At 36.3% G+C, this 72089-nt stretch overlaps 3 protein-coding genes, 1 long non-coding RNA gene and 1 pseudogene across 7 annotated transcripts; 2 read left to right on the forward strand and 3 right to left on the reverse strand.

Annotated features, from left to right (window-relative positions):
* Window positions 1-17168: 17168 nt before the first annotated feature.
* LOC113288019 lies at window positions 17169-18966 on the reverse strand. The gene is made up of 2 exons (XR_003330426.1): window positions 18815-18966; window positions 17169-17664 (listed from the first exon to the last, which is right to left on the reverse strand). It is a non-coding gene; the product is annotated as an uncharacterized LOC113288019 (long non-coding RNA).
* An 87-nt stretch (window positions 18967-19053) lies between these two features.
* On the forward strand, window positions 19054-22977 carry LOC113288016 (malonyl-CoA decarboxylase, mitochondrial-like). Of its 4 annotated transcripts, XM_026536944.1 has the most exons (16): window positions 19054-19226; window positions 19361-19452; window positions 19570-19660; window positions 19749-19875; window positions 19962-20166; window positions 20273-20417; window positions 20535-20625; window positions 20843-20901; window positions 20992-21069; window positions 21254-21337; window positions 21507-21691; window positions 21803-21931; window positions 22113-22185; window positions 22402-22487; window positions 22610-22694; window positions 22771-22977. In XM_026536944.1, exons 1-16 carry the CDS (start codon window positions 19149-19151, stop codon window positions 22780-22782), a joined length of 1620 nt encoding a protein of 539 aa, XP_026392729.1. In that variant the 5' UTR covers window positions 19054-19148; the 3' UTR covers window positions 22783-22977. The 4 variants fall into 4 exon arrangements, with proteins under 4 accessions (XP_026392729.1, XP_026392727.1, XP_026392728.1 ...); XM_026536942.1 differs by having other exon boundaries at window positions 22610-22977; XM_026536943.1 differs by having other exon boundaries at window positions 19983-20166; window positions 22610-22977.
* A 50-nt stretch (window positions 22978-23027) lies between these two features.
* Window positions 23028-24388, reverse strand: LOC113288018 (chaperonin-like RBCX protein 1, chloroplastic). Its single transcript, XM_026536946.1, has 6 exons — window positions 24195-24388; window positions 24010-24107; window positions 23695-23812; window positions 23467-23483; window positions 23295-23357; window positions 23028-23214 (listed from the first exon to the last, which is right to left on the reverse strand). Exons 1-6 carry the CDS (start codon window positions 24346-24348, stop codon window positions 23140-23142), a joined length of 525 nt encoding a protein of 174 aa, XP_026392731.1. The 5' UTR covers window positions 24349-24388; the 3' UTR covers window positions 23028-23139.
* Window positions 24389-27500: 3112 nt separating this feature from the next.
* On the forward strand, window positions 27501-30792 carry LOC113288021 (annotated as a pseudogene).
* Window positions 30793-31007: 215 nt separating this feature from the next.
* On the reverse strand, window positions 31008-33810 carry LOC113288020 (GDP-L-galactose phosphorylase 1-like). Its single transcript, XM_026536948.1, has 7 exons — window positions 33139-33810; window positions 32955-33055; window positions 32794-32853; window positions 32404-32646; window positions 32112-32297; window positions 31729-31977; window positions 31008-31608 (listed from the first exon to the last, which is right to left on the reverse strand). The coding sequence occupies exons 1-7, from the start codon at window positions 33248-33250 to the stop codon at window positions 31270-31272; spliced, it is 1290 nt and encodes a 429-aa protein (XP_026392733.1). The 5' UTR covers window positions 33251-33810; the 3' UTR covers window positions 31008-31269.
* Between the last annotated feature and the right edge of the window lie 38279 nt (window positions 33811-72089).

Raw genomic sequence — 72089 nt, forward strand, 5'->3', positions numbered from 1 at the left:
CTTCTGGTGTCTGTGTTATTTCTTTTCCGCGTTATATTTTATTATATAATTGTGAAAAGACGAGGGTACCCAAATATACCTCAATCTACAACTTTTCCTACCTACAAGTCCTTTCTCCGAAAGTGATTGTCTACGGACTGAGTCGAGACAATGCAATTAATCGGTCCACACTTTGTGTGATCGTCTATGGATAGGATATCGAGACAATACAACAACGAGGTATGTTTACTTGATAAAAAGGTTCGGACTTAACCAAACACAATAGGATTCACTTATCAAGTAAATAGGAATTAATGTTTGTGTAATTTACTTTAAATTATAATAAATACAATTATAATTGCGAAAACAATGCAAAAAGAATGAGGTCATTCCGAGTTCGGACGAAGAAGTTATGCGCAAAAGAGTTTTACATTTCTTCGTATGGGGACCTCTCACTAGGATCGATTCCCCATATTGCACCTATCACTAGGATCGGTACCCCAAGTGTTACTTGTGATGGATCACAACAATAAACTGTTTTTTACATAACTTTTGCATACGATGTACGAATTCAGTGATTTTTGGCTCGTTTTAATCGTAAAAACAAGGCTACATATATATGATCAGTAGATATCAACATCATAAACTCAAAATTACCTTTATATATTAAAACCTCAAATATATATAGATAAAGTATGAGTATAGAAGAAAATAAATCTCCTAAAGATGTTAATTAGTTATATAATAACCGAGAGATCATGTGCTCAGTTTCATTTTCTTCCTCACCTTTCAAAAATTGAACACCAAGGTTAGTATGCACATTCTAACATAACTAGGTTTTGTTGAGTTGATCCTTGTCTTGTTCGTCACGAGTGACTAAGACAGAATCATCATTCTTGACCTCTTGCTTGGTTTTTTTTCTCTTGTTCCATCTCTTGTTTTTCTTCTTTGACTTGTGATGAAGAGTGTCATTATCACAACCTTTACTAGTACAAGAGATTACAGACATAATATCTTTCTTTATCCTTTCAAGAAGACTCTTGTAATTATTGTCACCAACAATTAATAGATGCGTGTCATTCTTGTGACTAACTTTTGGTCCCTTCTTGTCTATAGAGGTCTTCGGGACTCATTTAGAGTTGGGTTTTGCAGGAGCAGCCTTCTCCTTCATACCATTAGGATTATTGTCCTTTTGAATATTTTGCGAAACACCCTTTATCCAATTTGGAGCATCAGATATTGTCTTTTTGTTTACAAAGTTATCTCTCTTTCTATATTCGGGTCTTTTATGAGATGACCTTGTCGAGTGATATGCAAAATTTGAACTATCATTATAATAATTCTTTTTCCTAAACTTAGGACAATAACGATCTGAGTTCTTATGAGGAGAAAACCTAGCCAATTCGTTTGATACAAAAGAAAATGCATCTTGCATCTTACGAACTTTGCATCCCCATTGCAAGTGTCCTTTATTACCACAGTAATAACAATGCTTAGTATAAATATACGAAGTATGAGTTTTGATGTTACCTTTTTGTAGATCCTCTTGCATTGGAGCTCGACGAGTTTTCTTCTTCTTCAAAGTTGTTGATTTCTTGACATTAGCAGAAATGCCTTCTTTGATTACTGTTGTTGAACACTATTCTTAGGCTTGACAGACTTTTCTTCTTTACAAGAAATATGAGCATACTTGTCATCATTGGAATCCTCTGGTTGAGAAGAATTAGTAGCTTTAAAAAAGTTTACCTCTTTGTTAATATTTGAAGCATCTATTCCCTTATATCCCAATCCTCGTGTATCACGATGATTTCTACTCGCATCTAACATTGAGGTTAAATTGTTTGAGCTAACATTGAACTTTTAAGGTCCAAAATTTCTTCTTCCAATGTCTTGATTTTATCAAGAGCACCAGCTAGATCAGCCTTAAGATGTTTTTCTCGTGAGAGATATACACCTTCTTTCTCTTCAAAACTCTTTGGTTGAGAGTTAACCCTTGCTTTAGATTCAGAAAGTTTCTTTTTCGACAAAAAGAGATCTCTTCGAAGAATTTCACATTCTAATTTCTTAGAATTTAGCTCGTCAGTACGATCTTTAAGAAGAGAATCACTGGTTTGATAACCAATATAATATCCTTGATAAACCCTCCTCAGTTTCTTGTTCTCACGACAAAGAGGAGTCATAAAACCAAGAAAATCCGAAGTTCTCAGCTTTTCATTTTTCAAAGGTTCCAGCAGTTTAGAGTATTCTGAGATATTCTCTTCTACTTCTTTTTCAAACTCTGAGTCAGCGTCATCGGAAATTTCATCTAACCCTTCTTGTAGACGTATTTTCCAGTTGTCATCGGTTTCTACATTATTAACAAGATTAACCTGTCTTGTAGAATCTCTAGAGATGATTTCTTCAGATATTGAATTGTATATGCCATCATCAAGTTTTAATTAAAAACTCTTGATGTCTTGCTTTACGTTAACTGAATCATTCATTAGATTCAATTCTTATAGGTTGGATCGCACCAAATACAGATTGTTAGATCTTTTTGTGTTTGCCTGCTCTGATACCAATTGAAAATACGAGGGTACCCAAATATACATCAATCTAAAACTTTTCCTACCTATAAGTCCTTTCTCCGAAAGTGATTGTCTATGGACTGAGTCCAGACAATGCAACTAATCGGTTCACACTTCGTGTGATCGTCTATGGATACAAGATCGAGAAAATACAACAACGAAGTGTGTTTACTTGATAAAAAGGTTCGGACTTAACCAAACACAATAGAATTCACTTATCAAGTAAATAGGAATTAACGTTTGTGTAATTTACTTTAAATTATAATAAAGACAATTATAATTGCGGAAAAATAAAAGTAAATGACACAACATGATTTTGTTAACAAGGAAAAACGCAAATGCAGAAAAACCCCGGGACCTTGTCCAGAATAGAATACTCTCGGGATTAAGCCGCTATACAAAATTAAACCTAACTTCGTATAGTTGAGACCAAGCAACTAAACCTATAGTTCACCTAGTTCCGGCTGTATTCCCACGCCTCCAACTTATAAATAAGTCATGTACTTGGAACAATTCCTTTGGTTCGTATTCCAAACAGTAAAGGAACAATAAATATGTTTGGTATCAACTCTCTTCGACCAAGTGATATGAGTCGGACAAAGGCTCTTATGTTTATCTTAACATAAACTCCTTCGTCGAGTCCTCAGATCTACCTTATGTTCAATTACCAAAGTAATCGTTAAGATTTTGCAATCAACACTTTTAATCCAAAGAATTTTGTTGATGCCGATCTACTCAGTTAATCAATCCAATTCTATCACAAGGATAAAACCGATTATTAATTAGATCTTCTTTTTACCGAAAAAAGTATTGTGCACACCAAAGATTATGAACCCACAAATCAGAAATCTTTAATATCTTCTTCGTCTTCAAATCTTCTTAGATCTTCAATAAACACCTGCACACAATCACTTGAATATCTTGTGATCAATCACGCACAGAACGGAGTCTGTTAACAATGGATTATCACAAGATCGTCTTTAGAACTAACAACAATCTAAAGATCCATGTCGAAACTCTGAACTAGTTTGAGTGAATCTTATATCAGAAGAAAAGATCCTCAAGCATAAACAAACTAGGTGCAATCAAAGTTCAACCACCGTTAGTCAATCAAATCAATGAAAACAAAAGATAAACCGCAATTATCTAGTTTCCCACCAATCACTAGTGGAAAATGAGGTTTTAACTACCCACATCCGCGACTCTCATTGACCGTAGTTTGACCCATGACTCATCAAGACTGTCTCGGATTCAAAAAAAACACGGAAAAGTTCGCAATCGATTAAAAACAGTCTCTCAATATTAATTATTTTATCCTTATTCCGTGACCCATGCTGCTACGGATGATTAGTGATGTATCTGTGGTTAGATGAGCGGCTAGAGATGCTTGAGATTTGAGCCATTGATCTAGATAAGATGGATGGCTGGATCCTGAAGAAGAGACTTCGTTATTACCGAGGATAAATATCTTCTTCTTCTTTACTAGACTAGATGCGCCTCTTCTCTTTATTCTTCATCTTCATAGACTACTCTTCTCCATCTCCTCTATCTTCATCTCCCTGCCAAGAGATTAACTTGCTGCTACTTGTAATACTCCTACGTACCACTCTCTTCTCCATCTTCTAACTACTTCAATTTCCACATCCCCTTTATCTTCATCTAGAACTATGAAAACCCTATCTTCTTTTTTTTTATCATCACAATCAGAAAACCCTAACTTTCTCCCTCGAAAATCAGCAGGTATAAACCTTAATTTTTCCCAATTCTCACCTGTCACTACTAATATTTCTGAATTGTAACTTTAATTTTAAAGATCTACACTTCCGTTCTGATCAGTTTGTGGTTTGACTTTGCAGATTGTTTTAGAGGTTAAACAATTCTAGATGTTTCGTATAACGAGAGAAGAAAAAAAAACCTTTTACTTTTCAAATATAGGATTTTAATAAATTATGTTTATTTTCGAGGATTTTGATTTTTTGGGGATTTCTTTCTCTGCGTGGTATTGAAGTTGATGATTTATATTTCTAATCCTTGCAATTATTAATTTATTTAAGACAGTAAGTTTTGTGTAATATTATTAGGAATAAATCCTAAGCCACATTCTACTTGTCTGATTTTTTCACAGAAGTACCATCACTGCTGCTCAATCTCAGGTTCCCCATATATTCTTAGTTGAGGATGTAGATAGTTTCCAGTGTTTTTATTGATTTCTTACATTTCTTCGATCTGTGTTGCAGGTGGATTCTTAGTTTGCAGGACAATTTGGAGATGCTTGGTAAATTACTTCAAATCTCCATCTATCAGATTGTCGAATTTAATCATGCTCAGAGTATACCTTTGCTGACCAATCATGAGTTTTTATTTTCTTTTTGTGGCTAGACTGTTGCAAAATATAGTATTTAGATTGGTGAGAATCTTAATTGTTGAAATTCGTAGTTCCATCTGCAGACTGGTAACATGAGGTTAAAATTAAGAATCTCACTTCATTATGCCTGTGATGTCATGTTTGGAAGGAAGGAATTGTTTCCATTAATTGTGCCAATTATCTCGATTGTGCCAATGATAATTTGTAAATTCGGATTCTATGGAATTTAGAACTATCTTAGTATCCATTTTACACGTACACGTTGAATGTTTAGCTTCTCATTTTAGGAACCGCCCGTTGAAATAATACAGCACTTTGTAGAAGCCCAGGGGTTTATCAAGTACTTGTGCAAAAGCATAGTGGATGAAAGCTTTTTCTTTGTATATGGAATTATGTTGAAATGATGTATGCAATAGCAGTTTTGGGTTTAAAAGTATTATTGTGGCCTAAGGAAAGTCTAAGGTCTGATTGTAATGGAAACAAGATAGGGATACATGTCAGACTTTGGCAACTAAAGTCGAATCCCCTGTTTGGTTGTTTTAATCGACTTTGAATTGTTTTTGTTTTGTTTTCTGTTGATTGCAGTTGGGTCATTCTTAGATGCCATGGCAACAAACTTAAAGTGGATTGTTTTTAGGAGCTGTTGTTGTATCAATTTCAGGATCTGTTGTATTTGATTCATATTTAGATTCTCTCTAGGAAGTCTTTCGGGTAGGAGAGAAAATTTTCTGAGTCGCTCCAGCCATATATTATATGTCTTACAAATTAAGGTAAGTTCAAATTTTCATTGATACTAAAATTATGCTAATTGATTTTGTTTATGGAGTGGAATATTGAAATGAGTTTGTGTATTTTACAGGACCTAGGTTTGTGTAGTACTGGATACTAGTGTTGCTGAACATTTTCTCTGTAGTTTGCTTATGAAGATGCTAGAAGTTGAACATCCAGGTGCTAAGGTAATATCGATACATTAGGAATGCGTACATTTTTTATTCTTTGGGTTTGTTTCTGTTCTTGAGAAGGATTAATTTTCAATTTTAGTTTGAGTTATATGCAAATGGATCCACTAAATGGTGATTGTAATGTCGCTTCAATTTATCGTACATTTATTGAGGAAGTTCCTTATGTGAGTGAGATTAATCACAGGGTTTAAGCAGTGGCTCTTGCTATGTCACTTTCCTTGTCGAGGAGAAGGACGTCAGTATCTCAAACTTGTGGGAATGCAGGGCTATTCTACGTAGAAGTGGTGTGGCTGAAGCTCTCACTAGGAACCACAGTTCGAGGAGAAGATGAGTGGAACAAAGAACAAGGTAGTTATGTAGTAGATCACGAACTCCTTAAGAAGCAAAATTGTTGAGCTCTTGTAATGTTTTTGCCTTGTAGAATATGGAATGAAGTCACATGTATTAGAAAGCAATTAAATACATGTTATATGTTTGTGTAGGTAATTTCTTTAGTCATTATACTATGTGGTTACTGTACTAGTTATGTGCTATAGGTTCATGTCGAATCATAACTATTCAATCATGTTGTTGGTTTCAGGGAGCACAATCTTAGGAAGGTGCTTCTGCGAAATTAATAACTTGAATTGTGTAAGCTCTTCTTCTCAAGCACCAAATATTGCCACTCGTGCTTGATACAAAGCCTAAAAGATATTAAAAAAAGAAAGGTAACTGTTCTCTATTGTTTTCTTTGATATATTTTAGAATTATTAACTTGAATTGTGTGTGCAGATGGTTTTTATGGAATCTTCTTGTCTTGGTTCCTTTTTCGAACTAACTTGAATGGCTTGGCAACATAGGCTAGTTTAGTTGCTTATATACATAGTTAGAGACACTTTTCTTATATGGGTTTATAGATGGTGTGATTTCTGAAACGCATTTCTACTGTGTCCTATAATTGTTTGTTGAAATGTCACAAAGAATTACTATTAAAAGCATGATTGTATAAATGGGTTATCCTCATGTCATGGTGTCTTTAAACAAGTATAAAGGTTCCATCATGACATGGGTTAGCCTCAAATTGAACTAGATAGTTATAGGTAATTATCCAACAACTTTCGGAAGATATTTCTCGACGATTTTGGATGAGCGCCTAGGAAAATATACATGCTTTAGTATATGCAGTGAAAAGCAACAAAAATGATTAATACCTACAATTGCGTGAACAAAAATGATTCAGTACATTTTTATTGGGATTTTGTCAATGCTTTCTTCACGAGAAATGTTTATCTAGATCTCCTCTATAATCTGTTAAAACAGCATGATGTTTGGACTTATAAATTAGAAGTTATAGCTTGAAACGTACATGTAGTCACAGTTGAGTTTTCCTGAAGGCAGCACCTGACACAGTCTTGTCTTGTGATTTTGAAGCATTGACACTTTTAATTTGGCATGAGTTCCTTCTAGGAAGTTGTAAAGAGTTGTGAGAGCTTTCGGGAAAGGTGTAGCATGCTTGATTCAGGTCATTAATTTAGGAGTTATCGCATTGCAAAACAGCATGTTGGTGCTGAAATTTCTGAAAAACGGCTCTGTTGGGATTTTTCTCATGATACGTTCCCACATTTTTGAACAACTTAGAGCATGAATTAGCTCGGGACTTAAACCAAGAACTTTTAGATATTTATGAGAACTTTTCCGTGAAGAAAGTAATTAAGAGACTTTATATTGCATTAAGGTAGATGTTTTTAACATGTAAATGGCTCTTGATATACTGTGTGAGTAGGGAAGAAATTCCAAATAATTCTTATTTTGCAAGCATTTTATTTAGTCTAAGAAGATTATAAATCCTTGAGTTTGGTTTACTTTGCGTACCTGACTTATCCATTCTGAATTTGGTATGTATGTGTGTATGGTTGTCGTCTATGGTGGCACAGCCAGGTGAAATGTTAATAACTTGGTGTTTTTAATCTGATTATTGATTATAAAATGTTTCATGAAATTATATTTGAGTCATGAGATTGTCATTTATAAACAAGTGCTGGACACATAATACCTTTATCTGCATTCATAATAGGAGAAGACACTCGGACATTGTGGAGTGACAAGTGACAACAGACTACATAAGCAGCAGAAATCTCAATGATAAACAGTAAGTTCTGTCCCTAAAAGACCCTCTTCATCTTTACCTAGCTAGAGCTTTATTGGTGCTTACTTAGACTTGATCATCTTGTTAGTCAATGTAGCCTTATTCAACCCACCTGATGCTCTAAATAGCACAAGTTTGGTGTATTCTATGAAGCATATTTATTATATTAAAGTTTTGTGAGTTCATAATTCTGTTAGAATGCAAATCTTTAGTCCTTAGAGGTACCCGAGTGTTGGCATTTTTTCGATTGATAATTACTTACATGGTTGTTGTGTGTTTGTCTTGCAATGGTTACTTTAGTGTTCATACTTAAATTCTGAACTTCATTATGAAATGTTTTCTTGGAAAATGTATTTCGATGCAACCTTTCTTGATCATATTACGCTTAGCTTTTGATGTCATTGTGACATTCTATTTCTGTTTACATCACTGTATTTTTTAACCAAAGGAATACCAAACAGATCAGGCAGCCTTAGAATGGAAAAGTAGAGATGCCTCATGCACCTTATTCTTTGTCTAAGGCAGAAAGGGAAGTCATCTGTAAAACTCTTAGCACACTTAAAGTTCCAATTGGTTACAGTGCGAATTGGAAAAGGAAAGTATGCTTGAAAGACTTCCAATTGACCTGTTGCCTGTTGATACGAGCTTGAACATTATTCCCCTTTGATATTAGTATTTGCATACCAAAAGCATTCCACAAAAGTAATTCCCTTATAGTCCTTTTCTTTTCCATTCCCAGCTTTCTCCATTTATGTTTTCACTCTTGTGTTTTGATATGTAGGTTCTATTGATATCCTGGTTACTTTGGAGCTTACACCATAGTGAGAGGCATGGTATTCTCAAGGCATGTTTTATATGTTTCTTTTGGTTTGGAATTAGCTCTGCAGCTTTAAAATTTCGATTCTTGCCTATCACACATTGTCGGAACGTCGTTTATTAGTTGAGCATGTCGTTAGAACTTACTAGCTAGCTTGGACATGTGTTGTTCTGAACTAAGAATTTCATTCTTATGTGTAATTTAAACCCAATGAATGAAAGAATGGAAGTTGAATTCTCAATTGGAGTTTAAATTTGAGTTAAACTTGAATTTTAGTTTGACTTCGACTTGACTTTGCTGTGACTTTGACTTCCATTTGATTTGACTTTGACTTGAGTTCAATTTGACCTGACTTGACTTTGATGCAGTCAGATTTTTCAGATTTAGCCATTCAGGCATTTCAGCAAATCTGAATCTATATTTTTTTTTATATTATAATTTAAATCTGAGACCCACAATTAAGGGTCTGTACCTCGTTACCATTAAAATACGTCGTTATTTTGAGGCCCACGGCTTAAGGTCGTACGAGACAGCGACGCTTTATCAGAGATCCCAACAGAGACGGTTGGAAGTAGTCGTATAATACGTATATATGACTTGTTCTGACGGTCGCGGAACTTCTGTTTTCCACTAGTGAATGGTACTAATAGAGCTTCTCAATCCCAAAGAAGACTTTAAACTGAGCGGCCGTAAGAGATATCGCCTAATTAGGTTACTCTCCTCTCCGAATAGGCGGCTTCACTATCAGCAGCACAACAAGAGGTAGTTTGCTGTTACGAAGGATTAATTTTCTAGAAATGCAAACTTCAAGTATTTATAGACAAGGAAGTTTGGACACCAAGGAATTTCCAAAACCGAAAATATTCTCAAGATATTCATTAAATCACAAATTCGGTTTCCATAATTCCTAGAAATGCTCTGTCCAAAAATAATGATCGAAATCTCTCAGAAAATCTTTAATTAGTAAATGCACATTACTAATTCTCATTTTCCTAAAAATGAAATTAATAACCTTAATTAAAAGATTCTTAACTTATTTATGTTTCGATCCTGGAATTCTCTTCCCTTAGCTATTAAGGAATGACTTTGAACAATTAAATAATAAACATTCACAGCACCTGTTCAAAGTATGTCGACATCCTAACTTTGTAAGTTCCCTTTCATACTTGCCACACTTCCAAACAAGTTTAGAATTGGTTCATCTGACTTTCAAGAACTATGCGATTGATCAAACAACATTCAATCACAAATCATGGGTTTAACGGTCATACCAAAACAAGTTTTGGTTCTATCTCCATGTGAGTACTGTGCATAGTCACACTAGCTTTCCAAAATTCGGTTGACTAGGTACTAGGATCGGTTCCCCACATATATATGGTATCTAACTTGAATGTGTTGCACATGTTCATAGGATCGGTTCCCCACATATATATGGTATCTAACTTGAATGTGTTGCACATGTCCATAGGATCGGTTCCCCTTTGCCTAAAAACGTGTTGCACATGTCCATAGGATCAGTTCCCCTTTCTGCTATAAACCTGCTGCACCTAATACAAGGATCGGTTCCCCTTTGTGATGTACTGCACCTCTTATTAGGATCAGTTCCCCTTTTCCTAGTTTGGTCAGACATAAAATCACAAACCCGATCATACCATCTCAGGTGATTACTTAAGATCGGTTTTACTAATAAAAGTCATACCAATACATAAGTCAGGCATTTGTGAATAGTTTTACCAAGAACAAAAACAATTCATGAGCGGTTCTACTAATCACACATATTGGTTGTTCATAAGATAAGCAATGAATAACAAAACCAATAACACCTGGCGATTTCCTTTTCGATTCACAAACAAGTTTATGAATTTACTTCCTTAGAACACATGAAAACATTGTTCCCTAGGATGAAATCCTCACCTCATACCCATACATAATCACAATAGCATTCAAATGATTATGGAGATGTCTTATCTACAAAGTTTAATGGTTAAGCAATAAACCTCGTATTGTATTCCTTAATACTATATCTATCTAGAGTTCAAACATGCTTCGCAGTTTTGTTTTCAATATGCACGACTTGAAAGATACGTTAGGGAATGAAACAGTTTAAGTCAAATATCACTAACCTTAAGTGGAAGGATGATTGTTGTCGTTGTAGCTCCTTGCTTCTTCACATCTTCAAGTCTTCACAATACTTGTAATGTCTCATATCCTAATACTTTCAAGCTAACCTATACGAAGTTGACTCTAGTACATAATCAAGCGACTCTTAATATGAGTTTTGATTCACTAAAATATGACAATCAAACTTGAAATACCAACACTTGGTGGGTTCACCCGAGCTATGCTCTAAAAAATTGAAATATCACAGGTTGTGCGTTTGAATCAATCAATTGGGAAATCCAACCTTTGGTTGTTGATTGAAATTGAATGATACTTGAACATTGGTCTTTGGTACCGTTCAAGTGATTTCTCTTGTATTCAATTAGACTCGCAGATTTCTATTTGCTTGAGTAAGTATTGAATCGAGAAAGAGAGATATAACTCTTTGGTATACTTTCATTAATATTGAGTCTGACTGTCTAGTTGATTCTCGTAAAAGTATATTGTAGTTAGTCCATACAGATTTCCAATCGAAATATTGGATGTGGTTGTTGACCCCCGCTTTTTCAATGGGATCTAGACATCTATATCCCTTGTGAGAAAATCTGTAGCCAGTAAAGACACTGTGAATGCTTTTATGAGCAACCTTGTTAGTGTAATATGGTTTTAACCATGTACAACATGAGCATCCATAAAAAAAAAAATTTTGATAAGATCCAGAACTTTCAAAGAATTGTAGTCTAGCTTTTTTTGAAAAGGTACTCTAATTAATAGAGAAACAAATCCAAGCGATCTTGTGGGTAACCTATTAATGAGTAAGTTTTCAGTAAGAAAGGCATCAACTCAAAACCGTGAAGGTAGATCAGATTAAAAAAGCAAGAGTTCTAGCAACAACTAAAATTTGTTTGTGCTTGACTTTAGCAACACCATTTTGTTAGAGAACATAATTCTTTAAGAAAGGAATTAACAAATCCACCACCTTCATTTGTGGTCTTGACAGGTAAAGAGAGTTGATTTTCAATTTGGGTGACAAAAGTAGGAAAATCAGTTTTGAAATGAGATTTATTATTTAAAGGAAATATCCAACAGTATTTGGAGTATTCATCAACTATATTTTTACAGTAAAGTGCACCAGAAACATAAAAAACGTGACAATGACCCAAAAGATCCATATGCAACAACTCCAAAGGTTGTGCAGTAACAGTACAAGATAATTGAAAAGGTAATTTTTTACTTCCACAAATTTTACAATCATTACAGAAGAATGGTTTATTTGAAACATTTGAAATCCTAAGTTCATGATATAATTTTTGTAAAGTCGAAAATGAAGGATGACCAAATCTTCTGTGAAGAAGATCTTTGTCGGTTATTGTTGATGTGATGGATTGAGGCTGAAAGATGAAATGGATGGCATTGAGATCATTCCTATGAGTACTTTGGAGAAGAATCTTCCCAGAGTTTAGGCCCTTCACAGAAAAACCAATGGGAGAAAAATTTAATTCAAAACGGTTACCAGTAGTGAATTTATGAACAATCAAAAGATTGTGTGAAGATTCTGGAACAAGTAGAACGTCGTTTAAAAGAAAGGAATGACTATTAACATACCTACAAGAGTTTATAAATGGAGGATGTGCATACGTTGGATACTAGAAGTAGATATCTCTTCTGAACCTTCATAAAGAGTGGAAGTATTCAAAGTAGCAGAATCAGAAGAAACATGATTATTTGCACCACTATCAACATAACAAGTTTCTTGATTATCAAACATATCAGCTGCAACAAGAATAACACTGAGATTTGGTGGTGGAGTTCTTCCTTGGTATGAAAAGTTCAACCTATGAGTGCAAGTGACAGTTGTATCGCCTGGAACATTGCAGATTTGACAAACTCGCTTGTCCACAGCTAAGTAACCTTTTTCAAAAGTATTTCTAAGAAACATAAAAGGATCTGGAAATCTGCCACCTTTACCCACTATTTCCTCACTAAGAAGCATATTATGCAATTCATGACTAGTCACAAGAGGTGTACAAATTCTAATAGATTTAGCAAAATCAGAATAATCAGATGAAAGTCTTGAAAGTATACTTACAACCATTTCATTATCAGAAATAATAGATCCAGCAACTGCAAGTTGATCTTGTAGTTTCTTAACCTCAACAAGAAAATTAGCGACAAATTATGTCTTCTTGATATTCAGGAGTTTGGTGCATAATTATATCGTATGTAAAGATAAAGTTTGAGAAAATCTTGATTTGATAGATGACCACAAACAATGAGAAGTAGAAGCACCATCTACATAACAGATTACTGAATCTGAAATTCTTGATTGTATCCATGGAATAAGCATAAAATCTTTAGTTTTCCAAGATATGTACAATTGATCGATAATATCATTGGCTTGACCTTCTCTATTAAGATACATAAAAAGACAAGGAAATGAACCATCAAAAATTTTATTACTTAGAATTTGCGAAACAAAAGGTAGCATTAATATTTTCCATGTCAAATAGTTATCATCCTTTAACTTCAAAGTGATGATATTTGCGATTGTGTTGAGCGGAAGTTTTGAGATTCGAGTATGTTCCGCGATTAAACAGAAGGTAATTAAAGACATGAAACCAAAATATCAGAGTAGTAGAAAACTCATAAATGTATGATCAAAAGATCGAGAAGAACGAGATCTATAACAATTTTGAACAAAGAAACCAAAAGCTAAAAAACCAAAATCGATCAAATCTGAGTAAAAAGATCTTCATAATTCACCAATACTTCTCCATGAATCAACCAAACACAATTAAAGAAGATAAAAAAAATACTACTGATGAAAGATCACCTCTGAATCGGAGAATCTATTGGCTGAATATCAGCTTTACCAGTCTGATATTATGATAACACTCATTGATGTAGTACCAGAGATATAAAAATGGTGAAAGCGAAACTTAAATTTTCATTAACAGTAAAGAAGTTATTACGGATTTAAATTATCCAAACCTATTTTTTTCATCAAAATTTTCTTCTTCAAATCTAGATTTACTAGGATTGAATCTGATTTATCAGATTATTCAAGTAAATTTAGGTTTGTAATTGTATAGTTATTTTCTTGCTTTCAATAAAAATCACATTGCGATTTAGGTTTTAGAATTTCTTTTTATGTTTCTGATCTTGTATATACAATGGCTATTTCATGCCTTAAAATAATTCCAATTCTAATCGCCATTAGTGCGTTTTGTTACAGCCTTTGGGCTCTTGTGTTGAAATCCGATGAGAGACTGAAGCATATCTTTGAAGACGATGAATTCCGACGTGACGATGATCAATATTCATACAAAGAAGATCAATGGCTATTGGAATGGATCGTGATTACGAAGATTAACATAAAGTACTTCTTCTGCAAAGTATTTTATCTTAAAGAGGAAGAAATCTCTAAATGGTTGAAGATCAATCAATATACCATTATTTTGATTAGTATTTTTCATTTTATTCGGTTTCCTGTAGATCAAAATATTCACATTGCAAATTGTTTGTATCAATCTGCAATGTATAATGATGAAACATGAGGATATGTCCGTATAACACTTTTTTTATGTAACGATCCAAACCTCAATTTGAATTAGGTAATCAAATAAATACATTTAGAGGTTTTGTGAAGCCCCTCTTTCCATTAAATTACTGATTTAAATACTAATAAGTGACAGATTCGTATTACCGCACGTAACTAACCGAATAAGAAGTGTGTGAACCACACGTTTATATTAATACAAAAACATAAAAACTGACACCTCAGATACACCTTATACTACCTTGCTGAAATAGCATGTCTTGCACCGGCGTCAATTGTTTAGAGAGAATTTTATACTGTTCGAGTTCATTATTTTTGTTTGGATGTCAGTTGTCTCATGGGTAAAATTTGATCAACTTTGTGTAATTCCTAGGATTTTCACTTATAATATGTACCATTACACTCTTCTATTTTTCAAGCTCAGTTATACGAAAGACACCTTTTTAAATTTTAACGACTAGTTATAGTGGATAAAAATTAAAAACATACGACCACTTGTATAACAAGATCTCCAATAACCATATATAGCGACTATATTCTACAAATTTAATCAACTCGATTTGACTAATTCCTAAACAGAGAAAAAACAGAAAACACTTGTAGCAGTAGTAAACCGGAGTCCGGGAGTTGTATAAGAGTGAAAGAGAGAGGGAGAGGTGAAGAAATCGACATGATGAAATAAGAGAGTGAGAGAATGACGGAAGAGCTTCAAGATGACGAAGTTCGAGGCTGAACGGTCTTTGGACGCTTGGGTGGAAAGGGAGGAAAAGGTTTCTTGGGAGGAAATGGAAATGGAAATGGAGGAAGAGGTTTTTTGGGAGGAAATGGAAATGGAGGCAGAGGTATTTTGGGAGGAAATGGAAATGGAAATGGAGGAAGAGGTTTTTTTGGAGGGAATGGAAATGGAAATGGAGGAAGAGGTTGCGCATAACCACACATACCGTAGAAACAAAGACTACCAAATGGACATTTGTTGGTGCAGCTACCGCAGTGAAATGGATTTATATTTGTGTTAATGCACAACCCGAAACAGCATTGCCAAGTATAAGGGCATTTAATTCCACACAACCCACAATTATTCATATCCGATGACACATCGATGCACCGATTCTTACAACATAACTTCTTTATTTTAGGTGGTGGAAATATTTTTCCTCCATCATTGCAGATCCAAGGTTTGTTCCAACACCCTGCCTCCCTAGGCCTTGGACTTGTAATCCTGTTGAGCCATGGAGAAGTCGGCGACGAACTTGACGTTGCATTTTCTACTTCCTCTTTCAGTGGCCGCTCTCCATTTACTACAGCCACCAGTATTATCAGTAACAGTAGCATTGCAACATCCACAGAGACATTTGGTTTTTTCTTTCTAACTAATTGAGAGAGAAATGTGCTTAGAAGGTTATGCATGGGGAAGCACTCGTTAAGAATGAGAGAAGGATTTGGGAGTTATAAATAGAAGATTATCTCATGATGTTTATGGTATTATATGGAGACGCTTAAGGTGTAAAGTTGTATAGGAGGAGGTCATGTTTTTCTTACATGGGGATTACTGCTTACTACTCGTGTTATGGTAAGTGAATGCAATTACAATCTACGTGAAAGTGGTAAAAGAAATCCGGAGAGAGAGATGGCTTTGTCAAAGGGAGTTCAGTGTACTTGAAGTTTTGACAATCCATCTTTTGTAAGGCCACATGGTCCAAGAGTAATTTGAAACGGGCATCAAAGATAACTTGTATGATTAAACTTTGTTTTCACGATAAACTTCCATCTGTTTTCGTATTCATTTTCAAAATAAAAAAAATCAGTACGCAAAGATTTTATCCTGACCATTAATGGAGGATCCCACGGATTAGCTGGATCCTGATCTTTTGAGGAATGGGTGTAAATTTTGGTAGATCCTGCCATTTGATCCATAATGTTAGCCTATACCGAAATAAAATGGTCCCTTCAGGACAGGGGTCTAAACTTTGGAGCTGGAAACATCAAGAAATGATCCAGTTAGGGCTGTCAATGGATAAAAATCCGTCGGATATTGGCAATACCGATAAGGTTAAGGGTTATCGGATATCCGGTTTCCAATAATATCCGTCGGAATTCAAAAATTCAATATCGATAAGGTTAAGGATAAGCTATCAGATATCGGATATTATTCCGTTAATTTCCGTTATCTACTCATGATACAAAAAACTTCCAATAATTTCCGATAATTTCCGTTAATATTCAATAATTTCCGATAATTTCCGTTAATATTCGATAATTTCCGATATTTACTTAGGAGAGACGTAATCAAATGGCTAAAGAGTAAACCTAAAGGGTATTAGGTATCGAAAATTTCCGAAAATTTTATGATATAGTTATACACTAACGGTATCGGATATTAACCTAACGGAAACTCCCTTAACCGGTACCATTATGTTAATAAACGGATATCCGTTACGTTAAGGTTATCGGATATCGGATAGCCGTTATGTCGGATATTAATCTGGATGTTCGGAAACGGATACCGGATATCGAATATCCATTGACAGCCCTAGATCCAGTTGATTGAGGTTATTACTTGCTTGATCTTCTATATTAGACGCATTCAAAAATCAGCCTAAGGTCATCTTTTTCTCTTATATCAAAAAGAAAGAAAAAAAAGCTCAAGGAAGTTTAGGACTACTTTCAGTCGGGTAACTTTTTAACTCGGATGCAGACAGCAAGATATATACTGTATAACCTTGGAAGTGAAATGACTACAACACTTGCAGATTCAATCACTAATTCAAAATGCCTTAAAAGCTTGAACTTAAACAAATACGTTATTATTTTTGGTGAACAATCAATAAGTTGAATTCTACTGGTAAAAGGGATGTCAATCTAAATGCAGAGCATGAGAACATGTTCTCACCTCATGGCAACACATGGTTTGAACCCTACGCGTTAGGGAGATGCATTCAGCTCGACTTCAAAAAGAGTTCATCTATTTTTTTGCTTCTGGCGGCTGACTCTCCTCTTGAGCTTTCTGCCCGAAACGACGATTATACTTGGCAATTTGACCTTCATTTTCGGCCCTCTGTCGTCTAGCTCTGAAATGGTAAACTTTGCCAGTGTTGTGTATTTTTGTCATCATAAGATTAATCAATCTCCCACTCTGTGTCACATAGGATATCCATTGCAATTGAGGATGTATACCTTTCCTCATCTCTTACTGCCCAGCAACAAAAAAAAAAATGAGAAAAAGAAAAAAAATAAGTTCGAGATTCAAGGGGAAATAAACGACGATAATAGAGGTTGCTTAACAATTCTATGTTTGCAGTATAAGGGCATATCAATAAACAATGATGTAGCAATAGCCAATAAACAATGATCTTACTCCTACATTATGAATTATGAGCTTCCCTTTGATTATGAGTCTTAAACAGGCGAGACATCTACTACATTGTAACACCAAAAACTGAATTCCAGCAGCTGTAAACTTATAGATGATCAGTAGAACTAGAGTTTTTTGGATGTAATGAACACTCTAGGAAAAGACTTACACTGTTACACAATAAACAGGCAACTCAGTAGATGACATCAGATTTACCAAATTTTTCTCTAGAGAATATGGTCATTTTAAGGGGTACAAGAACCTCTAGATATTCTTCTTCAATCCTTACCGTAATGTATATGTTCTGCAGCTGACAGAACTTAGTTGCAACTATATAGTATTTGTAATCTTATTCACTTAATTCAACAATGAGCTCTAAAACTAAAGACCTATTGCAAGCTTCGTACAACACGAAGACTATAACCTTTCCAGTTCCATTTAATCTACAGTTATTTCCAACCCTTTGAAGCTTCTTGCCTAAGCTGTTTCGAGTCCTATGGTATAGGAGCAGCATTAATCACCAAAAAGGGGTTATTCTTAAATCTACACCTATGCCCAAACCCTTAAAATTTCAAAGTCCTGCAATGCATAAAAAAAATCCCTTTCTTTCTAAAGTACATTCAGACAAATGCAAACCCCTTGTATATGAAACTAACCACAAACTCAAAATGTCAAACTTCGAGAATGAAATACTTCAAACAGGAGTTCGAAATTCTTAGATTCTAAACCTAGGGTTTTGACCACAGAGTAAAAATGAGATCCTGATACCGAGTGAACTGCCCATGTTACATACCAGTAAAAATCAAGGTTTGTATATTTCTATTGACTAAAAATTAGTTATGAAAGCCACATAACAAGTACAATACAATTATCAAATCCCCACGAAGCAATAAACATCGAACAACATAGAACCCAAAACTAGTATATACATAGTTTGATTAAAGACTAGCCAGAATTGAAAATCTACAAAATTATACAAAACCCGTACCTTTTGAATCTACTCAGAACTACGGAGTGCAAGGGCTTCAGCCTGATCGATCAAAATGAAGAGAGAGTGCCCTTCTGCCTTCTTTGAGACAGAGAAAGTGAGAAACAGAAGCGAAGCTAATTTGGGCCAATCCAAATTATAGGGCTCAAGTAAATAAGGTTCCAAATTAAGGCCCCAAAAAAGATTGAGTATCTGGCTGACTAGATTGATTCAACTGACTCGGGTGACTCTCTTAATCTGACTCAGTAGTCTGTTCTTGACACTAACGGCAGAACAAAAATTTCTGGAATCCTTTCATTATCAGCGAATAGAGGAAAAGAAAGGAGAATAGAATATGAATAGAAAAGCTTTGGCAATTTTGATGAGAACCAGAATGAGACCAACTGATCCAAACAAGCTCTCTATGTCTCCTGTAAGTTCAAACCACTTTATATTTGCAAGCTTCTTTTTCCAGAAAAGTGATTGAATTCAATATGTTTTAGATTAAGGGAAACTAATTATGTTTATGGGTTCGTGTGTTTGTTAAATATCTTTTGTACTTTGCAGAATCGGATTCAATCCAGCTTTGAAAGCAATCTATTTGGTGAACATGGAACCTCATCTCCTAAGAATTTTGATTCTTCAAGCAACCCAGAAAGGTGAATACTTTTTCTAGATACAATGTTGTTTGTTTCTTACCTAGTTTTGATCAGATATTGTTCATAGAGTTGTTTGAAAGAATGGTTTGTTTTTTTTCTTTGTTATGTTTATTTTAGAGGATTGAAGTTTGTGCAAGAGGCATTACATTCAGCTATTACATTATCTAAAACTGATATCATAGATGAGGTTCTTAATGACTTCTCCCAGGTATTTTTTATGAATAATTTTCATTTCCTAGATTTTTAAATTTCTTGGAAAATAATTTGATTCAAATAATGGGTGATTTGTAATTCAGGGATATTTTAATCTCTCTTATGAGAATCGGCACGAATTATTACTCGTGCTCTCGAGAGAGTATGATGTTAGTAGAGTTCAACTACGGGAACTGATACAGCAATATCTTAGTCTTGACATTCCAAGCAGTAAGTTGTTTGGATTGTGATGTTTGACTTGCCTTGTTATTATCCTTGTGTTCAATTGCTTTTATTTATTGAGGTATTAGTTGAAGTTAAAAAGGTTATGGTTGAAGGTGAGAAGGCTCAATCATCTGATCACGATGTGCAAGCGTTGTTATCAGCATTTTATAGGACTGAGCGAAATTTGAGGCATGCTCTCCAGCCAAAGTATGAAACCCTTTTTGAAAGGCTGAATACGCATCCTGGCGGACTGAAATTCTTGACAATTCTGCGGAATGATCTTCTCTCTATGCTTCAGTACGGTTTTCTTTATCATCTGCTACTCACCACTTCTGTAGTCAAATGGATTGGTGTCTCGTTGAAAAGATATTCTTACACTTGCATACTTGCGGAAATATTTCAGGGAGGAAAATAGTGCACCTTTACGAGCGCTGGATTCATATTTAAAGGAAAAACTTGTTACATGGCTTAGTCCAGCTGCTTTGGAGCTTCATCAAATTACGTGGGATGATCCAGCATCCTTGCTGGAGAAAATTGTTGCATATGAAGTCAGTTTTGTTCATTATCTTGCTATTCATTTTCCCCCTAATTTGGAGGGTATTTTCTTATCCAATTTGATTTTATGAAATAATGTATGGGTCTCTTCGCATTACTTTATTATGTAGGCTGTGCATCCAATAAGCAATCTTATAGATCTGAAGAGAAGGTTAGGAGTGGGTCGTCGCTGTTTTGGATATCTACATCCAGCTATACCCGGTTAGTAGTTTCAGTTTATATCTGCACTCGAACAATTGTGATTCTCTTTGCATCTTAGTGTAGAAACATCATGGTGAATGTTGCTGTTATATCGTTCTCTGAAGCTACCTGTCACCTATGTATCGCAATGGTTTTAATTTTAGACTTGAACTCTATGACCCAAGTCTGCATTATTTGTATGTTCAAGTTTTGACATATGTAGCACCAAATTTTACAGGTGAACCATTGATTTTTATCGAAGTTGCACTTTTGAAGGATATAGCTCAGACAATTCAGGTCACTTTTTACCCATTTACCGAGCTTAAAATAGGAGTCTATTCATGTCTGTTACTTAAGCTCATGATTCTTTGTCTATATTCTAATCAGGAAGTTTTGTGGGACAGTCCACCCACTCCTGAAAGTCAGGCGACATGCGCGCTATTTTACTCTATATCATCAACCCAGGTGAGATAGTAAAAATTGTTGATTTCCAATTTCAGAGAAAAAGAAAAAAGAGCGATGACAATAAACTGGCAATGAGATTATCCAGGAAGTGTGTATTGGCCTAATCTAGAAAACTCGACCAAAAAATGACAAGCTAAAAACATATATATCATGTATCTAATCTGCTCAATTTTCAAACTAACAGCCAGGTTTGGCAGGAATTAACTTAGGAAAATTTCTTATTAAACGCGTGGTTGATCTCGTGAAAAGAGACATGCCACACGTCTCTGTAAGTACCCTGCACCCTCTTTCCGTTCCAGATAGTACTGTAAATCTCAGTTTCTATTTTTACCATTTTGACATCTTAATGAAGTAGAATTTGAAATCCACATTCTCATCATTTTCTTGGAGGAGCTTTTCACATTCTTTCTAACATGTATATTTTTACCTCCATACAGATGTTCGCAACACTCAGCCCAATCCCAGGTTATATGCAATGGCTCTTGGCAAAGTTGACATCTCAAAGGAAGCTTGCTGAAGCAGATACTGTGGACGAACCTCATTCTGAAGAAACTTCAAGTTCTACCTTCAGCGAAAACATACTTCAACCAGAAGAAGAGACAGAGATTTTGGGTTCATCTAGGTAAGCTAATATGAACAGCTAATTTGGATGGTCTCATCATATTCTATTAAGGGCTTCTAGTACAGATATGCAGCAACTTTAGTCTCGTAATAGTAAACTTTTCAAATGCAGTGGATATACTAGCGGAAGAAATGGCATGGACGTTATGTGGAACTTACTAACGTCCACCAACTATGAGTGGACCAGTTCTCCTAAATTAATGTCTGTATTGCAACCCCCTCTTCTGCGGTTATGTGCAAGGTAAGGCATCCCACATAAAACTCTAGAACGAAGGAGATAGTATATATAACTACACTGAATTGTCTTTTCTCTTCAATTGACGGGAAAAGGAACCAAATGGAAGTACTTACATTGATAATGGGTTCGGACAGTTTGTAAGTAATAACTAATAACAACCCTCCAATTAATTTGTGGTATGTAGGTACCTTCTTCTAGAGAAAAAGAGAGGAAAGGCTCTAGATGCAGTTGCAAATTTTCACTTGCAGAATGGAGCAGTATGTACATAAACTCTGATAATATCGAGATTCCCACAGTAACTTACTAAGCTTAGATTATTTTACTGTTGTCAAAAATTCAAAGTCCCTGTGCAAGCTCATTATGTTATTTTGTCCGAGATATATCCAACCGTCTAAAATTACTATAGAACCTCAAATCATGGGTTACTGAGGCAGCAAATAATTTTTTAACGAAGTTATGCTGATGTGGGCTAGATGGTGGAGAGACTAAATTGGATGGCAGATCGATCAGAGAAAGGCATTTGTCAAAGTGGTGGTATCATGGTAAATTATGTATATAGGTAAACCTTTATGTTCACCCAATTCTTCATTTGGTTCTTAGTCATTCAACATGTGATCTATACGATGAGGAAACACTGGTTTCCAACCTTGTATGCCTTAACTGATTGTTTTATACACTCAGGCTGGACAAAATTGAGGAGAATGCTCAGTCATATCTTAGTGAAGGGAGGATCCAAGCGTCGTGTGACCTCCAGCGTTACGTAGAGGTAATTGCAGTATCTGTTGGTCTGCTACTGAAGTTCATGAAAACTGAAACTATCTACCTTTCTGTCTATCTTGCAGAAGCAGCAGTAAGAAATGGGATTTTCAGATGAAGTGATTAGGGAAGCAAATATGTTTGTAAAAATCAGAAATGTTTCAGGTGACATTTAACATGTGTATATGATTTTATACACACAATTTAAGTAACGTGTATGACAGTAAATTTACGAAATGGCAGGAGTTACTCAAATATTTTCTGAGATATACATGCTGGTCGATTATTTTTCAGTCCTTTTACTTTCTGCAATATTGTTTCTATTTTACCCAACCAAATGCTGTAAGCTGAGAACAAGATAACCTTAAATAGGAGTATTGTGTTCCATATTTTTAAACATGTTACAAAGTGAATATAAGTATATACATAGATAAGTAGGTATGAGAGCAGTGTTATCAGTTTTCCTTTTCCAAATGACTGGTCTCCAAAACATAATCCCTCATAATTCTTGTGTTAGAATCATCAACCATCTGTAAAAACAAGAAACACCCGCAATTAGAAAATGAAACGATAACGGAACAAATAACAAGAAAAAGAGTTATCTGCTGACCTTCACAGCTAACTTGTTTAAGTTGTCCCACTCAAAATCCTTTTTGCAGTATGCAGATCTTACCTGGATCAAATTTTGTAAAATGTAGATGATATTAGAGTTAACATGGAAATAACTAAATGCAGTACGAGGAACAAGGTTTAAGTTTTTCTGTTTTTAATGAATCACTAACCTCTAAAATGCGCAGGGCTACCAAAGCAGCACCAAGGAAATGCCAGTAATCCATGTTTCAATCACGATGCAATCATGTAAGTCAGACTTTCCTAAGTATCTAGAAACTAAATTTTGTAACCATGAAACTGGCGAAAATACTGAATCATAACTAAAACATTTGAAAACCAACACGAATGTAGCTTAAGGAAACCAAAAGAGAGATAGATTTGGGTTTTTCAAGTCATACCTAGACCCTTATGCCTTGAAGACACTCGCATAAGATTCGCACAAAATTCATCCCCATCGTTCAAGGAGTTACTTTGTACGAAGTCCATCAATTCCACATGTCCCTCGGGGTTATAACTCTGTTCTGTGTAATCAATCAAACAACGTAACTAATCGATCTAGAAAAACAAATGGAGTGCTTTGTGACGCCAATTTAAGATGATACTGACGCCAATTTAAGATGATACTGAAATAGATTACTGAATTAAGCTGTGGAATTCAGTTCAACTTTTGTTTAATTCAATAGTTCTCTTAGATACTAAGGATGGAGGAACACCTCAAGCTGAGCAAGAACAATCTTTACAGCAACATATGTGAAGAAGCTGTGGAGGTTCTGAGCTGCTTTTGCTTCTGGTGATGCTTCTCCAAATCCTGCTAGAACCCGACACAAAATACATATCAATATTCTCAGAACTGGGAGAGAAAGAGAAATCTAGAGAGAGTGAGAAGTAATTCACTAACCGGGGACAAACATTTTGTGACAGAAACGGCGAGTCGATCGCAAAGGGCTTTGCTTCCATGGACAATTACGAAGATAAAACGGATTAGATTTGCGTGATTGAGTAACAGGTTTTGGTGGAAAGAAGGAGAGTTGAAAGATTGAAGATGACTCCATTAGGCTATTAACATCCACGTAAACTGTGAACCAAGCAAAAGATATAACAGTCAAAACTCTCAGAAGAGAGGTCAGCGTAACCCATGTGCAGAATTGCTATTTTGGGTCATCAAAACACAGAATAATGTCAACTTGTTAAGGATCGAGCAAGAGAGAGGAGAGCATAAACGCGCGCGGAAGCAATAGAAGTCTACATTGATAATGATTCGGTGTTTTTTTCTCATTAATTCTCTAGCTATTTATACAATCACAAGACTTGGCTCTCAAGTCACAAGACTTGGTTCTCAAGATATTCTATTCCTAATATAACTCACACAACTCTCCTAAATATAGTCTTTTCTATATTATTTCCTAATACCCTCCCTCAAGATGGAGCATGTAGATCACGAATGCCCATCTTGGACCAAAGAAATTTAACTTCGGTTTTTTTTTTTTTTTTTTTCTTCCAACGCTTTTGCGGAAAAAAAAATCTTCAGATCATAGTTTAAGGACATTTCGGTCCCTTTCGTAGTTTAAGGACATTACGGTCCTCTTCGTAGTTTAAGGACATTACGGTCCTCTTCGTAGTTTAAGGACATTACGGTCCCATCTTCGTAGTTTTAGAACATTTCGGTTCCATCTTCGTAGTTTAAGGACGTTTCGGTCCTCTCTTCGTAGTTTAAGGACATTGCGGTCCCCATCAACAATGTCAGCAAACATTCTCTCTGTCCATCAACACAATATTCCAACAGTAGTAACATCCATACATTCTCTTCCCAACATACAAGTTGCAGGGTTCATGTCCATCTTGAGTTCTAAATCACCAATAATCAATAACTAACCACCACAACATCTCTCAGCACCTCATGAATCACCACTGCCAACTCCTCGGATTCGTGTTCTTAGTTACAACCAAACCTGTTAACAATGGCTGCATTCCATCCATCAACCATTAATCGTGACTGCCATCAATCACTTCTATGACCTCATCTCGATCTCTTCCTTCTATCTGGTTTGGCTTCATCTTCTCTGCCAGTATCACACAGTAGTGATCGATCACCATTATTCATCTTTGAACAACCACTTCAATCCATCTTAATTCTCTCAGCACACAAATAATCTTCGTATATTGGCATTGGAAGCAAACACCGTCATGCAACTCCAAAAATCTCGGTGAAATAATTATCTCCAACTCGTGACTCGGAGTCAGCTTATGTTCTCGACTTTGAATTCACTTTGTAATCCTTCGACAGATGTCTTGGATATAGGATTAGGGCTATGGCAGCAATACCCTACGCGGCTAAGTCTTCTTCTCAGCTAACTAGCTTCAAGTCCTTTTTTTTTCTTTTTTTTCAATAAAAATTTCACGAACAAACCCTAAAATAGCTGGACAAACTCCTCAGCAGCAGCAGCACTTTTTTTTTTTTTTAACCCTAAAACGAAAACTCTCTAACTCTATCTTCCTCTCCTCTCTCTCTCTCACCTTGCTCTGATACCATGTTAAGGATCGAGCAAGAGAGAGGAGAGCATAAACGCGCGCGGAAGCAATAGAAGTCTACATTGATAATGATTCGGTGTTTTTTTCTCATTAATTCTCTAGCTATTTATACAATCACAAGACTTGGCTCTCAAGGCACAAGACTTGGTTCTCAAGATATTTGAAAAAGAATCCTGGGCAAGGAATTTTGTTGCGCTCTGATAGTAGTCTAAGTTTAAAAGGCTGGTGTGATTCAGATTGGGCAAGCTGTCCTTTGACTAGACGATCGTTGACAGGATGGTTTGTGCTTCTTGGAGATTCACCAGTGTCTTGGAAGACCAAAAAGCAGTACACAGTTTCTCGGAGTTCAGCTGAAGCAGAATACAGATCTATGGCTGCAGCTACTTGTGAATTGAAGTGGTTGAAGCAATTACTAGGTGATTTGGGAGTTTGTCATACACAGGGAATGAGTCTTCTTTGTGATAGTCAGTCGGCATTGTATATTGCTCAAAATCCCGTTTTTCACGAAAGAACTAAACATATAGAAGTGGATTGTCATCTCATTAGGGATGCGATAGTACAGAAAATTATTTCTCCCTCATATACGCCTACGGGGTTGCAGTTGGCGGATATCTTCACAAAATCATTAGGACGAGTTCAGTTTCAAGGTCTTTTGTCCAAGACGGGCATTTGTGACCTGCGTGCTCCGTCTTGAGGGGGGGTATTAAGGAAAGTGTAATACTTTCCAAGACCGTAGTGGTCAGTCTATGGAAAGTATTGTCCATGTAAGTCATTAATGTGAGACTGATAAGGTAAGTGATATTTTAGGAAGTCATATACTAGGAAAGGATTGTCCATGTAAGTCATGATTTTGAGACTTATAAGGAAAGTCTCAAATCCGTGTCTTAGGAAAGTTTTGAGTCTCAAGTTATCGGTCATGTATAAATATCTATAGAACTACTATGAATAAAATTAAGAAAGGAATTTACCAAAGTTTTAACATGGCATCACGAGCCGGTTGAAAACTGGAAAAAAAAAAAAAAAATCGTTGAGAATGGGTGGAGATGGAGAATCAAGCAAAGACAAGAATATAGATTATGATACGCAAAAGAAGAATCTAGTATATCACCTAGGATTTGCGAATGGAAGAGGTGGTAGAGGACAAGGAACGGGCAATCAGGTTCGAGCACATAATCTAAATATATCAGAGACAAAGCAGTCAAATGGTCCATATTCCTCAGACGGCTCAGATTTGATGGGAGTAACCGCAACACAACTCTCCTAAATATAGTCTTTCCTATATTATTTCCTAATACAACTACAAAAGCCACTTGGAGTAAGCTTAGAGTTCCAATATGATTATGCCATATCCAATAATAACACTTTTAACTCTTGCAAGGATTTTCCATGTCAGTAGCTTAAAGACTTGTGCTCTAAACATCAAACGGCTGAAGAAGGAAGAAGTATTCCACGAAATATTATTTCCAAATGGTCAACACAAAAAGAAACAAAATTAGTAGGGCTTAAGACTAAACAAAAACAAAAAACAAGAGTAGGATTCATGGACGGCTATATACTATTTTTCACAGAAGTTGCTAAGAATCATAGACAAATATGTCGAGAACAGTAACTTGAAAACTTAAATATTCTAAGAGTTATTAAGAGAACCATCAAAGGCAATGAAGATCCAGTCAAACATATTTTCACTTTACAAAAATCATTTGATGATACCAACAGTTTACATCTTTCTAGTTATACATCAATACTTTGGTTATGTTACTTCTCGCAGATATGTTTTTTTGTTCAAATAAAAGAAGAAAACTAGAGTTGGGTATGGTAATTGTTTTCTTCTTGTATTTTCGAGTTAAAGCTAAGTGTAGTTCAGGTTGTGATCTTGCTATGGCATCTTATTTTTAGTACAAGGATCAAACTTGACTTATATCAGTGATATATTCGGCAAAAACATTCCGGAAATCCTTGCTTATAATCCGGATGTTAAAGATCAAAATACTATTCAGTTTGGAACAAGAGTAAACATTCCATTCTCATGTGATTGTCTTAATGATGATTTTTTAGGACATACTTTCGATTATACAACTCAACCTGGAGATACATATAAGATAATTGCTCAAAAGATTTTCGCAAACCTCACAACGGCAGATTGGATACAAAGAATAAATCATTTGAATCCTAATTCAGTACTACCTTATACATCCATCAATGTAACAGTGAATTGCTCATGTGGTGTATCCAAGGATTATGGGCTATTTATGACTTACCCACTTCATCCTGAAGATAATTTATCTTTCGTAGCGTCTGAATCTGGTGTACCCAAAAAATTGCTACAGATGTATAACCCAGGAATGGATTTCAGCCAAGGGAGTGGATTGGTATTCATACCTGCAAAAGGTTGGTTATACTACTTCTTTCACAGCTTCCCTTGTGTATATTTGCTTTCCTAATTCTTCTTGCGTTTATATCTTAATGTGATGTTATTTCTTAGGCCCTTACCAGATCAAACAGGGGATTTTCCGCGCTTGAAGTCAAGGTATTTTAGTTGCCTCCATCAAATTTTATGAATTATTCTTACTCTTATTTGCCTCAAATGATAAAAATGAATAATTTAGTCTGTTCGTTTTTTTCCTTGCACTTTGTTTTTGCAGCAGAGGTTGGTCTTATCTTACATGTATCTCTGGGGTGATGCAGTATTGTTGCTACTGAAATTTCAAGATAAGAGCTTACAGTGAATTATATTGCCATTGCTTTCAAGCAGGAATCTCCAGAGGCGCAATTGCAGGCACGTCAGTTGCTGTGTTATTAATGGCAATCTGTTCATACTTTGGGCTCTCCACAAGGAAGAAGGTCAACAGGTTGTCATTACTCTGCACAGATTCCCCTACCCCACCTGGTCTGGGTAACCCTTTCTCTTATCAGTGTTGAAAAAATTACAATACGATTATATGTGCGTTGTTTTTCGTCTTTTGATAGTTACTGATCAATAAGGAAACTTCAGTAGGTATGGTAAGAAGTACTCCCTTGGGTAAACATACAGAATCAATCGGGCATGTTGGCGGAGCTTCCCCGGGACTTAGCGGTATCTCTATGGACAAATCTGTGGAATTCTCCTATGAAGAACTTGCTAAGGCGACAAATAATTTTAGTAGTAGCAAGAAAATTGGTCAAGGAGGGTTTGGAACAGTTTACTATGGTATGCTAAGAGGAGAGGTATGTATTATTAAAAGAAGAAATTGGTTTTAACTGTTAACTGTAACTAATTGCGGTCTGTGAATGGTGTTTTCTCTTACAAACATCGACTTAGAAAGCTGCAATCAAGAAGATGGATACGCAAGCATCGAAAGAGTTTCTTGCTGAACTGAATGTTCTAACACATGTTCATCACTTGAACCTGGTATTGCACTTCATTTGTCAACAATAGCACAGTACTTTAGCCATTTCGAATCAAATCTTTAGATGTAGTTATCAAAGCTAAGATAAGCCTTCACTAGTTTTTGTTAAGTATACAATTCTAAGTGATATTTGATATTGCAGGTACACTTAATTGGATGTTGTGTTGAAGGTTCTTTGTTCCTTGTTTACGAGTATATTGAGAACGGAAACTTGAGCGAACACTTACATGGCTCGGGTATGAACAAATACAAATAATCAAAAACATTGAAGTTCTTTAATATCAGCTGATCTTTATTTGATTACTCTGCTTTCAGGTTGGGAATCGCTACCATGGACCACAAGGGTGCAAATTGCACTTCATTCAGCAAGAGGTCTTGAATATATCCATGAACATACAGTTCCCGTGTACATCCATCGTGATATTAAATCAGCAAACATTTTGATAGACAGAAACTTCCATGGAAAGGTTATGAAGCATCCCATTTGTTAGTGTTGCAAATGCATGAGAATCCATCCCTAATTTTGGCAACATATTTACATGACAGGTAGCTGATTTTGGTTTAACCAAGCTGACTGAAGTCGGGAATTCATCCTTGCAAACACGTCTTGTTGGTACATTTGGATATATGCCACCCGAGTAAGATGTCTTATTGCTTTATCCATGGATTACTAATCAAACCACTTCTCAAGTTCCCATTAAACTGAACCTAATCCATTTTGGGAAAAGTCCTCTTATGGTTTGTATATGCTTGCTTGTAGGTATGCTCAGTATGGTGATATATCCCCTAAGGTTGATGTATATGCTTTTGGAGTTATGTTTGAACTTATATAAGCGAAGGAAGCTGTGGTTAAAGCAAATGGATGTATTGCTGAATCAAGGGGACTTGTTGATTTGGTTAGCTTTCTTGCCTTGCCGTGCTCAACTGATGAATAATGTTACTACTGGTTCTGACAAAAACTTAACCTTTCTATCTCTAAACAATATACAGTTTGAGGATGTTCTTAGTCAAATTGACCCGAAAGATGATCTTGCCAATCTAGTCGACCCTAAACTTGGGAAGGATTATCCACTTGATTCAGTTCTTAAGGTAAATACCACCAATTGAAACATATCAATCTCATAAACACAATGAATAGTAGGCTAATGTTGGTTATCTGGTCTGGTTGCAGATGGCACAGCTTGCCAAAGCTTGTACACAAGAGAATCCACAACTAAGACCAAGTATGCGCTCTATAGTGGTTGCATTAACCACACTCTCATCATCATCTGACGATTGGGATGTCGGATCCTTCTACGAAAATCAAGCTCTAGTTAATCTAGTGACAGGAAGGTAGAAATTGCCTCACTCGCTGGTCGCTGCTGATGCTTGAACAATGTATTAGACACCAACCTGTATTCTAACATTATGGCTCCAGCTGATTTTTATTCTCTTTTGTAGTTTGTACTCCTATTATTCAATCAATCTTTATAATTTAGGATGCGTTCAAAAAAAATTTACAGAGAATGTCTGTTTTGTGTAGATACCTATAACTATTTACATGCAATTTCAAGATGAAAACAGTCTAAAGATTCCACTTCATTGACTCGTTTCGGTCTCGAAGTCATTCCAATACACCACTTCGATAGCTCGACAAACAGTTCAAAAATAGACTAGATTACTACTATTATGGAGGTGGTTTATTACTTCATCGTACGAAGAAATTGTGTTGCATCGCATATGAGTATTTCTGGATGCACATGAGATAAGCAACATGATCATCTACTTGGGCAGCTAGAAAAGAAACCAGCTTGAAGACATGAGAATTTATACAGAATCAATTATAGCATAAAGAGAGCAAATACAGTACATAGTTTTCCTCTCACATCAACAGAGCACCAATTAAACCCACATATATGCATCAAGACAACACCAAACCAAGGAGTCTAGGAACAGATAATGATCAAGCAGTAACAACAACAATGGCAATAACCACACAGGGTGTGCCTTATTTACTTAACAATCATACCTCAGACGGTAACACCAACATATGGACTTACTAAGGACTGTACTCTGGTATTACTGCTGAACTAAGCACTCTTGGTTGCCAGGAACCAGAGAATGGTCAGCTCCACTGCTAATAGCATCCAATTCTACGTCCAAGCTGCGAGTGCTAGTTTCACATCCATCCTCTCCACATGCAATGGATTCAAAGATAAGATCTTTCACTTCTTGGAAACGTTCTTCGGAGAGGGAGACCTCAGCCAGGAGTCTCCAAGCATTTTCCTCGGATGCTTCCTCGTAATCCTGTTTCCTCTTTAACACCATATGACCACTAATCTCCCATACTGCTGGATTAACTTGGGTGTCTAGAAGCTCTGGGTTCACTTCCCCAAGAGCCTGTTTCTCCGCATAACACTGTTTGATGAAGAAAAAGTTTCATAAATACTTGTAACACAAAGAAAAAAAAATCATCTAGTATAAACAATGTATCAACATATCGATCTGTACATTTATACATGGAGAAGCAAAAATTACCTGTGGGAGGACGAAAACCCTTTTCCCCGAGTCAGCTATGAGAACATTGTATGGTATGTTGCTGTCTTGAAGGCAAATGCAAGAGTCTGATACAGCATCTGATAAAGCTAGCATATCATTTCCACCCTCAAAGACGAGACCTCTAACTGGATAGTTCAAGAGCTCAGACACCTTCACTTCATTGTCGAGATTGGAAATTTTACGCGTCGCAGCCTTTTCAATGGGGAATGGCACAGCCAAGTAATAAGCCTATTGACATGAAACCATTACCCCCGTTAGAATATTACGAAGTTACAGTTTAATTGTTAATTAAAGTACCTAAACTAAATGTTTTAATTTCATAAACCAAATGAAGGAAAACCGAGTTAGAATGAAATTGTCACCTGAAAGTGAAGGTGGTTAATAGTTGCAAACGCACCCAAGCTGTTGTAGCCCAGTCGAAAGTAGGGATTCCCGGCTTCTGCAGCCATCTGGATTGCAAGCAACAAGCTCTTGTGATCGATACTCTGTGGCAAGCACTCAAGGATCCTTGGGATCAATAGAACGTGACCATATTCAATAGGGCTCACCTGAAATTAGCATCAGTTTGGAAATTAGCTACCCGAACACTGAAATAAAAGATCACATATAAGTAAGCATACACTATAGAACAACAGAACAATAACTGCTACATACGTTAATAGCAACAACGCTTGGAGAGTTCTCAGTATCAATTGGAGCACTTGGGAAGAACTGAGCTTCATCACCATCGGTCTCTTCAAATTGGAAAAGCACTTCTTCTTGACCAACTTTGGTGAAATTGAATTTGCTTCCGTCAAAAGGTTGTAGAACCTTATCAACCCGAAATTCGGTAGGGCGTTTCTTAAGATGGCGGCCCTCATTCAGTTGAGCAATGAATCCAGACTGTCCAGGAATCACCTGCACAGGATTGAACAAAAGTCCCGGGTTAAACACAAATATTGACCCAACAGTAAAAATTTATGCACTTATTGGTGTTTGAACTTCAAATGATCACAAACTCAAACACGGATTTGTTAAACAATCAAAACAGAAAAGATTAAATACCTTGGTCTCACAGGCAGTGACATCATAGCGGAAAAGACCTCTCTGCACACGATCCTCCCACTGCAATTGAAAACCAACCCAAAAAGAAGAAAATTAGACAACTATTTAATAAAAACAGCAAAAGATGCTAATATTTATACTTTTTGAAACTGAAAATTTACCTCTCCAAGAAGGAGTGAATCCAAAAAGGGCACAGGAGACTCCATCTTCGCATCCATCATGTTTTTCACCTTCTTGAAGGTATACAAAGGGAGATTTGCACCTGAAAATAGCAAAATTTGTAAGACAAATACCTATAATACCTCAAAAATTCATGCCCAAACACCAAAAGAACAGAAATAGTACCTGGAAGACAGCAGCTGCGAAGGCAGTTGCGACCACAGCCAACTTGTTGTTGTTCTTCAGAATCTTTCTGGTAATTAGAAACCATAGTAGGAACTCTCTTGATCCTCAACATCTTTTCCAAATTTTGAGTTTTTACAGATTTTTGGATAACAAATCTCTCAAAACCCACAAATCTTTGGGACTAAAAATTCGATTTTCTTACTTATTTATATGCAATAGAAAATCCGAAATCCGAAAGTTTGATGAATTCTTAAAATTTGAGAATGAAAATTAATACTAAACTCTAACTAATCTAGTGCAAAGAAAGGAAAGTAGAGGAAGATTGAAAACCACCACCAGCAAGAAATAAAAGATCAGAAGGACTGCCTCCTTCAGAAGGCAAAGCTCCACGCCCTCCGTGCGGCGATGGGCTGCTACTTTCAGTTACACAACCCTTTCGTCGTACTGCTCGGACATGAACTAGTATCGGAATCTTTCCGTATATAGCCGTGATGTCTACAACGTGATCACACTGGGTTCTCCCCTAAAAATTCTCAAACACAGAATTTGAGATGATGATTGAGAAGGTAATTTCGGATGAATTGAAAGAATTTTCTTCTTAATCTTTTGTGTATTGATTTTTCTCTATGCGAAAATATCAGTGATTTGTTGAATCGCGCAAAGATGAATGAGAGGTGAGAGTTTAAATAGAAAGGATGATATGTGTGGTGGTTGTGAAATTATGAAGAAGATGAAGGCGTTAAGGTCTACTTTGTAATTTTGACAACTTAGAGAGGATCTTTAGGGGATATAAATGTGTGCGGTTGACTGAGAGAAGAGTGTACAATAATTGAGAGAGCAGTATTGGTTGCTGCTGCTCGTCAAGGATTTGGGAATAAGCAAGGCCAAGGGGATTCGTGGGTCTGCCTGGTTTTTTCAACCCACGAAATATAATGTAGTCGAAAAAGATAGAAAATACCATCAAAAATTAACTTAAGAATAGCCAAGTCTAACCAAATGAATCAATGCCGCCATGTCGGACGATTTTCATGCTCCCTCCCAATACGAAGACAGGGATTCGAACCCTTAACTTTAAGGACCACTAGTTTAGGGTATAAAAAAAAGATGTCGGTATCAAACTAAATGCTAGCAGGCATGTGGACAAACGGCCATTCTACTTGGTAGAAAGTTTTACATAAATCCAACTTCATATCAAAAGGTATACCCAAAAAACTATCTTTTCACCTTTTACGTTTTCATGGGGAAGATTGATTTACAGATTTGTTGGTTACCAATCGGCCCTGTCGGAAAGCATATTGATTCATGGAGGTTTATGTCGGTAAGCCAAAGAACTAAAATGAAATTGTGGATTGTATTATGGAACCCAAAATTCCCTTAAAGGTGCGGTTCTTAGTATGGACACTATGTTAAAACGGTGCTCTTACTATGAACTTTTTGTATAGAGCTGGAAAACGGAATCTCTCAACTGTTTGTTTGTTGTGCACAAACAATATTGAGACTAATGACCATCTTTTTATGCATTGTGAGTACTCTTCAAAGGTGTAGTCTTACTTCATTAACCGTTTCAAATTGAATTGGGCGTTAGCTTATAAGGTTAAAGACTACGTTATGGGCATTCCATTATCAACTATGATTGTAAATTGGAATGTCGTTACTAGTTAGTGCTAGTGGTTCTCTTTTTGTCACTATTTTAGTGAACCCTTTTAGTAGGACAAGACCCCGAATGGATAGACTTCATTCGGACAAAATTGGATACTCCTAGGCTTTCTGAAGACGGTTTTACCAATGGATCATACATTTCTCGGCATAGAGGACATCTCTTTGCTTCAATCGGAAGTATCTCGAACTTTCATTTCCAAGTAAAAATAATAATTGCGGACCATATTGCTGAGGCTAATGGGAAGAAAATCGGCAGAAGTTTGTGGGGTCGAAATTTTGGGATCGGGATTTTGTATAGGTAACTGAGATATTTGAGCGAAAATCTAGATCCCAAGAAACCAATTACCATAGCAACTATGCATGAGCCTAAATAAGTTCAATGAGATTTGTGAACGCTCATCTTGAAACCATCTAAACCAGGAGCCCTCACAGGTTCGTGTGAGTCGGGATTGTAAAAGATTCTTGTGGAGTATAAACTAGTAGAAGGCTACTATTTTTCATAATATCATGATGCAAAGGTGAATTATATTCGAGAAAAGATGACAAACACTTGATCATTGGGAGGCACCTATAAGACGGGTTCGACCGATAAGTAGAGTATTGAGTTGTTGTATTCCATAAGCTCAAAAACCATTTGGATAAAGAAAAGTGTGGATGGAGTTGATCTTATATCCATTAGATTTCGTAGTATGTAAATATTTAGTATTCTTATCATATATATGGAAAAATTAATCTTGCGAAAGCTAAATTAATAACTGTTCTGGAAATCATATTTTTTTCTGAGTTATGTTTGCAACTTTTTTTATTGGTTAACGAAAAAGAAAACGGTAGTATTAGAGAACTTCTCGTCGAACTAGCAAATTCACTATCTCAAGCTTGTTGTCAGTGTTAGATGTACAAAACTATATCTTGATTTATAATCTATTAAAGTCAAATCTCGGATTAGGATTAGAATATGGTAGTTGAGTATCAGACATCAGTAAATAACCCTCGAAGATTGAAGATTGGAGATAAAACGAACAAATTTGAAGAACTTCATCGACAAAGAGGTATGTGAAGACCGAACCATCCTATCTACTCACACCATTTACGATTCTATCTTATGAGACTATTTCATATGGTTTTAGTAGATTTCATATTGCAAGAAAAAATTTCGAGTCAAACTTGTCTTGATAAATTTCTCGAAATATGATTCAAGTAATGGATGTTCTAGATCCTTGACAATCTTGGTTAAGAGCAATTTATTTTTCATAAACTATTTTTTTTCAAGTTTATTATTTGGAAATTGCTCAAGCAATGATATTTATTATCTATAGCGATTGGAAATATTTAAAGAGAGTTTTCAGAACTTCCTGAAATTATGGACACAAGGTAAGTACGCGTACCCAGTACGCGTACTTTAGTGAGCTGAGTTCTAAAATAGGGTAGGTATACATACCAGTATGTTTACCCTAAAGTTCTAAGTTCGTGAATGGAGCATACCCCTAGGATCAGAGTTCGTAAATGGATAAGGGTACACATACCAGGTACGCGTACCCCAACAACCCGAGTTTATTGGTTGGTCTATAGGTATGTGTACCTCTACACATACCTACCAATTATCGAACTAAGCAGATACAACTCTAATAAAACACTTCTAAGACAACTTTGTTCACTAAATCACTCTGTGTTTGTGAATCATGGTTTAAGTCTACAGTGTTAAAGAATACGACTTATGCTTGAAAGTTCAAAAGGCATATTTGCTAATACGGAACCCTAGACCATAGTGTATATTCTTTTGTGTAATTTCAAGGCGAACTCCTCACATCTTACATGAATTCCTAATAAGAATTTCATCTAAACCGAGAAAGTGTTTGCTTGAATCACAAGTTATCTTAGCTTAAATCCAAAGTTACCTAGAGCTTTTGAAATCAAGAAACAGAGAGACTCATGCAACATGATTTCTTAATCCCTAGCACTTTTGTGTCCTAGTTGCTTGCTCGTGTCGTACTCTATAAAACTAGGTTTCCTCTGAAAAATATAATTAGGTTATGACTTAAAAACTTCACGTAGGGATTCGTAAAGTCCGGTTTAACTATAGTTTACATGATAGTTCGTGTATCCGGATCTTGTTCTTCTTAATCTTCGAGGTTCTTGTTATCTAAGATCAGAAATGAGATGGATATCACAAAGTTCTCTTCGTCTCAGACTCTGTGATTCCTTGAGATATATATTTAAACTCTTCTTTGATTTTTTTTTGAATTGTTATTGAAAGGTGGTTAGTAATCTAGGCTTCTCAGCTAACTGAGTGTAAGTGTTTAGTATTCGTGAGGTTTGCTAGACTTTGTCTATTGCAAACAGATTTCCAAACATAGATCTAAAGGTAAAAAGGGAAATCAAATAGGCTTGTTCGTTAGAAGCAAATTGGTATCAGAAGTCTTCATTTTGGTTGAAGCAATTCTTAGGATGTAAAGGACAAACATTTAATAGAATCAATTGTGTAGAGCCTCGCAAGGTCCAAGAGACGTAAGGAGCATGACCGCAACAAAATTATTGAGGGTTAAATCGGTCTCAACTATATTTTGGTTTGAATTTTGATAGTAGGCTAATGTTTGTAGCATCTTATAATTTGGTGCTCAAAGATGAATGAGGTCCCGGGGGTTTTCTGCAGGTGTTGGTTTCCTTGTTAGCATAACTTATGGTGTCTTTTATTTATCCTTTTACGCATTATATTGTTTTATCTTTATAATAGGAATAACACAAGTAGTATGTAATCTAGGTAGTTTAAGTCCTTATTAATTTTGATTAATAACAAGACTTGTTTTTGTTGAATTCGTATCTTGAAAGATAGATTACAAGTTTCATACTTATAATAATTTGGATCCTCTTGGCTTGGATACTACTATATTGATCTTGGATATTGATTTGTAAGATCGTCCAATAACTCTTCTGCATAATCAGGTTCATGGATTTCAAAGGCTAAACATTTTAACTCAAGAAGAAAAGGAGAAAAACTCTATATACATATTGTTCAAGGATCTATAATTTAGATCTACTTTCAATCGTATCAGGTTTTGTCCATACAGGTTGCCGAATAAAAAACATGATGGTGTACCTGGTACCCTCTCCTTTTTAGGGAGCATGCGCTAATTATTTTTAATTCAAGATTGTAAAGAGGTGATTTACCAATGAATATAGACAGTAGAAATATGGCTGAAAAGGAGAGGGTACCAAGATTACCACCAACTTTTTCAATCGACAACCTATATGGATAAAACTTAATACAATTACAAGCAGACTAACTTAATGTTCCTTGACAATATGTATATAGAGTTTTTATCTCTATCTCTTCTCAATCAGTACGTATAGACTAAGGAGGCCGTGAACCTGATCGTTAAAAAGAACACTTGGATGATCTCAAAAATCAATATCCAAGATCAAGCTAGTCATATCCAAATAATCAAATCGGAATTCTGCCAAGTAATAAACTTGTTATCTATCTTTCAAGATATGAAATATACAAGAAACAAATCTCGCAATCGATCTCAATTAAATGGACGTGTCTACTAAGATTGAATATGTACTACTTGTGTAATTACAAAGATAAAAAAATAATAATGCGGAAAGAGAAAAACACAAGGAACCAGAAGGTTCGAGAACTACTTTGCCTACCGTGTATAATGAACTGGTTCTCGAACCTTCCATGTATTTCTGAAACTCATATATTTATGGTTTCCGAAGTGGTTCGCCAACCTACCCTGAGACAAAATATCAGAAGTTCTGAGTTTCTCTCTTTTGAAGTTTGAAACATTCTCAAACAATGAAATCATTTGCATGGGAAATTTTCAATTGATCCACAAATTAATTCTTGAAGAATAAATTGTTTCAAACTAATATTTTTAAGGACCTTTGAACATATATGCTTGAATCATATTTCAAGATGTATAACAAGATAAGCTTGACTCGAAATTTCTTATTTGCAATAAATCTTAATAATTCATACGACATGGTCTCGTAAGATAAATAGTAAGATAGTAAGTAAAATAGAATGGATCAGTTCTCACGTACCCGATTAATGAAGTTCTTCAAATGTCTTCGTTAATCTTCAGTCTTCGAGGGTGACGTCTGATACTCAATTACCAAATTTTAACCTAGTTCGAGACTTGACTTAGTAGACTATAAATAAAGATATAGTTTTGATCAACTAATATTGATAACAATCTTGAGATAGCAAAACTTGTGGGTTCAACCAAAAATTGCTCTAACAATAGTATTTAACAGCTCGTATTTTCCTAAATCTTCATATCATAAATTATAACACTTATTGGTTAAAATAGAAAAATTGACACCTAATTTAAAATCAAGGATTATAAACATGTGTACATCCTCATATTGGACAACGAGCTATGTCGCATGCTTATAAATTTCTATGAATTTTCATCTAATTAAAAAGCATATACGATACTTAAAGAAAGTCTAGGGTCTTTCAAAACCTATATCAAAAGATTTATCATACCGTTAATCCTTCACTAATGTTGCTAACCATTCACTTACAACGTTGTCCTATCACTTCCTTTACAATATGGTTAATGGTCTATTTGTACCATGTGGTATAATTACGTTCCTTAGTTGAAGTTTAAGTCCATAAAAGGATAATAGCCTCGTCTACTAGTCTCCTTACATAAAGTGACCAGAGACAATGTATTTATTGAATACATGAACCTGGATGAGAAATAGGCCATGTACATTCAAATTCATAAAATAAAAATGAATCTGACTAATTATCGGTTCAGATACATAATCCAAAAATAATTATCCTAAAGTAGGGTATGGATTTGGTTAACTACCAGTCCGGATATATTAATATAATCTATATGTATATAATTAAGTTAATTATCTTTAAGATAAGAATAACCCTGAAGAGCAGCAAATTTAGGTACATTGTCGAATAAATACTGGACTGGATACATATCTCTTATAACCTATAAAAAGTGGAGGAATTCCAACAGGAAAGGTACACACTCTCCAATCATTTTCTCCTCATAAATCCCGCATAGAGCTGCAATCATTGAAAAACAAAAATTACTGGAGAGCTAAAGTTACCGAGCATGAAATATTATTAATCAAATACGAATCTTGAGAAATATTATAATGACATTTTTGCGACAACCGGTCTATGATTTCATCAAGGATATACTAACATGCCATAATATATCCGTGTGAAAACCTGCACAAAATGCTTCAGGCATGTCACATTTGGATTTCATATTTTAGGATTTCGGATGCTTAGTTGACGCGTATTGGCACTATGTATATAATTAGTATTAGTTTAAAATTAAAATATTAAAAATATAATACTTACCTTAACATTCAATGCGTGAACATGATAAAATTTCAATCGTAGAAATTTAAGAAGCTTGAAAGGATTTTTCATATACCTTTTCCCATAAATTCTTGTTCTTCGAGTTCATTAGAATTATAAAATTTATTGTTTAATGTTAAATAGGTGTTTTAACCACAAATTAATTCTTGAACAATAATTTTTTTCAAACTAATATTGTTAAGGACCTTTGAACATATATGCTTGAATCATATTTCAAGATGTTTAACAAGATAAGCTTGACTCAAAATTTCTTATTTGCAGTAAATCTTAATAAGTCATACGACATAGTCTCGTAGGATAGAATAGTAAGATAGCGAGTAAAATAGAATGGATCAGTCCTCACGTACCTGATTGATGGAGTTCTTCAAATGTCTTCGTCAATCTTCAGTCTTCGAGGGTGATGTCTGATACTCAATTTCCAAATTTTAACCTAGTTCGAGACTTAACTTACTAAACTAAAAATCAAGATATAGTTTTGATCAACTAATATTGATAACAAGCTTGAGATAGCAAAACTTGTGGGTTCAACCAAGAATTGCTCTAACAATGGTATTTAACAGCTCGTATATTCCTAAATCTTCATATCATAAATTATAATAACACTTATTGGTTAAAATAGAAAAATTGACACCTAATTTAAAATCAAAGATTATAAAAGGTGTGTACATCCTCATATTGGACGACGAGCTATGTCGCATGCTTATAAATTTCTATGAATTTTCATCTAATTAAAAAGCATATACGATACTCAAAGAAAGTCTAGGGTCTTTCAAAACCAATATCAAAAGATTTATCATATCGTTAATCCTTCACTAATGTTGCTAGCCATTCACTTATAATCTTGTCCTATCACTTCCTTTACAGTATGGTTAATGGTCTGTTTGTACCATGTGGTATAATTAGGTTCCTTAGTTGAAGTTTAAGTTAATAAAAGGATAGTAGACCGGTCTACTAGTCTCCTTACATAAAGTGACCAGATACAATGTATTTATTGAGTACATAGACCTGGATGAGAATTAGGCCACGTACATTCAAACTCATAAAATAATAATTAAGCCGACTAGTTATCCGTTCAGATACATAATTCAAAAATAATTATCGTAAAAGGGGTATGGATTTGGTTAACTACAAGTCCAGATATCTATAATACAAAACAAAGCTTGGTTAAGTTAGGCTAGATAAAGAGCGGCCGAGATTTGTCTAGAAGGGATAAATCTACGGCCGTGGTTTTTCCAACTAACCATTATAAATACTTTATTAATCAGTGCCATATTAATTGCTCATGATGAATGAGTAATTAATTTTTCATGATAAATGTTCATTTAATGAATCTAATAAATACATATTTTTATTAATAAATGAGTTTATTAAAAACTATATATATATTGATCGGTAAAGAATTTGGTGCTGGAGAGTTTCGAACCCGGGTAACCGATATCTTCACCCAATGACTTTACCACTGTACTACAGTGACCCCGTGTTTTAAAAATTATATTAATAGTTTTTAATGGTGGTAGTGAAAGAAGTTGTGGGTGGTGGAAACAGTGGCGGGTATTTGTGAGTAGTGGAGGTGGTAACATTAGTGGTGATGGGAAAAATAGTGAGTGTGGCTGGTTTTTACGTACGGTGGTGGATGTTAGTGAATAGTAGTGGACAATAATAGTTTTGTGTCTTTACAAAACGGGAAACATTGTATTGTGATAGATGTAGTTGGCTGTTTTTAGCACAATTGGTAAGGAAAAAACACAAATACTTTAAGGAGGATACCAAATCATATAAACAATATGATCATGACCGCTGGATCACTGAAAACAGATCCCAGCTATTTATAATACTCGATCGAATAAATGACGGTTTTTAGTATTAAAAAAGTTTGATTATATTTCCAGATTACAAAACAAAGTTTGGACAAGTTAGGCTAGATAAAGAGCGATCAAATTTATACTTGCAGAACATAAATCTACCCCTATAAATGATCACGTTTAATTAAAATTTAATAATAAAAGTTCAATTGATATTTCATAATAAATGTTTCTTTAATTAATCAAATGAATATATTTTCGTTGACACATAATAAATTTATTTCATATTAACCATATCTTTAAGCATTAATGGTGGTTGTGATGGTGGGCAGTGTGGGGATAATGGTGGTGCGTATTGGTGAGACTGGTGGAGTGGTGACGATAACGTGGTGGTGGAAGAAGTACTGGTAGTAGGGTGAGAAAAGGGGTTCTATTTAAGATACGTAAATTAAGCACTAATGGTGGTTCTGATGGTGGGTGGTGGTGGTGGATTGGCGGTAGGGATAATGGTGGTGGGGATAATGATAGTGGGTATTGGTGAGACTGGTGGAGTGGTGGCGATAATGTGGTGGTGGAAGAAGTAGTGGTAGTATAGTGAGAAAAGGTGTCCTAAATTAGGTAAATTATTTAGTCATCCTTGGTTAATTTTTCTTTGTTTTGTTTTAATTTGATTTTAGTTTTCAAATTACTTTTTTTATTAATTTTTAAAATCAAAACAATTTTTAAAGGCCAGATTTTTCCAAAAAAGAAGATGTTGTGATTTTAAGATTTGCCGGGTAGGGGGCAGGAAGAAAAATGAAACCTATAAAAAAAATTGACCAAACACAAGGTTACGGGCGAATTAATTGTAATCGGTTCAGTTTCTCACATCTCTCTTTATTTCCCTTTTTTAACATGGTTTCTGTTTCTGTCATTATTTCTCCCATACTTCATGGGATTATGTAAGGCTACGCGTGAATTAATTGTAATCGATTCAGCTTCTCACATCTCTCTTTATTCCCTTTTTTTTGTCATGATTTCTGTTTTTGTCATTTCTCCCTAACTTCGTGTAATTATGCATGCTTGAGAAATAGTTCATGATAATAGGTAAAGAGACAAGAAAAGAAATGGATCAAGAATTAAATATTATTATAAATTTTAGGAAAAGATTTGAGAATAAGGACATGTTTATTAACCAACTCCTCAAAACATTTAAACCTGAATTGATTCTTCTCATACAATTATGACATGTACGAATCGATGGATACATTTGAAACACATATCCTTACCCGTGCCGTTACGGCACGGGTTGAGACCTATTATTAATATAATCCATATGCAAATTATTAAGTTAATTATCTTTAAGATAAAAATAACCCTGGAGAGAGGCTAGTTTAGATACATAGTCGAATGAATCCAGAAAAATACTGAATTGGACACATATCTCTTATATAACCTATAACAAGTGGAGGAGTTCCGACCGGAAAGGTACACACTCTCCAATTATTTTCTCCTCATAAATCCCGCATAGAGCTGCAATCATTGAAAAATTAATAGAGAACTAAAGTTGGCAAAAAATTATCGAGCATGAAATATTATTAATCAAATACGAATCTTAAAAAATATTGTAATGACATTTTTGCTACAACCGGTCTATGATTTCATCGATGATATACTAACATGTCATAACATATCCGTATGAAAATCTGCACAAAATGCTTTAAACATGTTACATTTGGATTTTATATTTTAGGATTTCGGATACTTAGTTGACGCGTATTGGCACTCTGTATATAATTGGTATTAGTTTAAAATTAAAATATTAAAAATATAATACTTATCTTAAAATTCAATGTGTGAATCTGATAAAATTTCAATCGTAGCAATTTATGTTTTTAAGAAGCTTGAAAGACTTTTTCATATATTTTTCCCATAAATTCTTATTCCTCGAGTTTATTGGAATTATTAAAATTCATTGTTTACCGTTAAATAGGTGTTTTATGTAGTACACTATCGATATGTGAATTTATAAATTTGATAATCATTTATATATTTAAAAAATTTATTTTTTGAGGTTTTATATAATTTGATATTTGAGTTTATAAAATATTAATTTTTAAGCATGTATTTGACAATAATTTTCTCTTTCTTCTCTGAGATTTTACATAATTTTATACCTTAACCGTGTTCCGGGTGGTGTCATTGGAACCTAACTTCATAGACTTGAATTTCACACAATCTATCGGTGTGGAATTTTCTTCTTATCTTATAATTCAAGGCTGAATTGGGGGTCATGGAAACTAATTGGGGGCCGGGACACATTTTATATCCACACCAAAAGATATATGGGGCTTCCAAAATGATGGTGAAATAACTATTTTACCCTTCTCTAATAACTTCTTCTCCTCCCATTCTTCTTCTCCTCCGCTCCCTCTCTCCCACTGTTTCCCATTCCATTAACGACTTCTGAGAAAAGAAAAGTCTCATCGATTCATCGTCGTAAGTGAACTAAAAAAAAATAGGTTTTCAACTGCAAAATTGCAGTTACAGTTACAGGGTCGTTAACCACGGTTTTTTATTGCTTAACGATTTTTGATATGCATGTTGAATTGATAAAAAATCGTTAATCATTAGGGTATAGTAGATAACGACCCTAAACCTGGTTTTCTGCCCTAGAATAGTGTCGTCTAGGGATTTCTAAATCGCTAACGACTCTATATGATACAAAATTTGTTCCCTGTTCAAAAAATAGGAAGGGTCGTCATGTCAAATGGTTGTAGTCGTTAACTATGTTGAAGGGTCGTCATGTAAAGTCGTTAACGATGTTGAAGGTTCGTTTGGTTTTATAAATTTTGCTTGCCGACCCTTGATCTATGAAATGGCTCGCTAGGGTCGCCAGTATATAGGAATGCCTAATAAACGACCCTAAGAGTAACATCTTCAGAGAATAAAAAGTTTTAGAGTCGTTGGGTTCTAAACATATTAAGTTAACGACTCTATATGACCTAACTAGATGGAGTCGTCAATTATATCACACTTGGTTCGACGATTTTTCATAACCTGCAAAAGTTGCAGGTTTGAGTCGTGAAAGGTTGTGTCAAGTAATTGACGACTCTTTAGAGTCGTTCGTTTATTACCCTGTCGACTTAACGATCCTCACTCTGAGTAGTTGCATAGTGTACATGAATCGACCACTTGGGGCATCATTCATACAATTTGAAGAGTATAGGAAGTTTACCTGATTGTTTTGAGCTTCGGGTTCTTCATTTTGAGGATTTGTTCCTTCATTTTGAGCAATATGATTCCTCTACTGGAATCCCCCAAAAACTCAACTTCTTCTTCTCCACAACACAAAAACACAATTTTTCTTTTATCAAAATTTTATCCCTAAATCTGATTTTAATCTAATTAAACTAATTAACAATTATTTAACTTAATTACCACTAATGATTTGTGGTAGTTTATCCATTTAAAAATGTTGGGATAAGGGATAACTCCCAATTACTATTTCATAACCTTTTTTGTCCTGTAATTAGGGTCCTTAATTATTTTTCCAGGACCCCCAATTCAGCCTTGTTATAATTGTGTGTTGTGTGATCCTCCAAAAGAACGAGCCTTCTGGAAAAGTAGTGGAGAGCCTTGACCCTTGAGGGCCAAGGGAAGCAAATAATTGAGGGCCACTCATTTTCTCCAAGTAAACCGCAGAATGTCCAAACAAGTGGGAAAGGGAACGGTGGACCTTACATACGTGGCTATGATGTGGGGCATCGAAAGGCTATTGCTCAGCATTTGGTGTAATCTGGCTAACCACACGACGCCCCAATATTCATACTCACTACAATTTCCGAGAAGAGCTATTATTGTTTTCTTTCATTTAAAAACATTTAAACCAATGTAGTCGATATCCGCCGTATCGGCCGATATATCATCGAAATATCGGATATCGCTCTGGAATGATACGATAAACAATATATCGGTGATAAGATATCTTCCCGATAATATCGACCAATATGAGCCGATACGATATTTTTACGAAAATCCGGTATGGATTAAATCAATCGTTTACGTAAAGATTAAAGGTATTTTAGGTTTTTCGAAGACGGGAAGGGATAAATCCTTGTTTAATTACCATTTTTGGTAGTAAATTTTAAAGTTATTGAAGTTACTCTCATGTCTCTAGTTTGAACTTGTTTAATTATCATTTTAGGTAGTGAACTTTAAAGTTATTGAAGTTACTCTTTTGTGTTTTTGATAAAATTGATGGTATCTATTACATCTTAACAGAAAATGTATGAAAAAAATGTTTGCTATAAAATTATAGTCTCTAAATTTGGAACCGATATTATACCGATATTTCAATGATAACATCCCCGATATAAAATCGTACCAGTGTATCGGTCCCGACCGAGATGAACCGATATCTGATATTAACTACATTGATTTAAACTAAAAATACGATAAAAGGAAAAAAATGATAGGGAGTATTTCTTTAACAAGACCCTTAAAGCAACTTCAGTGTTGTTGCTATAAGGCTAACCCTTATGGACTAGATATCTAGCAGCTAGATTGGTCATCCACATCAGTTAGGGCAACCTCCTAAGTCATATGGTATTGCTAATTGAGAAGTGAAACGCTGAATAAAACAGCGTTGAACGCTTAATGGTTCAGCGTCACATGAATTTATTTTCCAACCAACTAATTATTACCATTTATCTCTCCTACTTTTTCCCTTTCTCTCTCCTCTTTTTCCTCTCTCTCTCTTTTTTCCTCTCTCCATCACGTTCTCCCTCTTTTTTCCCCCTCTCTCCCTTTTTTTCCTCGCGTTTTTAGGGGCCACCCGAAAGGATTTAGGGGCCATCAATTTATACCCAGCCAAAGACTCTAGTTAAGGGGTACCCTATATAATATTGAAGTTACATAAATGCCCTTCTGGTAAAACTGTATAAAAACCAAATCAAAAAATTCTACTCATTTCAACTGTATAAGAACGCGAAGAACGCGTACCCGGCAATGTAGTCGGTGGTGGCGATTCCGATAGTCAAACACTTCGTCAACTTCAAATGGCCCCAATTAGGTAAGAGTCTATCATTTTTGGGGTTTATTTCGCTTTAATTCGTCGAATCGAGAAAAAAAAATTCTAGGGTTTTCGGTTATTTATCCAGATTCGGGCGATATTCATGCTTATTTAATTCCGAATGTAGTCGTGTTCTTCATTTCTCAAGAACATCGACAGTATTCGGGAGAAAGATTTGATAATTATCTGCCGAATATTGGTGGCCATATCTTCCTAGATACAAACTGCTAATAATCGGTAGTTTAATGAATTTTTTGGCTACCGAATATATTTAAGTAGACACACAGTATTCGGAAGAACACTCACTACCGAATGTATATATTGAAAAAATCTCAAAATTTCTGATATAGGAAAAATCCCATTTTGGGGCCATTATTTGGGCCATCGTACATTCGGAACTTTACAAAAAACCTATCCTCCGAATATTACAAGTTCAAAACAAACCATGCCATGGCTCCAGGTGGTTCCAAGGGCCAATATTGAAGGTTAGACATCCCATATTCGGAAGTTTTGGTAACTAATTTAACTTCCGATTAGTTCAAAGACAAAATTTGAAAAGTATAAGTTTTTCCCAAATTCTGATTTTTGGGCCATCGTACATTCGGAACTTTACAAAAAACCTATCCTCCGAATATTACAAGTTCAAAACAAACCACGCCATGGCTCCAGGTGGTTCCAAGGGCCAATATTGAAGGTTAGACAGCCCATATTCGGAAGTTTTGGTAACTAATTTAACTTACGATTATTTCAAAGACAAAATTTGAAAAGTATAAGTTTTTCCAAATTCTGATTTTTGGGCCATCGTACATTCGGAACTTTATAAAAAACCTATCCTCCGAATATTACAAGTTCAAAACAAACCACGCCATGGCTCCAGGTGGTTCCAAGGGACAATATTGAAGGTTAGACAGCCCATATTCGGAAGTTTTGGTAACTAATTTAACTTCCGATTAATTCAAAGACAAAATTTGAAAAGTATAAGTTTTTCCCAAATTCTGATTTTTGGGCCATCGTACATTCGGAACTTTACAAAAAAATTATCCTCCGAATATTACAAGTTCAAAACAAACCACGCCATGGCTCCAGGTGGTTCCAAGGGCCAATATTGAAGGTTAGACAGCCCATATTCGGAAGTTTTGGTAACTAATTTAACTTCCGATTAATTCAAAGACAAAATTTGAAAAGTATAAGTTTTTCCCAAATTCTGATTTTTGGGCCATCGTACATTCAGAACTTTACAAAAAATTATCCTCCGAATATTACAAGTTCAAAACAAACCACGCCATGGCTCCAGGTGGTTCCAAGGGCCAATATTGAAGGTTAGACATCCCATATTCGGAAGTTTTGGTAACTAATTTAACTTCCGATTAGTTCAAAGACAAAATTTGAAAAGTATAAGTTTTTCCCAAATTCTGATTTTTGGGCCATCGTACATTCGGAACTTTACAAAAAAATTATCCTCCGAATATTACAAGTTCAAAACAAACCACGCCATGGCTCCAGGTGGTTCCAAGGGCCAATATTGAAGGTTAGACAGCCCATATTCGGAAGTTTTGGTAACTAATTTAACTTCCGATTAATTCAAAGACAAAATTTGAAAAGTATAAGTTTTTCCCAAATTCTGATTTTTGGGTCATCGTACATTCGGAACTTTACAAAAAACCTATCCTCCGAATATTACAAGTTCAAAACAAACCACGCCATGGCTCCAGGTGGTTCCAAGGGCCAATATTGAAGGTTAGACAGCCCATATTCGGAAGTTTTGGTAACTAATTTAACTTCCGATTATTTCAAAGACAAAATTTGAAAAGTATAAGTTTTTCCAAATTCTGATTTTTGGGCCATCGTACATTCAAAACTTTACAAAAAACCTATCCTCCGAATATTACAAGTTCAAAACAAACCACGCCATGGCTCCAGGTGGTTCCAAGGGCCAATATTGAAGGTTAGACAGCCCATATTCGGAAGTTTTGGTAACTAATTTAACTTCCGATTATTTCAAAGACAAAATTTGAAAAGTATAAGTTTTTCCAAATTCTGATTTTTGGGCCATCGTACATTCGGAACTTTACAAAAAACCTATCCTCCGAATATTACAAGTTCAAAACAAACCACGCCATGGCTCCAGGTGGTTCCAAGGGCCAAGATTGAAGGTTAGACAGCCCATACTCGGAAGTTTTGGTAACTAATTTAACTTCCGATTATTTCAAAGACAAAATTTGAAAAGTATAAGTTTTTCCAAATTCTGATTTTTGGGCCATCGTACATTCGGAACTTTACAAAAAACCTATCCTCCGAATATTACAAGTTCAAAACAAACCACGCCATGGCTCCAGGTGGTTCCAAGGGCCAATATTGAAGGTTAGACAGCCCATATTCGGAAGTTTTGGTAACTAATTTAACTTCCGATTATTTCAAAGACAAAATTTGAAAAGTATAAGTTTTTCCAAATTATGATTTTTGGGCCATCGTACATTCGGAACTTTACAAAAAACCTATCCTCCGAATATTACAAGTTCAAAACAAACCACGCCATGGCTCCAGGTGGTTCCAAGGGCCAATATTGAAGGTTAGACAGCCCATATTCGGAAGTTTTGGTAACTAATTTAACTTCCGATTATTTCAAAGAAAAAATTTGAAAAGTATAAGTTTTTCCAAATTCTGATTTTTGGGCCATCGTACATTCGGAACTTTACAAAAAACCTATCCTCCGAATATTACAAGTTCAAAAAAAACCACGCCATGGCTCCAGGTGGTTCCAAGGGCCAATATTGAAGGTTAGACAGCCCATATTCGGAAGTTTTGGTAACTAATTTAACTTCCGATTAATTCAAAGACAAAATTTGAAAAGTATAAGTTTTTCCAAATTCTGATTTTTGGGCCATCGTACATTCGGAAATTTACAAAAAACCTATCCTCCGAATATTACAAGTTCAAAACAAACCACGCCATGGCTCCAGGTGGTTCCAAGTGCCAATATTGAAGGTTAGACAGCCCATATTCGGAAGTTTTGGTAACTAATTTAACTTCCGATTAATTCAAAGAAAAAATTTGAAAAGTATAAGTTTTTCCCAAATTCTGATTTTTGGGCCATCGTACATTCGGAACTTTACAAAAAACCTATCCTACGAATATTACAAGTTCAAAACAAACCACGCCATGGCTCCAGGTGGTTCCAAGGGCCAATATTGAAGGTTAGACAACCCATATTCAGAAGTTTTGGTAACTAATTTAACTTCCGATTATTTCAAAGACAAAATTTGAAAAGTATAAGTTTTTCCCAAATTCTGATTTTTGGGCCATCGTACATTCGGAACTTTACAAAAAAACCTATCCTCCGAATATTACAAGTTCAAAACAAACCACGCCACGGCTCCAGGTGGTTCCAAGGGCCAATATTGAAGGTTAGACATCCCATATTCGGAAGTTTTGGTAACTAATTTAACTTCCGATTAATTCAAAGACAAAATTTGAAAAGTATAAGTTTTTCCAAATTCTGATTTTTGGGCCATCGTACATTCGGAACTTTACAAAAAACCTATCCTCCGAATATTACAAGTTCAAAACAAACCACGCCATGGCTCCAGGTGGTTCCAAGGGCCAATATTGAAGGTTAGACATCCCATATTCGGAAGTTTTGGTAACTAATTTAACTTCTGATTAATTCAAAGACAAAATTTGAAAAGTATAAGTTTTTCCCAAATTCTGATTTTTGGGCCATCGTACATTCAGAACTTTACAAAAAACCTATCCTCCGAATATTACAAGTTCAAAACAAACCACGCCATGGCTCCAGGTGGTTCCAAGGGCCAATATTGAAGGTTAGACAGCCCATATTCGGAAGTTTTGGTAACTAATTTAACTTCCGATTATTTCAAAGACAAAATTTGAAAAGTATAAGTTTTTCCAAATTCTGATTTTTGGGCCATCGTACATTCGGAACTTTACAAAAAACCTATCCTCCGAATATTACAAGTTCAAAACAAACCACGCCATGGCTCCAGGTGGTTCCAAGGGCCAATATTGAAGGTTAGACAGGCCATATTCGGAAGTTTTGGTAACTAATTTAACTTCCGATTATTTCAAAGACAAAATTTGAAAAGTATAAGTTTTTCCAAATTCTGATTTTTGGGCCATCGTACATTCGGAACTTTACAAAAAACCTATCCTCCGAATATTACAAGTTCAAAACAAACCACGCCATGGCTCCAGGTGGTTCCAAGGGCCAATATTGAAGGTTAGACAGCCCATATTCGGAAGTTTTGGTAACTAATTTAACTTCCGATTATTTCAAAGACAAAATTTGAAAAGTATAAGTTTTTCCCAAATTCTGATTTTTGGGCCATCGTACATTCGGAACTTTACAAAAAAATTATCCTCCGAATATTACAAGTTCAAAACAAACCACGCCATGGCTCCAGGTGGTTCCAAGGGCCAATATTGAAGGTTAGACAGCCCATATTCGGAAGTTTTGGTAACTAATTTAACTTCCGATTAATTCAAAGACAAAATTTGAAAAGTATAAGTTTTTCCCAAATTCTGATTTTTGGGCCATCGTACATTCAGAACTTTACAAAAAATTATCCTCCGAATATTACAAGTTCAAAACAAACCACGCCATGGCTCCAGGTGGTTCCAAGGGCCAATATTGAAGGTTAGACATCCCATATTCGGAAGTTTTGGTAACTAATTTAACTTCCGATTAGTTCAAAGACAAAATTTGAAAAGTATAAGTTTTTCCCAAATTCTGATTTTTGGGCCATCGTACATTCGGAACTTTACAAAAAAATTATCCTCCGAATATTACAAGTTCAAAACAAACCACGCCATGGCTCCAGGTGGTTCCAAGGGCCAATATTGAAGGTTAGACAGCCCATATTCGGAAGTTTTGGTAACTAATTTAACTTCCGATTAATTCAAAGACAAAATTTGAAAAGTATAAGTTTTTCCAAAATTCTGATTTTTGGGCCATCGTACATTCGGAACTTTACAAAAAAATTATCCTCCGAATATTACAAGTTCAAAACAAACCACGCCATGGCTCCAGGTGGTTCCAAGGGCCAATATTGAAGGTTAGACAGCCCATATTCGGAAGTTTTGGTAACTAATTTAACTTCCGATTAATTCAAAGACAAAATTTGAAAAGTATAAGTTTTTCCCAAATTCTGATTTTTGGGCCATCGTACATTCGGAACTTTACAAAAAACTTATCCTCCGAATATTACAAGTTCAAAACAAACCACGCCATGGCTCCAGGTGGTTCCAAGGGACAATATTGAAGGTTAGACAGCCCATATTCGGAAGTTTTGGTAACTAATTTAACTTCCGATTAATTCAAAGACAAAATTTGAAAAGTATAAGTTTTTCCCAAATTCTGATTTTTGGGCCATCATACATTCGGAACTTTACAAAAAACTTATCCTCCGAATATTACAAGTTCAAAACAAACCACGCCATGGCTCCAGGTGGTTCCAAGGGCCACCCTCCTTCCACTTTTCTTCAAATAGCCTATCCTCTTCCTTACGTTCTTCCACGGTTAATTTACTAATGCGCTCATCCTCTTCCTTTGACCTCTTGGTACCCTTCCTTGGTCTTTTAGCTTGGAAATGATGATGGCAATTGGTTTTGAGATTGCATTGAATGTGCCACGTACATTGCAAGTTTTGGGATTCCGGAAACACTACCGATATTGCATGCATTAAGGTTTGATAGTTATACGTTACAATAACCCTTGGAAAATTATCACCGTTATAAATGGACCTCAACGTCTCCAACATCCAAATGAAACTCACATTGTTCTCATGATCCATTAAACCCCATGCAATCGTAAACGTGTTTTTGTCCGAAGTATGGCAAGTAATGTTCAACAACGGCATGTTATACTTGTTTGTCTTATAAGTAGCATCTATCAACAAAATTTGATGAAAGCATTGAGCCAATTGGATCATTTCGGGATGTGCCAAGAAAATACGAACCACTATACCATCATTTTCTTCCCTTCTCAAGGTGTAGCCGTGTAACTCCGCTAACCACTCCGATTGTTGCATGACCGTTCTACCATCCCAATCAGTCCTTTTGATCGTAGCTAGGGCCGACTTAATTGTAGACAAAGAAGACAAGTTGTCGGGATCGTCCGCCTTTATTTTACTTAAGATCGCACTCGCTTTTTGGATCCGCATAGACCTCACCGTCTGCATTTGATGTGGTTTTAACTTGGCAACCAATACATGTCCAATTAAATCCAACGGATCATCATGGTTGTGACAACCGTTATCAACTTTATACATTTTATACTCTTTACCTTTAATACCATCGGGCTTATAGAAGACAATCTTAAATGGGCATCCTATCTTCTTGGTATTGCTTCGGTATTTCCTATTCGTCTTTCGTATGTACTTACTATTCTTTCCCTCGTGACTCTTTCGCGTCCCACCTCGCTCACAAATCATTTCAAATCGAGTGTCACTAACATGATTATTTTGAACTACCACGCACATGTTATCTTTTGCCTTGTTCATAAGCCATTCCTTTGCCTCCTTCTTACTTCCAAATGTCTAAACGTGCATAAAACAAAACAAATCTAATAAGCATAACCATTTAACATATAAATTTTGAAAAAAAGAAAAAAGTAGTAATGAGTATACCAAATCGTTTGCATAGTATAGGGAAGTGTCGGGCCTCAAATAGAAGTCATTAACAAACTCTTCAACGGCCTGCATATGAAAGCAACAAATTATTATACAATAATCGGAGGTTATTAAATAAGTCAAACTTCCGAATACTCTATATTCGGAATCCTATCGGTTACCCAAAACACCCGATTTATGCAAATGAATGTACACAGTTTACTGAGTGCAAAAAATGATATAATCGGAAGCTAAAATATATAGTAAACAGCCGAATATAAATAACCGGGAGATAACTTTAATCGATAAACATCCGATTTTCAAGTTTTCGGAAATTTTATTTTGAGGCCACTGTTATATTCGGCAGTCAAATAATGTTAAACTATTACCGATTGTAAAGGATAAGAATACTGAGTTTTGAAATTTTGAGGAATTCGTTTTTGGGGCCATTCGGGGGTAAATAACTCTACATAACTACCGAATGTAGATTTTTTGGAAAACCAGTTTGGGGTTTTTTCTCAATTCGGCAGTAAACTATATCTTGGAACTACCGAATATACATATTTGGTACTCAGTGTGTTATATTCGTAAGTTTATTCAAATTATCTACCGAATCTGGGTAGTTCATGGCATTCAATGCATGCAATAATCGGTTTTTCTTGTTTACAAAAGCACACAAACGCATGCAAATCGAGTATTTGAGTTTCTTAACACAATACCTGTGTTTTACATGCATCGTTAGCTTCAATATCAGGCGATTCTCCATTTTCTTCCATGAAAGGGTCGTCTAGTTTTCCTCTCCACAAAAGTTTGGATCATTCAACATATACCCCAAATCGTCTTCTCTAAACGGTCGTGAACCCTCAACATTTTGTTCTTCGCATGATTCTCACCTTCTTCTTCATATCCATCCATTTTTGTAGTGATAAAATGGGTTTTCCCTTTTTTCCTTCACCTTCTTCTCTATAACTCTAACAACTCAAAAATGAAAAAGAAATGGAAAAAATGAAACACAAATCATTCTAATACTGCACCGACTACAATCGGAAGTCTGGGAAATATTTTGGCTTCCGATTGCAATCGGAGGATAACAATGTTATCATATCCTCCGAATATATAAGGGTAATTTCGCCATTACGAATTACGCGAGATAAGGGCTAGCTACATTTTCCCTTTGGGTGACCTTTTTTGTTTTATTGTTGGCCTCTAAATCCTTTCGAGTGGCCCCTAAAAACGCGAGGCTTTTTTTCCTCTCTCTCCATCACATTCTCTCTAAAAATTTAATAAAAAATATGGAGCGCTGAATGGTTCAGCGTTTATGTCACTTTTTCAGCGCTGAATGATTCAGCGTTTCAATCTCGCTGATAGTTGGACTGCGAGCAACTGCTAGGAGAGAGAAGTATCAAGAAGTAGTGTTAATTTTTTTCCACACTTTTTTCTTGATTTGCAACACTTTTTGGCCAATCTAGCAGTTCAATCTAGCCCATAGGGATTAGCCTAAGCCATATATGGCAACAAAAGCAAGCACACTCCTAGCTATATACAAGTCTCATATTTCTATATTCTCAAACAAGGTGTATATATATGAAAATTTTATTTGGCAAATCTCATATATAACTTCACGATGTTATAAAATACGTGGGATAATAAACGTTAATTAAAATTGGGTTGAACTCAAAAAGGAGTTGAAGTTTACGTTTAATAGGACAACGTACTTTAAGAAAGCGTGTGGATGAAACAGACTTTAAGAAACCGTTTTCATAAGAACGTGCGATTGGGGGATATTGAAACTAATTCAGGGATATAAATTACTCCCCCCATCCAATAGTGTCCGCTAAGGGGCGTTTTTTGGGGTGGAAATACTAAAATACCCTTCCATCTAGTTAAAATTTAAAACCAAAAATCAAAATCAAAATAAAATCCTAACAAGTTCTTAAAGATAAGTTAAATTGAGTTGTTGTTGAGCAAGAATAAGAAGAAGAAATGGCTTCATTGAGAAGGTACATGATACCCAATCATATTTAAAGTGTTATTGATGTTTTAAATATTCGTTTGTGTTAGAATCATAAATTGAAACTTTTCAGTTTCAGTTTCAATCCGGCTCCTGGCTTGTGTTCATGATGAATACCCTACTGCTTTTTGTGCCGACATGGTTTTTAGGATGAAAACCATGTCGTAACTGAGTTCCGACATGGTTTTAGGATGAATACCATGTCGTAACTGAGTTCCGGCATGGTTTTTAGGATGAATACCATGCCGAAACTTGCTATTTTTGACAAATTTTTTCTATATTTTTTTTGTCCTCAAACCGGCACGGTTCATTTGGGAATCGACTATACCGGCACCACTACGGCATGCTCGATAATGAACTTTTTGTGTCGGTAGTGTACTTATAATTTCAAAATTGGGGGATATTGTGTATCGGCATGGTAAAAGTATGAATACCATGCCAGCAATGAGTTTTTCAGGCGTAATAATGGCGGTGAAAAAAAAATCAAATTTCAATACATCAATACCTATATATGACTAATTGGAGCACTTGTATATTCAGCTTGTTTATTTTCCTGGTTGGTTTTTCCTCTAAACTTTCATGATCATAAATATCTTGATTTAATGTTGTTGGATCAACAAATTCAATGATACTGATTTATTCAAATGATTATCAAACTAATCTATTAACTTACCTAATTATAATTAACCACTAAACATGATTAGTGAGGGGTAGATTATGAATTAGTTAAAATACATGGATAAGGGATGACTTTAATTTACTATTTATATCCCGTTTTAATCTTTTTCTTCTATCCCCAATTAATATAAGTATCCCCCAATCACGCGTTGTTTTATAAACGTAGTTTTTGATAGCAGCTGCCAGCTAGCCTCTAACGCATTTTATGATTGTGTCTTAATTGGACATAATTTATAACCCCTTTTCACTGAACGACTCTATTAAAAACGTCTAAACTAAACGTAATTTATAATCCCTTCTCACGGTTGGACGTTACTGAAAATCACGTTTGCTGAAACGTTTTTTCTAACACCGTATTCATTTCTACTCCTTTTATAGATACCGTCCAAAATAAACGTAATTTGAAAAAACGTCTCCCACTAAACGTGTTTATAAATAACATATAGAGTGAAACGTAGTTTTTGATGCCGTTTACTCAAACATAATTATACACAACGTTTACCCAACAAACGGTTTTTTAAAACTCGTGGAATTATAGACGCAATTACAAATTCCTTCCATACCAAACTCAATTATTAATTTCGTTTGAGTTGGATGCATTTTTTTGTTGACGTTTATGCGGAAACGGTGATATTAACTACGTTGATATGTATCCATTACGGCACATATCAATTTACTAAGCCAAAAAAAGCCATATATGACTTGAAAATACGAGAATATAGTAACTTAATACTAAAGTTGCTCTTAGGTATCGTATATGATGCGGATTTGTACATAACAAAAAAAAGGTATTATTCAGTTAGGACAACCGTACCCTTGAAGGATGATTCTCTTTTCTTTCTTTCAGATTTTTTTAAGCATGGTTGAATATCTGATTTGTTGGAATTTTTAATTAATTATTTTTATGCGAGTGAAAATTGGTTTTCAAGATTTAATCATAAAACACCTAGTCACCTAGTTATGAATACGTGTTATGGACGGTCAACATTAGACATGATGAGTCACCTATTGGTAAAGAGATACCTTGTAGAGTCGTTATTGACTCTATAAATTTCCATCATTTGTTGTGATTTTATGCTAATATGACTGTAATAAGGGTCAGTCAATCTGTGACTGGATCTTATATAGTGTCTTTCCCTTTGCCTGTCCGTTTTTGTGAAGAATCCAGAACTGTTACTATTAGATTATTGGTCTCTCTCTGACATGGTATTAGAGTGAGAACCAATTTAGGTTTTCCAATTTTCGGCCCTAAATCACCTCATATTTCTCTTAACTTCAAACCTCTCGTCAAACTCACATCTACCAATTATTTTCTCTGGAAACCGCAGATTACTTCATTGCTTCGTAGTTATGATCTTTTTAGATAAGTTGATGGTTATTTTCAGTGTCTTGCCAAGTATATATGAAGTTCTGGTATTATTATTCATATTTCAGATCCAGAAATTGCTAAGGATGTGATTCTCAATCCGTTATATACTGCCTGGGTACATCAAGATCAGGCTATTTACTCGTGGTTGTTATCATCTCCCTCTGAAGAATGTCAATATCAAGTGCTTGGATGTTCTACTTCGTGTGATTTTTGGAGACTACCTGAATTGGATTATTATGCTAACACCAAATCCAGATTGATGCAGATTCGAAGTGAGTTTAAAGAAAGGTACAGATTCTATGCAAATATATTTCAATCGTACTAGGTCTTTGTCACATCAGTTATCCCAAATTAATCGACCAATTCATGAGGATGATCTTGTTTTTCACATTCTTCATGGTTTGCCTGCTGAGTATCATGCCTTTGTTACCTCTGTTAATACTCAACAGTTGAAGAATTTGGATCATATTACTTATACTGATCTTCTAGGACTTCTTTTATCTAAGGAATCTATATTAGATGCTGCTTCTTCTTATTTAACTACTGCATCTGCTAATGTTAGTCAACAACATTCGCCTACTTTTTTATCCAATCCTTCATCTAGTCATAGTTCTCCTAATTATCCTAGGGGCAATTGTTACTCACATCAGAATTGGGATTCTAACTATGATGTGTATCCTAGAGCTTCACAATTTGGTGGTTATCCTAGAGCTTCACAATTTGGTGGTAGAAATGCTAATCTTGGTGGTGTTTGAGGGTAAAAATTGATTCTGCTGTTCTTGGTAATTTGGGGTGTGTTGATGAGAAACGAATTCAAACCCTAAACAAATGCACTGCACGGGAATGCTTTTAGGTTCGAGAAATCAATCTGTAAGACTCTGGCCTAAACCAAGAAACGGCCGTTCCGGATTCAATTCAGTCACAAAGTGAAGGAGAAGATTTGATCTTAGTGAGGGAAGCGGAGAAGGTGTTTGAGATCAGAGTGTTGAATTATGAAGGTGTGGCTATTTATGACTTGTGTATCAGAAAGTGGTTTCTAGCTACTTGTGTGTTGGTAACACTTATGTTCTCCTTTGTTGAAATAGATTGAAAATCTATTTATACAAGTCATTGAGCGCATCATGATCTCTTAGGAAGTAGAGGAAGTGAAGTAGTGTAGAAGTGGATTTGTGCGAAAGGTAGTGATTATCGTGTTTCCGTTATGAAGGAAAACTGATCACACGTCCTTCCACTACTCTTAACCGTACGTCTTTCCTGTCACGTTCTCGTAATGGACGCGTTGCACGCCGCACGCTGTAAACCGCCAGACCAATACCCCAGTAAGCATCCCTCAGTTTGTGACATGTTTGATGTCTCGAATAAGTGGGTCAAGTCGTGGGACCTGCCGCGGAAAATAACATGGTGCTATTAGGTGAAACAACCAAGTTGTTAATGAGGACAACATAAAATATCGTATGTATTTGATGCTTATGAAGCATCGTGTTTAAGCAGATCAATTTAATCGATGTGTATGAAGCATCATTGTTTTAGAGCCTGATTGAATAAGTCGCGGATAAGCGTCTTAAAAGGGTAGCGGGGTCGACCACTTTGGGTGATCGTTCGAGTATCTTATGGGCAAACTACCATCTGGTCGATCACTCCCTGTGGAGGAGTGATGGCTGGTGTTCACAGCGCCACTTTGTTGATTTTCTGAGAATAAATCTACACCGTCCTACTAAGCTGGCGAAGTTGGATGGTTGTGATTGATTTGCGGCAGTTGTTCAACGTCGTTGACGCGATTTTTAGGGTTTGGAGGCCGATCAACCAACTCCGTTTTGAGCGAGCGATTCGAGGTATTACATTTGGATTTGAGTAGGTCGATCGACCATGTACAAAGGTGGGTTTCCAGCGAGCACGCTGACATCTCTGGGTCACCTAAAATTAAATCTAAGCCACTCAATTCGGCTGGCAAAGTTGGATGGTTGTGATCGATTTGTGGTAGTAGTGTGTTGCCGCAAACGTAATTTAGGGTTTCTAAAGCAGCGCGTTCACCCTACTTTGGGTGAACTATTCTATACGTTATCGGCTTGCCATGAGCAAGTCGATCAACCATGGGTGTAGCTGGGTCGCCGGTGGGCACGCCTGCGCTTCTTTGATGCTCAAGATGCAATCTAAGACGTCCAACTAGGCCGACTAAGTTGGACGGACGTGATGTGTTTTTAGACCCTCTTTGCCGGTCTCAATACGTTTGAGCTATTTTACATAGCGTGAATTCCCATGTTTGGGTAAGCGATTGAGCACTCTATAGGTTTACCACATGCAAGTCGATCGACTAGGGCACTAATGGGCCCACTGATGATCATATTTTTGCTTCCTTAACTGTTCGTAGGAGAATCCAAGACGTCCAACCAGGCTGGCAAAGTTGGACGTTTGTGATGCTTCTAAGAGCGTTTTTAACGGTCTTAGCTCGTTTGAGCTTGCGTGAACACCCATCTTAGAGTGCACGTTCGGGGCGCTTCAGAGTTAATTGAATAGAACTTAATCAACTAGGGCTTTAGTGGGCCCACCGGTGGCCATCGTAATGATTGCCTAATTCCGTTAGGAGCAGGCTAAGTCTATTGAATCGTGCGACCAAATCGTGCGGCCGTGATAATTTTTGAGACTGATATTAACAGTCTAGATTTTCCTTAAGGAATTTAAGCGTGTTCGATCGTGCCAACTTTTAATTAAAAGGTGTGCGAACGCTGATCTCTTTGTCAGAGAGTGGTGTAGCCTATGTGGGTGTTTTCATGCAGGTCTCAATACTAACACTTCGGGAGATTCATGCTACTCCGTTGCGAGTGAATATTAATCGTCATGCCATGCCAATATTGAGAGTTAGGCTGAGGAATATAGCATAGGAAAACACTAGAAAGGCTATGCATTAGTGAATAATGTTGGTGCAAGATAAAATTTATAGAATATTTGGGATTGTTGCTACATGCACCATTCTGAGTAAATTTTATATACACAAATATATTGAATTGCTCAATACATATATGAGCTAAGAGGCTTTAGGCACTCAACACTTTTAAATGACTCCATTTCATTAGTGAATAATGCAACTAGGCGCTTAAATACTCATTAGGCTCTATACTAGTGAACAATTCATCTGGGAGCTTGAGTTTCAATACAATATGAAGAGCGACATAGACATTCATCAGATTTGATATATTCTTCAAATTCCTTGCGGAATATAGACATATCAAGGTCTATTACTTCTTATGTCGAGTCAGGTAGATAGACTTTTAAAATTTTCGCCCTAAACTAAAAACCACCATCAACATTAAGTCCCCTGCTTAGCACGTAACAATGACATTATTGCGGGATAAGCACTAGATGGTGACACACGAAAAACAAAACCAATATGATGAAGTAGATAGATGTTACCAGAGGTATATTGCATGGTTTGAACTTCCTTTGCAGTCGTACTGGCGAAGCATCTTTCAATCAGGGTCTACCAATAAATCACCGCTCTTGCTCATCAATGGTAGGAAAAAGAAAGCGGCATGTCCGGTCAAGTCTTTGGAGCTCAAATAGATTCTCTAAATCCCGTTCGTATGAGCGATAGGAAGAAACCCTTTCCAGCTTTAAAATTTCGTCGGGTATAAAGGGAGCTTATGCTCTTTCCTGTTTTGCACGAACATCAAGACCCACCCATCGTCATGTACACCAAACAAGGTAAGTCCATATCGTCTTCATATTCTTAATGTGAGCGCAATATCCACGTTCAATTCGATGTGATTGACTTTCTTTGTCAGCAGTGGAGCGAGTATCAACAACAACAAAGCAATCTGGGGATATTTCCGCCACTAAGCCAAGGGGAATTAATGATTCCAAAGACACGCCCAATATGGATGATGAATTCTTCGAAGTATCATATACAATTGTTATGACTCATCTTATTCACGCGACGATTATTCTTCCTGGACCAGAGGGTGTAGAAGTTGTACCATCGACCTTCTCTGGAATGTGTAATTTCTGTCTCCAGCCTCTCCAGTAAAATTTCAAAATTTTCCGAACTCCGTTGTGCTCGATTGCAAGAGGCCTTGACTTTAAGTTGTTCGGTGGGCGTATGAGTGGTATCCTCTAAGAAAGGTGGAGGCAGTCCCAGGAGAAATAGGTTCTGTCAGAGAGGATTGCAGGTGGCGCTCGAGCAGCTACAGTGATCTCCAATTCTTTTGATGTACGTGCATGTACATGTTTTTCTCTGTTTGATTGGACGAATTATCTGGATAGCTTTGAACTAATCTTGTTCAACTTCTTTCGTAGTTTTAATGCTTTGAGAAGATGAATGCCCTTGTTGGACTTACATGTATCCGGGATGACGTTGCAGGAAGAACTGAGAGGTAATGGAGGCGACCGACGGTTTTGAGGACGTGACTGCGCCCTCGACCGTCAATTTGATGCTCCTCATGTAAATAATGTGTTAATTGGGGGGTTCAACGTGTCAGCGAAGTATGCTGAATTGTACGCCCGAATATTGAAGAAGTATGGACACATTTCCATAACCAAATGTGTAGTATGATCAGGCACGCTGCTTCTGAATGAGTGATCGAATATCGGAAGTATCCTCAAGACATGTGTGTAAACTTCGAACTTAATATTTCCTGGTTATGTGAAGGCATTTCCAAAGTCCCAAATTTGCATTGAGAAACTGTCTCAGGAGTTGAAGTTGAAGCAGGCTACTCTTCGGGATATAAAAAGTGTTTTCTCTAAAAAAGATGAAATGTTTCTGAATGATTTCTCTTGAATGCCTTTATTTCCTTCCCAAGACTTTTCCTTTTAGGTGTTTTGGAAAGACGAGACATTCCTTTGTGGTTTGATTTGGTTTTGAATAGGTAGGCGGCTGCTCTTGAAGAATAAAGGCTTTTGTTTTGTGAAAGAAATGGTGTTTCACTGAAATCTTAACTATGAATGCAAATTGGTGCAAACATTTTGGATGAATCGTAAGTATTAGATGAAAACAAGGAAAATACTAGCGAAATGGCAATATAATGTTTCAGGAACTGACGGGAGCTATCTAGTGCGTATTGATACTCCTCCCAGCTGTCAGTACCAAGGAGTTTGCAATAGGCACCTTGTTTAATTTCAGAAACTAGGTAAGTCTCCTGCTACTTGACCTCTGGACCTCTTATCCTCGATTGAGACTTCTTCTAAACATTTAATAATATTGACAGAGACCAACTTCCTCTTCACATCGCCTAGCCGCAGTCGGATTGACGATCGGATCAAGTCCCCAGTTCTTGATGAGATGAGGATTAATAGACTGCAAATGAGGTTGTTAGAGAAGACTTACTCGTGCGTTTGAGCCTCTGGATATACGATATAGCGCTTCTGGACTTCCCTTCGTAGTCCTTGTGTTAATCAACGCTTTTCCCAACTCGACATCTCTAATATAAGCAGTAGTTAAGAGCCCCCAGACGCTTATGCCAATCATGTCTTCCAGAAGAGATTTAGGTCTGGGGGAAGCTTCATCGATCGAAGGTAGTTGCTTTACCGGTACAACACAATTTAAAGCGGCAAAGATATCTTGACATTGTGCCTTGGAGAAAGAGAGAAATTCACACACATGTTCCATGGTTGACTGCTCAGTTTTGTAGATGGAGTCCCCAGAAAGCATGCAACAGCTTCTAATATGAGGATGGTATTTGTACACTCCTTCAGTGCCTAGTTGAAGTTCCCCTGAGTCGATCTTCTCCTGTAAGATGTGCTTCAATTTGTTGCAGTCACTGGTAGGATGGTTGACAAACCTATGGAAGCGACAGTACTTGGGATCTTCCATTTCTTGTTTAGATGGAGGACGTTTGACACGAGGTAGCTTGATGACGTTATCTTGTATCCAGACCTCCAAGAGTTCAATCACCTATTCCATTGGAAAGTGAAAATCTAGGAATGGTGGAGTCTCATTTGTCCTATGTGAAATGGGAGTCGGACGCTTAGAATGTTGATAGTTGTTCCCCTGATGCTTTCTCTTTCCACCCTCACGAGTGATTAATTGGAGGTTGGGTCTTTTATTGGAAGGACACCTGCTTTCCTGAACATCTTTACGAGTTCCTTCATTCTGGGAAGGTTCGGATCGACTGAGTAAAGCAACAGCGGATCTCTTAGCAGCTTCTGATGCAATATGGGAATTGATATTTTCCAAGAAGGATGCACATAATGAAATCACCTTTTCATTGCGAGGACCTGATGAGATCGTGCTAAATCCCACGAATCTTCTTTCTGAGTTTGAGGAAGCATCTCTCGATCTTCATGAGCAGACACGTTAGGTTGGTGGCAAATTTTGCATTCCATACGATCATAGGCTTCATCTTCCTCACCAGGAATAGGAATATGAATCTTGGAAGAAGAACTACTACCATCAGTATTGATCCAAAATGGATTGTTGGTGGCGTTTCCTTCAGAATGAATGCGTGTTGGTTCCTTCGATAGTTGATCCGTGAGGACTTTCAAGAGCGCAAATACTTCGTCCTGCGTCTTGACAATAGTAGCTTGATTCCTGACAATATCATTCAGGATTTTCATCAAATCATGAATAATTGTTAAATATCGAGACTCCATGGCCTCGACAATGGTTTTGAATGAAAGAACGGATTCATTTATAACATGTGAAGTATTGTTAGTGCTGGGAGAAGTAAAATTGGGATTGAGGGTTTCTGAACCATTCCTAAGATCGACCATATTGAGAATTTTAGGAAATTGAAAACAAGATAGGGAAAATGATTTTTTGCAACCGAGAGATCAATCTCCCACTGTGGTCGCCAATTATTTGAGGGTAAAAATCATTCTGCTCTTTTTGGTAATTTGGGGTGTGTTGATGAGAAACGAAATCAAACCCTAAACAAATGCACCGCACAGGAATGCTTTTAGGTTCGAGAAATCAATCTGTAAGACTTTGGCCTAAAGCAAGAAATAGTCGTTCCGGATTCAATTTGGTCACAAGGTGAAGGATAAGGATTGATCTTAGAGAGGGAAGCGGAGAAGGTGTTTGAGATCAGAGTGTTGGATTATGAAGGTGTGTCTATTGATGACTTGTGTATCAGAAAGTGGTTTCTGGATACTTGTGTGTTGATAACACTTGTGTTCTCCTTTGTTGAAATAGATTGAAAATCTATTTATACAAGTCATTGACCGCACCCTGATCTCTTAGGAAGTAGAGGAAGTGAAGTAGTGGAGAAGTGGATTTATGCGAAAGTTAGTGATTATCGTGTTTCTGTTATGAAGGAAAACTGATCACACGTCCTTCCACTACTCTCACTACTGTTAACCGTCCGTCTTTCCTGTCACGTTCTCGTAATATACGTGTTGCACGCCGCACGCTGTAAACCTCCAGACCAATACCCCAGTAAGCATCCCCCAGTTTGTGACATGTTTGATGTCTCGAATAAGTGGGTCAAGTCGTGGGACCTTCCGTGGAGAATTGCATGGTGCTATCAGGTGAAACAACCAAGTTGTTAATGAGTCCGACATAAAATATCTTATGTATTTGATGAATGTGAAGCATCGTGTTTAAGCATCTCAATTTAATCGTTGTGTATGAAACATCATTGTTTTAGAGCGTGATTGAATAAGTCGCGGATAAGCGTCTTAAAAGGGTAGCGGGGTCGACCACTTTGGGTGATCGTTCGAGTATCTTATGGGCAAACTACCATCTGGTCGATCACTCCCTGTGGAGGAGTGATGGCTGATGTTCACAGCGCCAATTTCTTAATTTTCTGAGAATAAATCTACACCGTCCTACTAAGCTGGCGAAGTTGGATGGTCGTGATTGATTTGCGGCAGTTTTTCAACGCCGTTGACGCGATTTTTAGGGTTTGGAGGCCGATCAACCAACTCCCTTTTGAGCGAGCGATTCGAGATATTGCATTTGGATTTGAGTAGGTCGATCGACCATGTACAAAGGTGGGTTTCCAGCGAGCATGCTGACATCCCCTGGGTCACCTAAAATTAAATCTAAGCCACTCAATTCGGCTGGCGAAGTTGGATGGTTGTGATTGATTTGCGGTAGTAGTGTGTTGCCGCAAACGTAATTTAGGGTTTCTAAAGCAGCGCGTTCACCCTACTTTGGGTGAACGATTCTATACATTATTGGCTTTCCGTGAGCAAGTAGATCAACCATGGGTGTAGCTGGGTCGCTGGTGGACACGCCAACGCTTCTTTGATCGCTCAAGATGCAATCTAAGCCGTCAAACTAGGCCGGTTAAGTTGGACGGACGTGATGCGTTTTTAGACCATCTTTGCCGGTCTCAATTCGTTTGAGCCATTTTACATAGCGTGAACGCCCATGTTTGGGTAAGCGATTGAGCACTCTATAGGTTTGTCGCATGCAAGTCGACCGGCTAGGGCACTAATGGGGCCACTGATGATCATGCTTGCGCTTCCTTAACTGTTCGTAGGAGAATCCAAGCCGTCCAACCAGGCTGGCAAAGTTGGACGTTCGTGATGCTTCTAAGACCGTTTTTAACGGTCTTAGCTCGTTTGAGCTTGCGCGAACACCCATCTTAGAGTTGACGTTCGGGGCGCTTTGGAGTTAATTGAATAGAACTCGATCAACTAGGGCTTTAGTGGGCCCACCGGTGGCTATCATAATGATTGCCTAATTCCGTCAGGAGCAGGATAAGTCTATTGAATCGCGCGGCCAAATTGTGCGGCCGTGATTATTTTTGAGACTGATATTAACAGTCTAGATTTTCCTTAAGGAATTTAAGCGTGTTCGATTGCGCCAACTTTTAATTAAAAGGTGTGCGAACGCGCTGATCTCTTTGTCAGAGGGTGGTGTAGCCTATGTGGGTGTTTTCATGCAGGTCTCAATACTGACACTTCGGGAGATTCATGCTACTCCGTTGCTAGTGAAAATTAATCGTCATGTCATGCCAATATTGAGAGTTCGGTTGGGGAATATAGCATAGGAAAACACTAGGCAGACTATGCATTAGTGAATAATGCTGGTGCAAGATAAAATTTATAGAATATTTGGGATTGTTGCTACATGCACCATTCTGAGTAAATTTTATATACATAAATATATTGAATTTCTCAATACATATATGAGCGAAGAGGCTTTAGGCACTCAACACTTTTAAATGGCTCCATTTCATTAGTGAATAATGCAACTAGGAGCTTAAATACTCATTAGGCTTTATACTAGTGAACAATTCATCTAGGAGCTTGAGTTTCAATATAATATGAAGAGCCGCATAGGCACTCATCATATTTTGATATATTCTTCAAATTCCTTGCGGAATATAGACATATCAAGGTTTATTACTTCTGATGTCGGGTCAGGTAGATAGACTTTTACAATTTTCGCTCTAAACTAAAAACCACCATCAACAGGTGGTAGTTCATTTAGAGGAGCTTATAATAGATCTGGTTTTAGAGGAGGTTCCCATAGAGGTAGTCGATTTTCTCGTGGTGGTAGACCTGCTTCCAATTACCATCCTCCATCTGCAGTTAAGTATGACTATTATATTGAGTGTCAGTATTGTCGAAAGCCTGGTCATTCGGACGCTGAATTTCGTCAAATTACAACTGATTATAGTCATCCTGTGCAAGCTCATTACACCTTTTCCGAGGAATTCTATGATGATACCTTTGAGGGTCCTTGGTCATCTGAGGCTGAATCATATCCCGTGTACAATGATGTTGGTCCTTCTACTGCAAATAGTTGGCTGCCTGATTTTTGGGCTACTCACCACATGACTCATGATCTCGCAAACTTGAATCAACATTCTCCATATGATGGTTCTGATCAAGTTATATTTGGCAATGGTTCATGTTTGTCCATCCAACACATTGGTTCCGCTGCTTTTGCTTCTCATAGTACTAAATTTCATCTTTCCAATGTTCTCCATGTACCTTCTATCACTAAAAATTTATTGTCATTTCATCAGTTTTCTATGGAGAATAACTAGTATTTTCAATTTTATCCTGATGAATTTTATATTAAAGATATTAGTTCACATAGAGAGCTACTTAAGGGACCTTTTAGGAAAGGGTTGTATGAAGAGAATTTGGATTCTGACACAGTGAAACAAGTCTTTCTATAACAATCTGTCACTCATGCTTGGCATAGTCACTTAGGCCATCCAGCTTACAAGACACTTAAACATATTTTAGAGGAGATTGATTCCTCTTTAACATCTCATTTGCAACCTAGTATTTGTCAGGATTGTCATCTCTCTAAATCCCATGGCTTACCCTTTTCATCCTCACAAACTGATATTCATGGTCCGTTAGTCCTTATTCACTCGGATGTTTGGGTCTCTCCTGTGTGTTCAATTAATGGGTACAAGTACTATGTTTACTTTATTGATGCTTATAGTAGATTCACTTGGCTATTTCCTTTAGCTTATAAGTCAGAAGTTTTTCAAACTTTCATCAAGTTTCAGAAATTAGTTGAAAATCTTTTTAGTAGGAGAATCAAATATTTACAATTTGACTGGGGCGGAGAGTATATGACAGATTCCACTTACTTACAATCTTGTGGTATTAGTCATCGCATTTCTGGTCCACACACACATCAAAAAAATGGGACAGATGAACAGAAACATCGTCATATTGTCGATACAGTCCTTGCTCTTTTAAATCATGCTTCTTTACCTCTTACTTTCTGGTCATATGCTTGTGAAACTGAGAATTTTTTGATCAATCAATTACCTTCTTCTGTTTTGAGCAATAAATCTCCTCTTGAGACTTTATTTCATTCTGCGTCTGATTATCCTTTTCTCAAAATATTTGGGTGTTCTTGTTACCCCTGTTTATTACCTTATAACTCTCACAAGCTAGAAAATAGGTCTGTTAAATGCATATTCTTAGGGTATAGTTTGCAGCATAAAGGGTATCGTTGCTTGAATCCTCGCACCAATAAGATCATTGTATCTTGCAATGCTGTTTTCGATGAGAGTGAATTTCCATATGCTTTTATGTTCTCCTCCACTTCTTCAGTTAGACAAGCTGTCACTTCTTCTCTTGCCCATATATCAAATATAGCTTCAGAGTCTATTTCATCTCCATCTCCACATGTTTCATCTCCACCTATACCTGTTTCATCTCCATCCATATCATCTCCACCTCCACCTGTCTCATCCACTTTGCCCATTTCAGATGATGTACCGGCTATTCCACCATCTGACTCCATTTACACCATGACTGCTAGATCAAAAAGTGGCATATTAAAGCCCGGATCGTTTGCTACTTCACGTGCTTCCGCTGACTCTGTTGAAGATTTTGTTACTATTTCCTCCACTTCTGCTAACTAGATTCCAGTTTGGAGAGATTCCATGGTTGATGAAGTTCATGCTTTAAAGCTGAATGATACTTGGTCCCTTGAATTTCCTCATCCTTCTCAGCATGTCATAGGATGCAAATGGGTGTTTCGCATTAAAAAGAAGGCAGATGGCTCTATTGAAAGGCATAAGGCTCTTCTTATCGCCAAAGAGTATAATCAGATAGAGGGTGTTGATTATCATGACACTTTTAGTCATGTAGTGAAGCCAACCACTATTCGAATGATCTTGTCTATTAGCTTGTACAAGGGATGGACTGTTAGGCAGTTAGATGTTAAAAACGCATTTTTGCATGGAAATCTTTTGGAAGATGTATACATGACTCAGCCACCTGGGTTCATTGACAAATACAAACCTAATCATGTTTGCAAGCTCAAAAAGTCTATCTAAGGATTCAAGCAGGCTCCTCGTGCTTGGTTTGATAGACTTAGCAACTTTTTGTTCCCTCAGGGTTTTCTGGCTTCAAAAACAGATACTTCCTTATTTTTCAAAGTTACTTCTACACAATGCTTATATGTCTTGATTTACGTTGATGACATTCTAATTACCGGTAGTTCTTCTGAGATCATCTCTTCACTTATATCTATTTTGAGCACTGAATTTGCAATCAAGGTTCTTGGTCCTTTGTCCTTGTTTTTAGGCATTGAAGCCACTTATAATTCACATGGTATTCTTCTTAGTCAAATATATTCTGAATTTGCTTAAGAAAACTAATATGGCAAATGTTAAGCCTGTTGCAACCCCAGTGGCACAACCATCTTCTTACTTAGTCTGTGATTCTACTGCTTTTGATGATCCTGATTTATATAGAAGTGTTGTTGGCGCTCTTCAGTATGCGACTATTACACGGCCTAATATTTATTTTTCTGTTAATAAGGCCTGCCAGCACATGCAAGCTCCTAGCAATGATCACTGGAGCCAAGTCAAGAGGATATTGCGCTACCTTGGGACTTTGGCTCATGGTTTGCAGTTAAAATGACCATCCTCATTACAGGTTCAAGTTTTTTCAGATGTTGATTGGGCAGGTTGCCCCATTGACAGGCGTTCTATTAGTGGTCTAGTTATCTTCCTTGGTCCTAATCTTATTTCTTGGTGTTCTCGAAAGCAAAAGACAGTCTCCAGGTCAAGAACGGAAGCTGAGTATCGGGCCATTGCTGATGCTACTTCTGAAGTTCTTCGGATCCAATCATTACTTGTTGAACTCAACTTCTCTTCTCCTTCTCCTCATGTTTTACGGTGTGATAACTTAAGGGCAACTTATTTATCGAAGAACCCCATTTTTCATCATCGTATGAAACATATTGAAATTTCCTTTTACTTTGTTGCCGCAGGAAAGTTGTTGGTGAAGTTTATTCCTACTGAAGATCAACTTGCTGATATTTTCACTAAGGCCTTATCTTCTACTAGATTTTCTTCTTTGTGTGACAAACTCAGTGTCACTGCCTCTGGACTTAGGGTGGGTGGGGTGGGGTGTTAGAATATGACTGTAATAAGGGTCTGCAAACTTTATTTTCCGTTTTTAGTATTTTGTTTAGTCAAGTTCAGTCTGTCTGTTGACTCGACCTTATATACTGTCTTTCCCTTTCCTTGTTCGTTTTTTTGAAGAATCCAGAGTTGTTATTATTAGATTATTGGTCTCTCTCTGACATTTTATATGGGTTTTCAAATCAAGAGTCAGAATCATGTCTAACGGCGCACTAATCATCAACATTCGCCACTCGAGTGGTATTGTAGTGCCACTTACTACAAGTCATGATCGTTGTATTTTGGAGACGACATTCGTGAACTGTGAACACCGTATGCGGGGATGAATTGTCTTTAAGGAAAAAGGATTACTTCGCCTTGATCAATCAATCCGATAAGTATTTACAAGTTACAACTCTTTTCTTCGTTAGTATTTTGTTTGTCACATAAATATAATCTCCGAGAAACGGAAACTGCATATTTTTGCAACTCGATTGTTGGTGGGTTTATAGTGAAAGCCAGAAACAAATATTGATAGATGGAAATTTGGGTCGGTATTAATCTAAGCTTCTTGAATTGTCTGTTTTTATCATTTGAATGAAAGCATCAATCGTCCAACATGTAACATGCAACAACAAGAAAAAGTCGTAAACTAACGATTCCCTTCTTTCTCTAATGTCGGTATTAATCTAAGCTTGGGCAAGTAACCTACCTTCTTTCTCTAATGTCGTAATTGACGGTATCATTGTAAATTGGGTCGTATGACATCCTTTGTATATAACCTTGTTTCCCTTTTGGGCTATGCTTCTGTCATATATTATCTTTACCGATCAAAAAAAAAACGATTCCCTTCGAGTTGATCTTAGAAATTTAAATTGCTGAGTGATGTCAATGTACATACAGTTCACGTGGGTATTCAATTTTAAAGTATTTGATAGTAATGGTATATTCGGGATCTCCTAAGAAGTTTAAGCTGGCGGACGGTGGCTCAGTGTTAACAACCCATCTCCCCTTCTTTAAAACACTAAGTCATATAAGCTCCCACGTCGCACGGTGAGTGTGACACCCCTCTCAAATTAAATTAGATAAAATCTTTCAACTAAAGCAATTCTGGAGAGGACAAGTGACGGGAATCTAGTGGTCGGAACATTGAAACATGAATAAAACTCTGTTTATACCATTTATTTAACTGTCCGTTAGTAACACCATTAGAAAAAACGTGGGTATTGAACACTTATACGTGGATTTACACCTAATTAATAATTTACACTTGGTTTACACCAAATACTTAATTGGATGTTATTACTTATTAACGTCAGTTAGATAGGCGATACATTCGTTACTAAACCTAAAAAAGAAAATTAATGCGGAGATTCTCTCAGCCTTTTCTTCTGCGAACCATAGCTCTTCCTCTCTCTATTCTCCTGCTGCAACAGAGCTCTATCAATCGCATCGTTTCTTTTCTGCCTTCCGTTCTCCGCCTCTCTTCCTCTATCTATTTTCCTCTCGATTTTTCGACTTAATTATTTTCTATTTAGATCTCTCTGTGTTGTTGATTTAAAGCTTAGCAACTAGGGTTTTCGGATTCGCAGAATTGATTGATGGAATTAGAAAAAGA

Source organism: Papaver somniferum, chromosome 6 (assembly GCF_003573695.1).
Source record: "Papaver somniferum cultivar HN1 chromosome 6, ASM357369v1, whole genome shotgun sequence".
Taxonomy (NCBI): domain Eukaryota; kingdom Viridiplantae; phylum Streptophyta; class Magnoliopsida; order Ranunculales; family Papaveraceae; genus Papaver; species Papaver somniferum.

Bases quoted from the DNA above. Each gene is read 5' to 3' on its own strand.
- LOC113288016 (XM_026536942.1), top strand. From the start codon at position 19,149: ATGAATAGAAAAGCTTTGGCAATTTTGATGAGAACCAGAATGAGACCA. The intron at 20,626-20,842 runs GTTAGTAGTTTC...CAAATTTTACAG, and splicing joins TCTACATCCAGCTATACCCG to GTGAACCATTGATTTTTATC. The intron at 21,070-21,253 runs GTGAGATAGTAA...TCAAACTAACAG, and splicing joins ACTCTATATCATCAACCCAG to CCAGGTTTGGCAGGAATTAA.
- LOC113288020 (XM_026536948.1), bottom strand. From the start codon at position 33,250: ATGTTGAGGATCAAGAGAGTTCCTACTATGGTTTCTAATTACCAGAAA. The intron at 32,298-32,403 runs GTATGTAGCAGT...TGCTAATTTCAG, and splicing joins CAAGCGTTGTTGCTATTAAC to GTGAGCCCTATTGAATATGG. The intron at 31,609-31,728 runs GTAATTTTTGCT...TTCATCAAACAG, and splicing joins GGGTTTTCGTCCTCCCACAG to TGTTATGCGGAGAAACAGGC.
- LOC113288018 (XM_026536946.1), bottom strand. From the start codon at position 24,348: ATGGAGTCATCTTCAATCTTTCAACTCTCCTTCTTTCCACCAAAACCT. The intron at 23,813-24,009 runs GTGTTCCTCCAT...TACACAGAACAG, and splicing joins TTGTTCTTGCTCAGCTTGAG to AGTTATAACCCCGAGGGACA. The intron at 23,215-23,294 runs GTCAGCAGATAA...TTGTTTTTACAG, and splicing joins TAAACAAGTTAGCTGTGAAG to ATGGTTGATGATTCTAACAC.